The sequence below is a fragment of the Dasypus novemcinctus genome, chromosome 18, assembly GCF_030445035.2.
Source record: "Dasypus novemcinctus isolate mDasNov1 chromosome 18, mDasNov1.1.hap2, whole genome shotgun sequence".
Taxonomy (NCBI): Eukaryota; Metazoa; Chordata; class Mammalia; order Cingulata; family Dasypodidae; genus Dasypus; species Dasypus novemcinctus.
In genome coordinates this window covers 78,050,708-78,110,085 of record NC_080690.1, presented here as the reverse complement: position 1 = coordinate 78,110,085, position 59,378 = coordinate 78,050,708, and the positions used below count along the sequence as shown (strand labels likewise).

The 59,378-nt window shown below is 42.1% G+C and overlaps 1 protein-coding gene across 2 annotated transcripts; it reads left to right on the top strand.

The window, feature by feature from the left end:
• The first annotated feature begins 16,333 nt into the window (after positions 1-16,333).
• On the top strand, positions 16,334-27,626 carry LOC101417690 (V-set and transmembrane domain-containing protein 1-like). 2 transcript variants are annotated; one of them, XM_004457691.4, is made up of 11 exons: positions 16,334-16,507; positions 19,977-20,012; positions 20,143-20,433; positions 22,224-22,262; positions 23,883-23,933; positions 24,313-24,360; positions 24,727-24,810; positions 24,919-24,946; positions 25,377-25,414; positions 25,802-25,839; positions 27,334-27,626. In XM_004457691.4, the coding sequence occupies exons 1-11, from the start codon at positions 16,474-16,476 to the stop codon at positions 27,475-27,477; spliced, it is 831 nt and encodes a 276-aa protein (XP_004457748.2). In that variant the 5' UTR covers positions 16,334-16,473; the 3' UTR covers positions 27,478-27,626. The 2 variants fall into 2 exon arrangements, with proteins under 2 accessions (XP_004457748.2, XP_023444302.1); XM_023588534.3 differs by lacking the exon at positions 20,143-20,433.
• Positions 27,627-59,378: the final 31,752 nt, after the last annotated feature.

The window sequence follows — 59,378 nt, the reverse complement described above, 5'->3', positions numbered from 1 at the left end:
TAATAATCATTGGAGACTTCAACGCATCACTCACATTATTAGATAGAACAACTAGAGAGAGGATCAACAAGGAAATAGAGAACTTGCACAATATGATAAACAAGCTAGACCTACCAGACATATTCAGAATGTTGCATCCTAAATCAGCAGGTTATACATTCTTTTCAAGTGCTCATGAATTTTGCTCTAGAACAGACCACTCATTAGACCACTCATTAGGCACATCTCAATGAATATTAAAAATTGCAATTATACAAAATATCTTCTCAGATCATAATGGAATGAAACTGGAAATCAATAATACATGAGGGGGAGCTGGTGTAACTAGGCAGTTGAGCAATGACTTCCCACATATGAGGTTCCAGGTTCAATCCCCAGCCCTGGTACCTCCAAAATGATAAGAATAATAATAATGGGAAAGGGGAAAATTCAGAAATGTGTGGAGGCTAAACAACATACTCTAAATAATCCGTGGATCAAAGAAGAAATTGTAAATGAAATAAGTAAATATATTGAGATGAATGAAAACAAGAATACAATTTACCAAAACTTATGGGATACAGTTAAAGTAGTGCTGAGTGGGAAATTTATAGCTCTAAACTCGTGTATTAAAAAGGAAGAAAGAGCTAAAATCAAAGATCAAACTGAATAACTAGAGAAACTGGAAAAAGACAGAAAATCATTCCCAAGGCAAGCAGAAGGAAATAAATAATAAAGATTAGAGCAGAAATAAATGAAATTGAGAGAGAGATAATCAACAAAACCAAAAGTTGTTTCTTTGAGAAGATCAGTAAGATTGGCAAGCCCTTAGATTAACAGAAAAAAAAGGAGAAAGAGAGAGAGAAGATGCAAATAAATACAACCAGAAATGAAAGGAGGGAGTTACACCAGACCCTACAGAAATAAAAAGGAACATAAGAAGATATTAGGCGAAACTGTATGCCAACAAACTAGACAACCTAGATGAAATGGGCAAATATCTAAGAATGCACAAACAACCTACACTGATGCTACAAGAAATACAAGAACCTAACAAGCCAATCACATGTAAAGAGATTGAATCAGTCATCAAAAATCTTCCAACAAAGTAAAGTCCAGGACCAGATGGCTTCACAGGAGAATTCTTACCAAGAATTTCAAGAGGAATTAACACCAATCCTGTTTAAACTCTTCAAAAAAATTGAAGAGGAGAGAAAATTACTCATCACATTTTATGTAGCTAACATCACCCTAATACCAAAGCCAGATAAAGATTCTAGAAGAAAAGAAAATTACAGATCAATCTCTCTGATGAACATAGATGCAACAATTCTCAACAAAATACTTGCAAATGGAATCCAACAGCACATGCAACGAACAGCACACCATGACCATGTGCAATTTATTTCTGGTACATAAGGATGGGTCAACATAAGAAAATCAATTGAGGTGGGGCAAGATGGCATCTGAGTGAGTGCACCTTATAATCTCTCCTGCAAAGAAGCAGCTGAGTAGGGTTGGAATCCTGCTGGACCGGGCTGTTTCGGGTGTTTGCAGGGCAGGAGGTGTCTGGACGTCGATTTAGTGGGACGGTGACAGAGAAGATTCTTGTAAAAGGTAGAAATTTGGGTCTCTTTCACGGAGATCGGGGCTGCACGTGGGACACTTCCCGCTGGGGCTGGCAGACTGGCGGTGGCGATTCCTGGAGGCTTTGCTGCGCTGGGGAGTTCCCAAACCCTAAGTGGGCTATTCTGGGGCTTGCAGGGTGGGAGGTGTCTGGAAGTCGATTTGGTGAGACCTGGAATTTTGGGTTTCTGACAGGGAGGTCAGAGCTTCCAGCTAGAGCCCCTCCCCCTAGGGCTGGTGGCCCATCTGCAGTGGTCCCTGAATTGTTTGTAGTGCAGCAGTGCCCTCAGCAGGCTGTTTCAGGGGCTTGCAGTGTGGGAGGTGTCCTGAAGTCAATTTGGTGAGACAGTGACAGAAGAGACTCTTGGGAGAGGTGGAATTTTGGGTTTCTCACACAGAGGTCAGAGTTTGTGGGTGTGATCCTTCCCCTTGGGCTGGGCGCCCAGCTGCGGGGTTCTCTGAAGGCAGTGTTGTGCTGCGGTGCTCCCAGGCTCCCTGTTAACTGGATGCATGGTTCCCAGGTCTGTGTCCCCTAAACCCTGATGGCCCACACTCCAGAGACTCATACCTCTTGAGTCTGCAATATGACAGACTTCCCATCCCTGAATCCACCACGCCCTGAGGTCCATCTGAGGTCCTTGATTGTCCTAGCCCTTGGCGTTTGTGGTTTTTTTCTCTTTTTCTCTTTTTCGTTTCTTTTATTGTCTTGGTTGCTAATATTGCATTATCTCCTGGTCTTTTCTCCCATTGTATCCCCAAGGTCCTTTTTTGTTTATTTAGGTTTTTTTTTTCTTCTTTTCTTTTTCTTGCTTGTCTCCCTCCCTTTTCTTTGCCCACCCCCCTTTTCTTCTTCTCTTTTTTCTTTTCTCTCTTTTTCTTCTTATTTTATTTTATTTATACAATAGGTGCTGCAGGAAGTGCCTCACATTTGCTGTGTTTCCTCATCCTCCGTTTCCTCATTTCTGTGTGAATTGATTTTGGCCACCTACACTATCCCCTTTCCCCCACGTATTGCTATCCTCCATCATCTACTGTCTCTCTTACATTCCACCTCCCTTTCTTTGGTCCCCAAATTGTCTAACTTTTAATTTCTAATACCTTTGATCTGTTTTCTGTCTTTTATCCACTCTTGATATTATTGTCTTTCTTTTCTCTTTCCCTCTCTCATGAAAACACTGGTTTTCAATTCATACTACATTCCTCCCCATATTCAGTTGACTATCTCATTATAGGTACTCTACTTACTGCTATAACTCTACACAACTTACATGAGTCTAATATCCATTCTCCTAGATCTCACATTATTGCTCTGTTAACATTTATTACCAATACTGCTTTACACATTTTCTTTTCTTACACAATTTCCTTTCCCTGGCCCTAATATTTTCCTTCAAAGTGAACTTAGCCAGCAACAAGAAATTAGAATAAGAAGAACAAAGTGACAAAGAGAAGACATAACAATTGCACAAGAACAACAACTACTTAATCCCCAAGACTAGACAAAGAAGCTAAGGAACTGATTAAACCCATCAAGATAAAATGATGACCCAACAGCAACAAAAAACTACAAACCAAACCAATAATCAAGAAAACATGGCTGAATCCAATGAACAAACTAAAAACCAGGAAGGGGAGCAGAACATCAGACAAGTAATTAAAGATCTCAAAACATATTAGAGACCAACTTAATGAAGTAAAGGAAGAGTTTAACAATATGAAGAAAACAATTGGAGAGGAAATTGCAGACATACGCAAAAAGATAACAGATATTATGGGAATGAACTCCACAGTTCAAGAAATAAAAAATACACTCTCAGCAAATAGCAGCAGATTAGAAGAGGCAGAGGAGAGAATTGGCGATGTGGAAGACAGTACATCTGAAATCAAGTAGATAGTAGAACTGATTGATAAAAAGATAGAAAAAATCCAGCTAGGACTTAGGTACCTGAATGACAATGCAAAATGCACAAACATACGTATTATAGGCATCCCAGAAGGAGAAGAGAAGGGAAAGGGGACAGAAGGGGTGTTGCAGGAAATAATAGATGAAAACTTCCCAAATCTACTGAGAGAGACAGAAGTACATGTCCAGGAAGGACAACGCAACCCAAACATATACCACAACAGGCCCACCTCAAGACATATACTTGTCAAATTATCCAATGCTTAAGACAAAGAGAAAATTCTAAAAGCAGCAAGAGAAAAGAAAACCATCACATACAAGGGAGGCTCCATAAGATTGTGCTGATTTCTCATCTGAAACCATGAAGACGAGAAGGCAGGGGTATGATGTAGTCAAGGTACTAAAAGAAAAAAATTTCCAACCAAGAATACTCTACCCAGCTAAAGTAGCATTCAAAAACGATGGCGAGTTCAAAATATTCACAGATAAACAAAAATTGAAAGAGTATGCCAACAAGAACCCTGCCCTTCAAGAAATACTAAAGGGAGTTCTGTAGGAAGAAAGGAAAAAACAGGAGAGGCAGAGTTGGAGTAGAGTGTAAGAGCAACAAAACAGACAAAAAGAGAAGGGAAAAAACAAACAAAATATGACAAACACAAGTCCAAACAAAATATGGCTAACATAAATAATTCCTTTAAAGTAATAACACTGAATGTCAATGGATTAAACTCACTTATCAAAAGATTCAGACTGGGATATTGGATAAGGAAATATGACCCATCTATATGCTGTCTACAAGAAACACAACTTAGACTCAGGGATTCATGGGGCTGAAAGTGAATGGTTGGAAAACAATCTTACAAGCAAACAATAACCAGAATAAGGCATGAGTAGCTATATTAATATCAGGCAAAATAGACTTTAAATGTGAAACAATCATGAGAGACAATGAAGGATACTACATATTAGTGAAAGGGACAATCTCTCAAGAAGAATGAACAATCATAAATATTTATGCTCCTAACCAGGGTGCCTCCAAATACATGAGGCAAACACTGGAAAACCTAAGTGAAAGAATAGATGCCTCTACAATTATAGTGGGAGATTTTATTTTATTTTATTTTATTTTTTATTGATTTTGTAAAAATATTACATTAAAAAAACAATATGAGGTCCCAATCAACCCCATCACCCCCCCACACCACTCCCCCCCCCCCCCAGCAACACTCACTTCCATCATCATGATACATCCATTGCATTTGGTAAGTACATCTCTGGGCATCTCTGCACCTCATGGTCAATGGTCCACATCATGGCCCATACTCTCCCACATTCCATCCAGTGGGCCTTGGGAGGATTTACAATGTCCAGTGATTGCCCCTGCAGCACCATCCGGGGCAACTCTAAGTCCCAAAGGCGCCTCCACATCTCATCTCTTCCTGCCATTCCCCATACCCATATCAGCCACCATGTCCACTTTTCCCACTCCACTCCAATGCCACCTTTTCTCTGTGGACCTTGGATTGGTTATGTCCGTGGCATCTCTATGTCAAGAGGAGGCTCAGATTCCACATGGATACTGGATGCAATCCTCCTGCTTTCAGTTGTAGGCACTCTTGGCTCCATGGTGTGTTGGTTGTCCTTCTTCAACTCCATCTTAGCTGAGTGAGATGAGTCCAATAAATCAGATTGTAGGAGCTGAAGTCTGTTGAGGCTCAAGGCCTGGCTATCATATTGTCAGTCCAGAGATTCAAATCCCCTAAATATATCTTAAACCCCAACACCAACTACAATTCCAGTAAAGTAGCATGAAAGTCTAATGAAAAGAGATTCCATCTGAATCCAGTTTCGTCATGCAGAAACACCAGCTCCAAAGAAGGGCCATCTGACATGGCAGTGAACCCCATCTGCCATGACCATAGAGCCCATGGGTCTCTTTAGCCCTCAAAGGAACCAATACCTGAGGTTGTATCTACTTCATCTGTCTCTTAGATTCTGCTCAGTTGGGCATAAGGGCAATTCTTCTGACAGCCTCCAGACTCTTTTTTAGAGACTCGTAGCCATATAAACTCATTTCTCCTTTCCATTTCCCCCTTACATTAAGTCAAACAGCATTTTAAAGTCATGTTATTATATGTAGACAGGGATATTCTGCTAGATCCGCATTGAACCTTCAATTCAAGGTCATTTTCCAGTTGCATCATCAGTTGGTACTTGATAGTGATCCCTCAGTGCCAGGGAGGCTCATCCCCGGGTGTCATGTCCCACGCTGGGGGGAAGGCATTGCATTTACATGTTGAGTTTGGCTTCGAGACTGGCCACATTTGAGTAACATAAAGGCTGTCAGGAGGAAATTCCCAGGCACAGTGCTGCTCTAGGCCTTGTTCTTACTTCAGGCATATAGGCTCACAAGCATAGTCATTAGTATCATGCTCTCACTGTTGGACCCTCATTCCTTCCTGGTCCTTACCGTTGCACCTGGGGGACTGCTGCTGCTCCCCTAGTGACCACGACAGAGTACCCCCAGCCAGGAACCCAGTGCCCCCCCCCAGCTGTAGTTTTTAATTGTTGCCACTATGAGTATATCCAAACATTACCATGCACCCTGGGCATATGCCCTGTATAGCTCCCTGTCACAGTGGGAGATTTTAATACAACACTATCAACTTTGGACTGGACATCTCAAAAGAGAATCATTAAAGAAACAAAATATTTGAACAGTATATTAGAGGAGCTGGATCTAATAGACATATACATATCATTACACCTGAATACAGCAGGATATACATTTTTCTCAAGTACACATGGATCATTCTCCAAGATAGACCATATGCTAGGCCACAAAGAAAGGCTCAATGAATTCAGAAAGATTGAAATCATACCAAATAATATCTCTAACACAGTGGAGTGAAGCTGGCAATCTGCAAGGGCCAGAAGCCCAGATTTCACACCAAGATATGGAAATTAAACAGCACACTCTTAGAAAAACAGTGGGTCAAAGAGGAAATCTCAAAAGAAATTAATAACTACCATGAAACTCATGATAATGATAACACAACATACCAAAACTTATGGGATGCAGCAAAAGCAGTACTGAGAGAGAAATTTATAGCCATAAATTCATACATCAAAAAAGAAGAAAGAGCAAAAATTGAAGAAATAACTGCACATTTGGAGGAATTAGTTAAAAAAAACAACAAAGTAACCCCACAGGAAGAAGAAAGAAGGAAATAACAAAGATAAGAGCAGAACTAAATGATATAGAAAATAAGAAAGCACTTGAAAAATAAACAAGACCAAAAGCTGCTTCTTTGAGATCAATAAAATTGACAAACTCTTAGCGAGACTAACAAAGAAAAAAAGAGAGAAGATGCAAATACACAAAATAAGAAATGAGAAAGGAGATATCACCACTTACCCCACAGAAATAAAGACTGTCGTAAGAGGATACTTTGAAAAACTATATTCCAACAAAAATGACAATTCAGAGGAAGTGGACAAATTCCTAGAAACACAAAAGCAGCCTATGTTGATGAAAGAAGAAATTGATGATCTCAACAAACCAATCACAAGTAAAGAGATAGAACCAGTCATTGAAAACCTCCCAAATAAGAAGAGCGCAGGGCCAGACGGCTTCACAGGTGAATTCTACAAAACATTCCAGAAAGAACTAACACCAATCCTGTTGAAACTCTTCCAAAAAAATCAAAAGAGAAGGAACATTACCAAACTCCTTCTATGATGCCAACATTACCCTAGTACCAAAGCCAAACAAAGACACCACAAGAAAGGAAAATTACAGACCAATTTCTCTAATGAACCTAGACGCAAAAATCCTCAACAAAATACTTGCTAACCATATTCAACAACACATTAAGCGAATTATACATGATGACCAAGTGGCATTCATTCCGGGTATGCAAGGATGGTTCAACATAAGAAAATCAATCAATGTAATACACCATATAAACAGATTGAAGGAAAAAAAACACATGATTATATCTATAGATGCAGAAAAAGCATTTGACAAAATACAGCACCTTTTCTTGATAAAAGAAACACTCCAAAAGATTGGAATACAAGGAAATTTTTTGAACATGATAAAGAGTATATATGAAAAACCCACAGCCAACATTGTTTACAATGGTGAAATCCTAAAATCCTTCCCTCTAAGGTCAGGAACAAGACAAGGATGCCCACTCTCTCCCCTTCTATTTAACATTGTCTTAGAAGTACTTGCTCGAGCACTGAGGCAAGAACCAGATATAAAAGGCATTCAGATCGAAAAGGAAGAAGTCAAAATTTCATTATTTGCTGATGACATGATCCTATACATAGGAAACCCCGAGAGGTCTACAACAAAGCTTCTAGAACTCATAAATGAGTTTAGTGAAGTCGCAGGTTATAAGATCAGTGTGGAAAAATCAGTAACATTTCTATACACCAATAATGAGCAAGCTCAGGAGGAAATCAAGAAACAAATACCATTTACAATAGTCAATAAAAAAATCAAATACCTAGGAATAAATTTAACTAAAGATGTAAAAACCTTATACACAGAGAACTACACAACACTGTTCGAGGAAATCAAAGAAGACCTAAATAAATGGAAGAATAGTCCCTGTTCATGGATAGGAAGACTAAATATTATTAAGATGTCTATCCTACCACAACCCATCTACACATTCAATGCAATCCCAATAAAAATCAACACAGCATTCTTAATGAACTAGAAAAACTAACTATGAAATTTATTTGGAAAGGAAAGAGGCCCCGAATAGCCAAAGACATATTGAAAAAGAAAAATGAAATTGGAGGAATCACACTACTGGACTTCAAAACATACTACAAAGCTACAGTAGTGAAAACAGCATGGTATTGGCATAAGGAGAGACACATAGACCAATGGAACTGAATTGAGAGTTCTGATATAGATCCTCATATATATAGCCATATAATATTCGATAAAGCCACCAAACCCTCCCAACTGGGAGAGAATGGCCTATTCAACAAATGGTGCCTGGAGAACTGGATATCCAAATATCAAAGAATGAAAGAGGATTACCATCTCATACCTTATACAAAAATCAACTCAAGATGGATCAAAGACCTAAATATAAGAGCCAAGACCATAAAGATTTGTAAAGCAGTTTAGGGAAACATATACAAGACCTTGTAATAGGAAATGACTTCATGAACTTCACACCAAAAGCATAAGCAGCAAAAGAACAAACAGATAAATTGGACCTCCTCAAAATTAGAGCCTTCTGCACCTCAAAGGAGTTTGTCAAGAAAGTGGAAAGGGAGCCTACATAATGGGAGAAAATATTTGGTAACCGTATATTGGATAGGAGACTTATAACTTGCATATATAAAGAACCCCTATATCTTGAAAATAAAAAGATAAACAACCCATTTAAAAAATGGTCAAGAAGATTTAAACAGACACTTCTCCAAAGAAGAAATACAAATTACTAAAAAGCACATGAAAAAATGCTCCAAATCTCTAGCTATCAGGGAAATGCAAATCAAAACTACAATGAGATACCATCTTACTCCCATAAGATTGGCAGCTATGAAAAAAAAAACAGAAGACTACAAATGCTGGAGAGGATGTGGAGGAATGGGAACACTCATCCACTGCTGGTGGGAATGCAGAAGGATCCAACCATTCTGGAGGACAGTTTGGCGGTTTCCCAAAAACCTAGCCATCAATTTGCCATATGACCCAGCAATTCCACTGCTGGGTATATATCCAATAGATCTGAAAACAAGGACACAAACCGATATATGCACACCAATGTTCATAGCAGCATTGTTCACTATCACCAAAAGTTGGAATCCACCCAAATGCCCATTGACAGATGAATGGATAAATATGTGCTATATACATACAATGGAATACTACTCGGCTTTAAGAACAAATACACTACAAACACACGTGATAACATGGATGAATCTTGAGAACATTATGTTGAGTGAAGCAATCCAGGCATTGAAGGACAAATACTACATGACCTCAATGATATGAAATAAATAAACCAAGCTGCCTCAGAGAGCTAGAGACTGGATGATAGGTTTACAGGAAATTAGGAGGTAGAGGAAGGATGTAAGCTGACACCTACATGGGTGAAATCTATGATAAGCTGGAGCTAAGTATTTGTAAAAGAAAGGGATAAAATGGGCGCATAGGGTTACCTTTGGGTGAGGCTTTGCGGGCTTGAGGGGGGCTAGGGATGAAAGGGCTAGGGTAATATTGCCCAAGAAATTGGGGGGAGTGTGGGGCAACATACGTGCATAGGAGATTATCAGGTATTTGGTTGAGAGTATAATGCTGAGAAAACCTTTTCAAATGTATAATAAGGAAAGTTACCTGTTTAAGATGCTTAAAGGGGATAATCTGATTTAGGACAGGCTCCTAGGGAATATGTGAATGCTCATTTTGCCATAGTGGGTTATATCATTCGGTAGAGACACATACAATGAGAGTGAAGGTATACCCACATCCTGGGGAGGACTGATGCCATCAAATAGAGGGTACTGTGTCTCTCAGGAGAAATGGTGGCTCCCAGGGCATTGGGGCAGTTGAGCATGTCAAGCCCTCAACACTGTTGCAAGTATCTCTGAACATGGCTCTTCAAGCAATGAAGATTGACTGTCACTGCGGGCCTTAAGGAGAGGGGTAAATAGGAATTGAATAGATGGAACCAATGTAACTGTGTGGGCAATAGAAGTGTTTCACAAAAGTACCCAAGGATGGATATAAGATATGTAAAATTACACCAAAAATATATAGGGGCTGATAGGCTAAAATGTAAATCATAATGTAAAACATAAGATAACTAAAAATTTAGAAAATTGTATAGTCTAAAATATAAACCACAATGTAAACACAAATGTTACCTTGTTTGAAAGCTATTGTCTCAATATCTGTACAACAGTTTCAGTAAATATGGTACGAATATGTTAAAAGTTTATTGCTGTGGAAGGGAAAAGGTTTTATGTTGGATATGTGGGAGTACTGTATATTGTATATATGAATTACTATGATCTAAAACTCTTGTGAAGATAAGCTTAATAATTAGAAAAAAGAAAAGAAAAACATAGGATGTAGAATTTTTCCAAATTAATATGTATTCTATATCTAACCTTTAAACTCATCGCTATATTCCATTTTACTATTAAGGGAACCTGGCAATATATTGAGCTTCACTTTTCATGAACTTTTGGATCACAGAGAGGTTCAACAATGGCAGTGGAGGAATACTGGTGTGGGATGTTACTGACAGGGGACACATGGTTGGCAAGGAGTTCTACAGGGCATATATCCAGGTACATAAAAATGTTTGGATATTTTCATATTGGTTACAATTAAAAACAACAAATGAGGGAGTGCTGAGTTCCTAGCCAGGGGAGCTCTATCATAGTCCCTAAAGGAACAGAAACAATCCCCCAAGTGCAATGGCAAAGACCAAAAAAGAATGAAGGTCCAACAATGAGCCCCTGATACTAATGACTATGCTTGTGAGCCTGTGCACCTGAAATAAGAACAAGGCCTAGAGCAGCAGTGTGCCTAAGAGTTACTTCCTGAGAGCCTCCGTGTTGTTCAAATGTGGCCAGTCTCGAAGCCAAACTCAGCATGTACATGTGTTGCCTTCCCCCCAGCGTGGGACATGACTCCCAGGGATGAGACTCCCTGGCGCAGAGGGATCACTACCAAGTACCAGCTGATGATGTAACTAGAAAAGGACCTTGAATAAAAGGTTCAACTTGGACCAGCAGAATATCTCTGTCTACATATAATAACAGGAGCTAAAAATGCTTTTTGATCTAAATCAAGGGGGAAATGGAAAGGACAAATGAGTTTATGTGGCTATGAGTCAGTAAAAAAGAGTTGGGAGGTTATCAAAGGGTTTGCCCTTATGCATACCTGAGCAGAGTCCCAGAGACAGATAAAGTAGATACAACCCCAGGTATTGGTTCTTCTGAGTGCTACAGAGATCCACAAGTTTTATGGTCATGGCAGATGGAGTTCAGTGTCATGTCAGTTGACCCTTCTTTGGAGTTGGTGTTTCTGTGTGATGGAGCTGGACTCAGATGTGATCTCTTTTCACAAGCCTTTCCTGTTACTTTACCAGAATTGTAGTTGGTGCTGGGGTTTAATATATACCCAGGGGATCTGAATCTCTGGACTGACCATATGATAGCCAGGCCCTGAGCCTCAACAGACTTCAGCTCCTACACTCTGGTTTATTGGACTTACTCCACTCAGCTAACATGGAGTTGAAGAAGGTCAAACACCACACCATGGAGCCAAGAGTGCCTACAACTGAAAGCAGGAGGATTGCAGCCAGTATCCATGTGGAATCTAAGCCCCCTCTTGACATAGATGTGGAGTGGACACAACCAATCCAAGGTCCACAGGATGGAGGAATAGAATATGGATTAGTGTGGACTTACTGATATTCTATTCATGAACTATTGTGATTAGTAATCAAAGAGAATGTGGCATTGGTGTGGAGAAAGTGGTCATGGTGGCTGCTGAGTGTGGGAAATGGGAGGAAGAGATGAGATGTGGAGGTGTTTTCGGGACTTGGTGTTGTCCTGGGTGGTGCTGCAGGGACAATTACCAGACGTTGTATGTCCTCCCATTGCCCACTGGATGGAACGTGGGAGAGTGTGGGCTATGATGTGGACCATTGACCATGAGGTGCAGCAATGCTCAGAGATGTATTCACCAAATGCAATGAATGTGTCATGATGATGGAGGAGAATATTGCTATGGGGGGAGTAGTGGGGTGAGGGGGGTGGGGAGTATATGGGGACCTCGTATTTTTTTAATGTAATATTAAAAATGAATAAAGACAAAGAAAAAAGAAAAAAATCAGTTAGCATAATACACCACTTTAACAAATTGAAGGGGGAAAAACACATGATCATCTCAATCAATGCAGAAAAAGGATTCAACAAAATTCAGCATCCTTTCTTGATAAAAACATTTTGAAATATAGGAATGGGGGGAAGCAAATTTGGCTCAACTGACAGAGCATCCACCTACCACACGGGAGGTCCAGGGTTCAAACTCAGGACCTCCTGACCTGTGTGATGAGCTTGCCCATGCACAGTGCTGGTATGCACAAGGAGTGCCATGCCACGCTGGGGTGTCCCTCGTGTAGGGGAGCCACACACACAAGGAGTGCGCCCCTCAAGGAGAGCCGCCTGTATGAAAAAAGTGAAGCCTGCCCAGGGGTGTTGCCACACACACAGAGAGCTGATGCAGCAAGATGATGCCAAAAGGGACACAAATTCCTGGTGCCACTGCAAGAATGCAGGTGGACAAAGAAGAACACACAGTAAATGGACACAGAGATCAGATGGGGGTGGGGGAGGGAAATAAAGAAAGAAAGAAATATATTTTTTAAAAAAGATAAGAATAGGGAAACAGATGTAGCTCAACTGGTTGAGTCCCTGGATTCAATCCCTGGTACCCCCTAAAAACAAACAAGCCCAACTCTTATTGGGGAATAGATGTAACTCAGTGGTTGAGTGCCTGCTCCTCATGTACAAGGTCCTGCGTTCAATCCCCAGTATCTCATTAGCTATTAGGGAAATGCAAATCAAATCCACAATGAGCTGTCACCTCACACACACTAGAATGGCTATTATTAAAGAAATGGAAAATAACAAGCATTGATGATTATGCAAAGAAATAGGAACACTTGCACATTGTTGGTATGAAAGTAAAATGGTAAAGCCAGTGTGGAAAACAGTTTGGTGGTTCCTCTAAAACTGAAGCATAGAATTATCATGTTTTATCAATCCACTTCTTGATATATACCCAAAAAACTGAAAGCAGGGACTCAGACAGATATCTCTACACCAATGTTCATAGTGCATTGTTCACAATAGCCAACAGGTGGAACTAAGTCAAATGTTCATCAGCAGATAAAATGAATAAACAGAAATGGCATATACATAAAATGGAATATTACTCAACGTTAAAAGGAATGAAGTTCTAATACATGCCATTATGTGATTGAAACTTGACTAAATCATGTTGAAAGAATTAAGGCAGACACAAAGGGACAGATATTGCATAATTTCAGTTATTTGAAATAACTATAATATGCAAACTCATAGAGACAGGAAGTAAAGTACAGATCACCAGGTACAAGAGGGGATAAGGGGAAGAGAAAGTTAATGCATAATGGGTGCAGGGTTTCTCTTTGAGGTAACAGAAATTTCCAGTAATGGATGGTGGGGAAGGTAGCATACCTTGCGAATATGGTTAATCCCACTGAATGGTATGTATTAATCAGTGTTCTCCAGGGAAAATGACCATGGGGATTGGCAGACTGAACTCCACAGGGCAAGCTGCAAGTTGGAAACTTGCTGGTGAAGTTGAATTCCCCAGGAGATGCAGGCTGGCGGAAGTAGAGATAGAAATTCTTTCTTTCCTGACTTCTGAAATCCTCAGTTCTGGCATTAAGATCTCCAACTGACTGGATAAGGAGACTTCCCTCACTGCTGAGGGAAATCTCCTTTGTTAATTAGAGATGCAATAGGCTGTAGATGACTAATGATGTAGCTCCAACTATGAAATACCCTCACAGTAACAATCAGGCCAGTGCTTGCCTGACCAGACAACTGGGCACCATAACCTAGCCAAGTGGACACATGACATTAACCAACACAAGAATGTCTGAGAGTGACTGAGATGGGAAAGTTTATGTTGTATGTATGTTTCCGCAATTTAAAAAAAAGAGCAACTAAAAAGACAATGACAATTAAATGCAACACATAATCCTGAACTGGATCTAATAATGGAGGAGAAAAGTCTCAAAAGGACATCACTGAGACATGTGAAGACACTGGCATGTAGACTGTAAGCTGTATATAAAAGTTAGAGTTCTTGAACTTTATAACTATAATTAAGGCAATTACATAAGTGACTATCCTTTTTCTTAGGAAATGTACAAGGAACATGATACATACAACCTACTCCTCAAATGTTTAGAAAATAGGTGATAGATGAATGAATTGATAGAATGATGTGGCAAATGTGGCAAAATGTTAAAATTGTGGGGGTGAGTATGTGGGAGTTTGTTTATGGACTTTATACTATTTTGCAACTGTTCCATGAGTGTGCAAGTATTTTGAAATAAAAAGTTTAAGAAAGTTTTAATTTTAAGTACATATCAAATGATAAAATTAACATAAAGGTCAACAATTTTGGAAAATAAAAAAACAAGCAAAAGGAAAAATATAGATGACGATCCAACTATCTACAAAATGATATTTTTAAAATACCTGGTTTTTCCGTTTACAAGCCAGGTCTGCTCCCTATCCTGGATCCTCGGTCTCTGCTGGAGCAAGGCTCTCTGAGCTCTTATGGAGAATCTCCTTTCACCAAAGTATGAATGAAGAGATTCGAGAGGCTGGTTTACATCACATCTCCACAGCAAACAACTTGCAGATCTATAACAGACATTTCCTTCCTTCAAATTCTTTTTCTTCCTTGTTGCCCACAGGGATTCTTTTTTCTCACCCTTTCTTTACAGTGTTGTCTCATCTCCCGGATTCCCTCTCCCTTCCAATGCCCCTACAGTTTCTCATCTCCTTTTTTCTTAACATCTTTGTTGAGATATAATTCACATTAGATAAAAATCATCCCCTTTCCCCCACACTTTCCCTCTTCTCCCTCCCTAGTCCCAGATAGCATCTAATCCACTTTCTATCTCTGAGAGTTTGTTATTTCTAGTCATCTCATATAAGTGATATCATATTTTATCTGTCCTTATGTGCCCTGCTTATTTCACTGAGTATAATGTTTTCAGGGCTTTTCCATGTTGCCTCATCTCTTTATTCTCAGCTTTGTCCCAGCTCCCATCATTAAACATCCCTTTGGGGATGCAGAGAACTAGGTACCCTCCTACATCGTTGGTGGGAAAGCAACATGGTGCAGCCACTGTGGAAAGCAGTTTGCAGGCTCCTCAGAAAGTTAAGCATAGAATTGCCATATGACCCGGCAATTCCACTCCTAGGTATATACTCAAAAGAACTGAGAGCAGGGACACAGGTGGGTACCTGTACACCAGTGTTCATAGCGGCATCACTCGCAATTGCCAAAGATGGAAGCAACCCAAGTGTCCACCAGCAAAATGGATAAACAAAATATGGAATATCTATACCATAGAATATGACTCAGCCCGAAAAAGAACCAAAGGGCTGGAACATGCGCCAACATGGATGAACCTTAAAGACATCATGTTGAATGAAACGATCCAGACACAAAAGGACAGGATGATTTCTCTTAAATGAAATATTTAGAATACTCAAATTCATGGAGCCAGAAAGCAGAATAAGGATTACCAGGGTTAGGGGAGAGGGGAGTAATTGCTAAATGAGTATGCGTTTAGGTTTGGGAGGATGAAAATAGTCTGGAAATCGTGTGGAAAGCTATACAGTATTGTCAATGTACTTAATGTCAAAGAATTGTTCCCTTAAAAACAAAACAAAACAGAGCATCCCCTCAGGCACCCCCCAGAGGTGATGCTCCCACTCACAGCTGTTGACCAGAGGCCTGGATGTAAGAGGAATGTAGTTGTTATTCTGGATAACCTATGCTAGAAGTGGGAAAGGACAATGTTTATTGAGATTGGACCTGCAATTTCTCACTTATTTGCTCTGATTCCTACATGCCTTAGAGTTGGATGAGCTGAACTCTATATTATATGAGGACTTCATTCGTAAAGCCGAAGGGAAGTGGCTTGACAGGGTGTGGCAATAACCTTCATTTCCTGATTGTGACTATGAGACGGGAACTGTACGTCTAGATAAGTACAGAGAATTAGAAACCCAGAGCCAAGCACTTATTGTGTATCCTGGAGTTGGGGGGAATATTTTGATTGAGCATAAACAGCAAAACTGTAAGAGGGAACTTGGAAGAGGCTGGAGGGCTGGCCATGAGACCCCAGTTCCTGTCCCTGCTCTGCTTTGGTAAGTGTCTGGGGAATGAAGGGCCATCGGTGGTGGGTTGAGCCACGGAGCAGCCGGAGTTGGTGAGATCCATGAGGTGGATAATGGGTCAGATATGCGAGTAATAGTAATAGAGACCTCCATGTCCTGGATCCACACCATGTGCCTGGAATGGAGTGGGTGCTTTATACGCATTCTTTCCTATTCACCTGTTTTCCAAGATGCAGTCATTCTTGAACTTCGCAGTGACTTTTTGCCATATGTATGACACCCGTATTCTTATTTTTCTTCGTGATATTTTTCTTCACATTGACTCAGGTTTTTATATTTTTTAGTACTTAACCCTATTTTTCAAATAGGTCTACAAAACGATTCTACCAATGGAAAACAGATATCACACACCAAAAAAGAAAACCTGAATACAGCCAGTGGGAGATAAAACAATAAATTAAGTTCTAACAAGGTGTTGTTGTCTCCCTGTAGATGCTGAGTCACACTTCTCCCCAGACTTGTTCTAAGAGATATGAGTGGATGTTAGCAGTGGATTGGAGCCCAGCCATGCAATTCTTAAATGTATTTAGGACTGGGAAAGAACTGAGAAGAGAGTAACTTTCTCCCACAGATTCAATGTTACTTAATCCCATGTGATTGTACGACCTAGTCATTTCGCATCCCTTAGAAAGTTTCTGCAAAACAGTGCTCAGCCTCTGTATCGCACACATGCAAGGAATCTGAGATTGACAGCTGAGGGCGTGTGCCAAGCCCAGTTAGCAGGAAGCAGAGGAGAGTAATTCAAATTCTGGTCTGCACAGTTACAAAGACCACAATTTTTCACGGAACCAGACTAGGAAATTAAAATGACCATAATTTCAGGGGTTTTGGGTGGGAATGTTTTGAGGGTGAATGAAGGGAGACACAGTTGGGAAAACCTTGAGAAGGTAAATGATCTCCAGTGATCTGACGGGTGTTGACCAATTTTCTATGTAAAGGGCCAGTCAGGTAAACTTTGTGGGCCAGATGTTACCTGTTGCAGCTACTGACTCTGCCATCACAGCCCGAAAGAAGCCATGGGCAATTCATAAACAAAGGAGTATAACTGTGTTCCAAAAATCTCTATTTACCAGAATAGTTGGAGGGCCGCATTTGGCCCAATGGCTGTACTTTGGGTTCCCTGGGTTGAGGTGAAGGGTTGAGGTATGAACAGGAATTTAAAAATTCCAGAGGCCCTTGCCTGGCATTGTTGGAGTCATGGAAACTCCTGTCCTTGGGTGTGTCTCTCTGGTTCTAAGATCATGGTTTATAGGATATTGTGACAATTTGAATTTTGTGAATCCCAGAACAGGCTATGCTCTTGAATAATGCATTCGTGTGGCTGGGGTCCTTTGATTTCATTAGATTCAGTTACGGGGCCTCTGATTAGCTCACTTGATTGGATTGCTTTAGGGCATCAGTGAGGCATAACCCAAGTTGGTTCTCTACTTTCTTGCTGGGTCTTATATAAACGGAGAACACCCACAGAGAGAAGAGACACAGAGAAAGGGAGCGCTGCCATTTTGACCCTGCCATGGGCAAGAAAAGACTCCAGGTTCACCCACAGATGCAGAAAGTCAGAGAAGCCCCTAGAGGCTCAAGGAATCAAGACCAAGAGAGAGATGCCTGAGCACCTACAGTCGAGACCTTGGAGAAAGTGGAGCAGCAAAGCTGAGATTGGAGGACCAGAAAGAGATAAGCTATATACCTGATTGTCCACAGCTGAGCTCAAGGAGACAGTGAGTCCAGACGGGAAGCCAGGGACCTAGGTAGAGATCGGATGCCATCTTGCCTTACCATGTGAAAGGATGCCAGGATCACCAGTAATCAACCTTGGTGGAAAAGCATCTCTGTTGGTGCCTCGATTTGGACATTTCACAGCGTTGGACCTGTAAGATTTTCTCCTAATAAAATTCTCATTATAAAATCCAACACATTTCTGGTATATTGCATTAGAAGCCCTGTAGCAAACTAAAACAGATATATATATGGGGATATATAGCTCTTCCCTTTACCCTCAGTTGATGTGGATGCTTATGGAGGTATGTTGCAACAGATGGGGAACAGGAATTTGAGAAATCATTGTTATTTCCAGAGCTTCAGAAATCTTTGTAAATGACTCTCTTTGTGTAAAGCTCAAACCGAAACAATCAACAAATGTTTATCAAACATATGCCAAAATCTAGGACCTATTCTAAGCAAGGTGGATCTGTCAGTAAACACAGAGTTTCTCCTCAAGGAGTTTACATTCTAGTGACTCTAGACTTGTTATGAACCCAAGATCATCAGAAATAATGGTGTCCATAAAATCTAATGGTTTTCTTTTCAGTCAAATTGTTTTCTGTCCTCTTTTATGTCTTTCCACAATCTAGGAGCCAAGACACTGGAGCAAGGGATGGGTCCAAATCTCAAACACTACTGAAATACTTAGGAGACACTCTGGGTCTACTTAGGGTGATAGATACCATCAGCAGTTCAGGTCAGTGTTCCTTGACTTCTTCTGAATCATAGAGGAAATCAAGACTGTATCACAGGATATATATAGTCAAAGAATAAGATGGACTAAGGTTGAGCAATGGAGAGAATTTAGTAGGCTCTGGGGAGAAATGGAAGGACTAGCAAAAAATCCTGGGGGCATTGTGAGGAAAACCTGGATAGTGAAGCAGAACAATGAGAAATGAGAGCTATGTGGCAGTTAAAATGGGCAGTATATGGGAACCTCTTATTTTTTTTAATGTAACATTAAAAATGAAAATAAAGAGACTGTAGAACCAAAATAATAATAATAATAATAATGGCCTTCCAAAGGTGTCTGCCCATGTTCTAAAACCTGGAACCTGAAGATATGTTCCTAACATGGCAAAGGGAACATAAGGAATTGCTGTTGGAATTGAGGTTGCTAATTAGCTGACCAGAAGATAAGGAGATTATCCTATACTATCCAAATTGGCCCAATATGGTCTCAAAAGTCCTTAGAAGTGGAAAATAGAGATAGAAGGCCATTGTGATGTAATGTGAGAAGGACGCAACAACAGTTTTTGGCTTTGAAGATGGAAGGAAGTCATGAGCCGAGGAATTCAGGTGGCTTATAGAAACAGAAAGTGTGAAAGGAAATGGAATCTACCATAGAGCTGATAGGAAGGCATGCTGTCTTGCCAACACTGTGATTTCAGTACAAGGAAACTCATTTTGGACTTCTGACTTTCAGAACTGTAGGACAATATATTTGTTTTTCTTTAGCTCACTAAGTTTGTGGTATTTTGTTATAGCAGTAATAGGAAACTAATAGAAGCTGAAAGCAGATGCTGATGCCAAAAAGGTTACTGGGAAGGAGATGGGACTGCTGTTCAGTAAGAAAATGAGAGGTTTGTTCTCAGCAAAGGACACTGGGGTTGTCCCTTGGAGATCAGGGCAGGGAGATGATGTGGGCACTTATATCTCATTGAGAATTCTTTTACAGGGCTGTGTGTTGGCCAAGGTGACACAAGAGGAGAAGGTGAGTGTTTACATAGCTAAGCCCTCCTTGATCCTTCATCCCACATTCACCACTTTCCCTTCTTTCAGTGGGCTTCCCAGGACCAAGGCGAATGAGTCAAAATTTTTCGTGGGCTCTCCTTCTCTTCCAGTATCACTTCCCAAGCCCCTCCTCAGCGCCTGGCCCAGCTCGGTGGTCCCTCTCAAGAGTCATGTGATTCTGCGATGCTACACTAACAAAAGTGATGTAAACTTTGCTCTCAAAAAGGATGGGAAACCTTTGGACCATTTGCATTCACTGAATTCTACAGAAAGCCTGGCTGAATTTAACCTCACTAAACTGCAGCAAAGTGATGCTGGGGAGTACACCTGTGAAAACTACATGAAAGCGTCTCCCTACTCAAGTTCCCAGCCCAGTGAACCCCTTCGACTTGTGGTTACCGGTGAGGAGGAGATGCTTTAGGATGACAGATGGTCTTCCTTGGGATAGGGGATAAGGGAAGGAGCAGAAAAAGAGAAAAGGAGTCTCATCTGCATGGCAGTTGGGGTGGGGGATGGAGAAAGACAGGAAGAGCTTTTGAATAATTTGATTTACTCCATGGCTCATGCGAGGGAAATTCCTGGCTCTGGGCAGGAGAGGGTGAGCTCGGACATCTCTAATTCACCCCATGCTATGAGAACACCCTTCCAGGAGGCTTCCCCTTTTATCTTGGATCATTCATTCTCTTACAGGATCTTTACCCATACCCTCCCTCAGAGCCCGTTCTAGTAATAAGGTGGCTGTTGGAAGAGACGTGACTCTGCAGGGCATGAAGCCAGGCAATAAGAAGGAATCCGTAACATTCTCTCTTCTGAAGGCAGGAAATTCACCACCCATACAATGCCAGAGATCAGAAAGCAGCAGGGTGGAGTTCCTCCTTCAGTCCGTAACTATCAGGGCCACTGGGAACTACAGCTGTGTGTACTACCAGAAAAATGCTCCTTTCTTGGCCTCAGTCCCCAGCGATAAGCTTGAGATCTTGGTGACAGGTAGGGCTTTGCCATCATGAGGACTACAGCACAGTTATAATAATAGATAATGTAATATAAAAACTATATTAATATAAAATATAATATAATGTAATGTAATCTTTGAAGACCCTATACACAAAAGGGTCTTGAGGGAGTGTCTGATCATCAAGGTTCTGGAGTTTAAAAATCACACGGGGAAGCCAGAATTAGACCAGCAGCCTGTGGAGTAGTGATGAGGCTTTTCTGATAGAAGAGGGCATGTTAGTGGGGGAGAAACAGGTACCAGGAGACTGGGTAGGTTGTTCCCACCTCAGAAGACCAGACGTGCTCCAAGGGGAGCAGGCTTGGGTTATTTGTAGTACCTGACACAGACCAGAAAAAGAAAGTACAGCTGGGAAGCCCTTTCTCATCTCCTGGATGGGGCCCCATTTTTATAGACTAAAGTGTGAACAGCGCCCATTGGAGTTGTGCAGAAGGAGGCAAGCACAAGGGGGCAGGGAAGCGGTGAGGGTAGCAAAAGCCCAGGGATTGCCTTTCCTTGATAGCCCCGGAGACTTCTGGAGGGAATGGTGTTTGCTGTTTGATCAGACTCTATCATTTTCACTCTCTTAGTTTACCAGGGCTACTATGGCAAACACCACACAACATGTTGGCTTAGATAATGGGAATTGATTGTCTCACTGTTTTGGAGGCTAGAAGTCCAAAATCAGGGTCTCTATTGGGAAGGCCACATGGCTTTCAAGAGCTGAGTTCCACAACTCACAAATTCCACTCCTGGAGAGGGACTGACCCTCTTTCATAGGGTCAGTTTTGTTTTTTTTTAAATCATTGGGAAGGACAGATTGATCCCACTGAATTCAACCTCTGGGTCAATCACTGGCAACCCTGGCTCAGGGTCATGCAAGCAAAACTCAGCTCCAACCGTGGTGACTTGAAGGTAAAGGGAGAATGAGCAGCTCCAGAGGAGAGCAGTGCTATTCTCAGACAAGGGAGAGGTATGTTCATCAGACAGAAATGTCTGCTATAGAATTAAAGATCATGACACAGGAGAAAACATCCAAGAGACTGATGCTGATGTGGAGAGCACAGGGCATATGGTAAAGGAGATACTTTCTCTCTACCCACGCTGGGGTCATGGAGCCCAGGGGTGAAGCAGGAAGTGTATGTGCCAAGGAAGATGTTTCCCACGTCTATGACTCATTTACTCCATTTTGCTTTCTAGATCCATGTGAAGGATGCCCAATATCCCCTTCAGAGGAAGGTAAGACAACTGGAAAGAAAGAAAAGAACATTCAGGCAGCCATAACCATTTGTCCGGAAATGAGCACCCACCACTTGTGGGGTTCAAGCAAAGAGAACTGTGAATGGCTCTCATTTTGCAAATGATTATAACTGGATTTTAGTGGTACCCAGTCTCTAATAACCTCTTTTCCTACTCAAAGTTAGAACTACTGGTGATACACAAAAGAATGAAAGACTTGGAAATGAGATTATTAGCTTTATTCTTGATAGAGCTGTTGGAAAACATGGCTTGGAGATATAAGGGGTCATAAGTTTGGCCAAGGCGGGTGGCAGTAATCCTGAGAGAAGAAAAGGAAAGATAAGTAACAGACCTTACTCTCATCCCTTATTTTCCTTAGACTGTTGGTTCTCAACTTGGACGATATTTCCTCTCATTGACATTTGTCAATGCCTGGAAATGCTTTTGGTTGTCACGACAAGGGGGGATGTCCCAGGCTCTGGTGGGGAGGGACCAGGGATTCTGCTCAACATCCAGCAATGCACAGGTCGCCCCCACCCCAACAAGAATTATCCAGCCTGAAATGTCAATAGTGCCAGGTCAGTAGTGCTCTTGGCCCATTATCTGCTTCCAGTTAGATGCCTGAGTTCTCAGCAGGGGTTTTAAAGGGGAAGACCATAATCTACCCCCAATTTCCAAAGCCTCCGGCTACTTAAAACATATTCCCAAACCAGTAGCCATTTGAGATAGATTTCATAATAAAACTAGATATTAATACCTAACTTGGCATTACCAGGCTTCCTTTAAGATCACTTTTTTTTCCCTTTCCTTTATTCCCAAATTCAATTTGTCTCCATTTTCCCAGTCTACCATGGGAATCTGATCATTAGTGAGGCTTCTTCACAACTTCTGAATTTGGAAAAAGTCAATGTGGGCTCTGGTTAGGCAGAATGCAGCTGGCTGGGAGGGCTGCGCCGAGAGAAGGAAGTGGTAATAAATTGCAGCTAATTTCCTGATTGTGACTATGAGATGGAAAATAAGATTAATATTACTGACAAGTGAAGAGCAGAAAGCAATACCATAAAGGTGATGAAAGGGGCTTCAGAGTGTGAAAAGTGTACTTTTTCTGCTGTTATAACCTCCAAGAGGCTGCGCCAACACAACTGTGCGTGGTGAAGTATTGAGCTTAATGGTTCAGGACTGACTCTGAAGCTTGACTCGCTCCCAACCCCTGCCTCTGCTACCCGGAGCTGTGTGAGAATGAGCAAGTCACATCACCGCTTGGTGGTTTCATTTCCTAATTTGCTAAAAGCAAAACAAAAACAAGGCCCTCTCCCCAAAATAAACAACAAACTCTTGCTCTATCCTGACCTCTGTGTGCAATAAGGATTTTGAAGCATCTGCATGACTAGATGAGTAAAAGCTGAATACATGTTAATCTGGGTCATTATTATCATGTGCCTGAAAATACTAGAGAAAATGGCCAGTGTACTCCATTTCTTCTGGGAAGCATGACCATATCTTAAGTAAGAAAATTCTATTGTCCACCCCACATGGGAATCTTGGGGTCCTCGAGTAGGATCATAATATTTTTTTGCACTCTTTTCTCTGTGTCTCATTTTATTTTGTTCTGTTTTATAGGGAGAATCAACAGTCAGAAAACGTCTTCTCCTCCAACAAGTATAAGAATTTGTAAGAATTTCCTTTCTTCTGAGAAATGTGAAAAATACCCCGAAGTAGAAGTATTATTAAAATGTCATGCATCTAACACCCAAAATGTTAATTATAACATTTAATCATATTTGCTCCAAGTTGTTTTCTTTCTGCAAAGATAGATAAAATAACAATCCTTCTTTCCTTCCAACACAAGCCCCACTTTTTTTTTTTTCCTTCTCCTCAGTAGAAACTCCTGTACTGATATTGGTGTAGTTTTGTGCATGTTTTTATACTTTTACAATCAAATTATGCCTTTTTAAGAAATCTATAGGATTTTTAAAGTTATACATAGATGGTATAATATTGTGATTGTTCTCCAACTTGATATATTTTACTCACACAATTTGTCCTCTAGATGAAACCGAAGGGACACAGGTTCCCCACACAGCAGGAACAAGTCTAGGTAAGGAGGGCTTCCTTTGAAGCAGTAGGGTCTCATCACTGGACAGTTCCAAGGGGGTTGTCTATGTGCTGTTGATGCCTGAAGGTTGTGGTAAAAACCAGGTCTTCAGAAGTGGGTAGATTAGAGGCACTGCTCCATCTGCTCACTAGGCAGGGGACTGGACATCTTCCTTCAGCTCCCTGAACCTCAGCTTCCTCGCCTGTAAAGTGGGCGTCACTCTAGCTCTCCTCCAGGACTCTCCTAAGGGTGGGAAAATGTAGCGAGGCACCCAGTGCCTAATGGGAACAGCCCACGGCAGCCATCTTTGGGCATCAGCACATGTCTCCGGAAACCAACTGGCCCTCTTTCCCGCTCTCCTCCCACCAGGGCTCACTGGAATCATCCTTATTGTCATCTTCTCCTTAGTCGTCCTCCTTTCAGCCTTCTTCATCTACAAATGCACCCCGTGTGGTGAGTCCCAGGGAACAGGGCTAAACCGTTTGAGAAAACGGGAGAAGTAGAACACGGGGGCTAATCCCGTGAGTTAATTCTTTCCTCTGTTTTTCTTTTTATCCCCAGGGGCAGCTCCTGACAGGATGACCAGAAGGTAGAGATACTCAGAGAATCTTATCCACCAGTACTTAACTCTTCCTCCATCATATGCTTGACAACCCAAGACCTTCGTTCTTACCTCAACCTTTTCTATGCGCAGACCAGCTCCAACAGCCACCTTAGGTTCCTCTCTCCCTAGTCCAAATTCTTACTCAAATCCTCCACTCCTCATTCCATTTTCTCTCCTTGGATTCTTTCTTCATGGTCCACATTATGCCAACCACCACCTCCTCCTCAGCTCTAGAATTTCCTGAGCCTCTGAACTATGTAAGGACCCTAGTATGGTAGTTGTGAGCTGGGAGCAGGTGGAGAGACTGGCATATGGTGGCTTGTGCTGTGACCTTGTTTTGCACCCCGTTCTGACCTGCCCCCCATAGTCTTGGTTTACTTATCTTTACAGTGCTTCATTCTGTTTCTAATCTCAGCTCCCGGTCCTCCAAGGTACATGAGGAAGTGATGACAGGTAAGCAACCTGGTCCTTGGTGGTGGAGGTACCTGTGTGTGTGCATGTTTGTGTGTGTTTGGTGACTTTCCACCTGAATCCATGCAAGCCTATATGTATGTGGTGTGCATGCATGTGGATGTATGTGTATTTTTAAGCATGCTTGCATATTTTAGGCATGTGTGCATGAGTGTTTGCGTGTGTGAGCATGCATGTGCCTTGTGCATGTGTGTAGGAGTGTGTGCATGCACGCGTGTGTGTGGATAATGAGTGTGCATGTGCGTGGGTGCATACGTGAGGTAGTGTGTATGTGTGTGTAGGTGTGTCAGCTGGTGTGTGTGTGTGTGTTTGTGTAGAGCTGAGCCCTGGAGCCTAGGGATGGAGCAATGACATTCTTCTCCCTCCCAGATGCGTCCACAGAGATGAAGAGGGACCCACCTGCCTTGGTGAGTTTCCTCTTTGGTGTCTCCTCCTCAGCCCCTCCCTCATCCTGTGCTTCCCGTCACCCGACCTCCAGTCTTGCCAGTGGTCTGTGCCTCTGCTCTCACCCACCCCCAGCCTTTCCTCTACATTCCAGGAGACAGGGCCTGGGCTCCTCTGTGCCTTTCCTGACTATGGGACCATCAGCCCATGTCTTCTCCCACCTGATGCATCTCCATGGGTCAGGTGGAACGCCACTCTACTCTTAGGGTTAATGGAAGGTTTGGTGAGCTACCAGCCACAGTGGCCAGGTATGCAAAAAAAAAAAAAAAAAAACCTTCGGTAGCTTGCAGGTAATGCTATTATAATTATCTGTGTGACCCTGAGCAGGTGACTTTCCTCTCTGAGCTGTTTCTTCAGCTGAACAATGGGCCTAATCTACCCTATGTCTGGTGAGATATGGTGCAATTCCTCGGTATAGCACTTGGTGCAATGTACACCACAGAGCAGGTCCTCCATGTGTTAGCGGCAGCAGCTGCTAATGGTAACTCTTAGTGTTATTTTGGTGGCCGTTTCATGTTAGTTATATCTCGCTGCAGAGTAGATGACCACAAAGCTTAGAAGCTGAAAGCAACGCCCATCTTGTCTGTGGGTCAGGAAGCTGGTGTCTGGTTCTGGGTATCTGAAAGATCTGATCCAAGTGTCAGCCAGAACTAGCATCCCCTGAAGGCTCACGTGGGGCAGGGTCTGCTTCCACATTTGCTCTAGCGGTGGACGGCATATTCAGATCCTCGTGGGCTGGTCCTCTCTTCCTTGCTGGCTGCTCAGCAGGGCTGCCTTCGGCCCCTTACCATGTGGCCCTCTCCAGTGCACAGCACACTCAACAGTGAGTATCTGAGCAAGCAGGCTGCTGGGTTGGCCTAACTACAGGAATTCATTGGCTCACCCTTTTGAAGGCTGGAAGTCCAAAATCCAGGTTTTGGCAGCGTTTGCTTTCTCTCCCATCCACAGCCTTCCAGCAGTGGCTGCCACCATCCTCGGTGTTCCTTGGCTTGGCTCTCTGCCCCATCACCTGCAATCCCTCTCTCCTTGTGTCTGCCCTTCCAATTATCACTGACTTTCGCTTCTCTCTGCGGCCTTCTCTGAGTCCTGGCTTCTGGTGATATGGATTAAGACACACCTTAACTGAAAATAATGCCTTCAAAAGGTCCTCTTCACTAATGTGTCCACATGCACAGGAATGTGCTTGAAGAACCTGCATTTTCCGGGTACATAATTCCAGGAAGATGGAAGTCACGGTGCTTTATAACCTAATCCTGGCAGTGACGTCCTGAACCCTTGGCTGTGTTCTGTTCGATAGACGCAGGTTCCTAGTTCAGCTAATGCTCCAAGTGGGGAATGTCCTGGGCCGTGAAAATCAGGAGCCTCGAGAGCCGCCCTAGAAGGCTGCTTAGCACACTGTGATCAGGACTGCTAAACCTTCACAATCAAACGCTCCTCCTTTCCTTGCTTACCTGCAGGCTGAAGAATCTCAGGCCCCAAAAGCTGCAGAACCGGATGGGGTCGACTATGTTGAGCTGGACCCTGGAGCCCTAAGCCAGGGCCCTCCAGGCTTTAAGGAGCAGCCTCTTGAGGACTCTGAGTATTCGGCAGTGAAGGCATAGCCAGGAGAGGACCCGGGGCCCTGGAAGGAAGAACGTCCCCCAGGGCGGTGGGGTGGGGCAAGACCCCTCCATGCACAGGGCGATGACTTTCCCGAAAAAGCCAATAAAGACTTGCTTCCTTCTGTTAAAAAATGTTTATTTCATAAATAGTGATATCATGACACAGAGTCAAACACTCAGATTTTAATTGTGCATCTTAACCAGTGGCATTATATATATATATGTGTGTGTGTATATATATATATATATCTCCTTTGGTGTAATCACCACCTAAACCAACATAGTGAGCAATTTCAGCTCTATATGGTCACTTCCCTGAGATGATTGCTTTTTTCTGACTTATCACCATGAATGAGTTTTGCCTATTCCTCAACTCCATAAAAATGTCATTATACAGGGTATACTCTTGTGCCTGCCATCTTTCACTCCACATGTTTCTGAGATTTATCCATCATGTTGCATGTATCAGAATTTTGTTCTCTTTTTATTACTGAGTATCATTCCATTGTAAATTATGCCAGTTTTTATCTATTCTCCCAATTCTTGACATCTGAGATGTTTTAAGTTTTGGACATTCATGGGTAAAGTGGCCATGAACATTCTTTTAGATGTCATTTCATGCACATTTGCAATTGCCACATCTGGCTTTATAAATAGGAGTGGAAATGCTCGGTCAAAGGATAGATGTGTTTTAAATTTCATTAGCTTCCAAAGTTTTCCAAAATGATCGAACCATTTCCCGTTTCCTGATTACACGTGTTCAGTGCCCTTCTTGACTGCCAGTCTCCTTTCATTCCCTCTTGTCCGTGAAACTGCCCTATGACATCACACAAGCTTGGATATTGGTTGTGAAAGGGGCTTAGCTGGCATTCGCTGTGGGAAACAGATTCTAAAATGCCTCCAATGAGTCAGCAAGGAGCTGAGGTCCCCAGCCCAATAGAAGGGAAGGAACTGACTCCTGCCAACAACCCGGGAATTTGGAGTGGAGCCTTCCTCACTGAGCTTTCAGATCAGACCCAGCTCAGGGTAACACCTTGAGGCAGACCGTACCTGGGTTCCCAGTCCACAGACACTGCAAGATAATAAATGTGTGATGTTCAAGTCACTAGTTTTTGGTAATATTGTTACACAGTAAAGACAACTAATACACTTTACACGGACTTCTCTGTGCACCCTTCCAGAGAATGATGCCTGATACAAGCCGTCATCACCATGGGGTGAGATGGGGGGATCTTCCAGTGAATTTTTGCAAAGAAAATGGGCTTCTCAGACAAACTCAAATGGGTCCCAATTCCTGCACCTGCGCTTCTTTCTTCTCTGTCCTTGGGCCAAGGATCCTGCCTTGCTGGGCATTGGTTGAGGAATCTCCAGTTAATGTGGTCCAAAGAATTTTACCAATTATGATTTAGCAGGAAACATACTGGTTCAACTTTATGATGAAGTTGGCAATCAGTCAAAATTTAGTTAAATTAGGATTTATATTTTTAAGTTGCAAAAACATAAATATTTTCCAAATCATTCAGGGAGGCTTAGTATCTGATAAAGAGGGAAGAAAAATGAAAGCTTACAGATTTGGAATTCCTGATAAGTTATTTTTTAATGTGGCAACATATATATATATATATAACATAAAATTTGCCATTTTAACCTTTTCAATGTACAATTAGGGGCGTTAACTACAAGGTTAGCAAAGTTGTGCTACCATCACCACCTTCCATTGCTAAAAAGATTTCATCAGTGCAAACAGAATCTGTACCCATTAAGCAATTGTTCTCTATCTCTCTCCCACCTACCCACCTCCGCTCCTGATAACCTCTAGCTAACTTTCAGTTTCTATGAATTTGCTTATTCTAGATATTTCATATAACCGGATTCATGACTGTTTTTCCTTTTGTGTCCAACATATTTCATAATGTTTTTAAGGTTCATCCATGTTGAAGCATATATCAGAATTTCATTCATTTTAATGTCAGTATAGTATTCCATTGTATGGGTATATACGTTTTGTTTATTCATTCATCAGTTGATGGACACTTGAGTTGTTTCCATCTTTTGGTTATTGTGAAAAATGCCACTATGAACATTGGTGTACAAACATCTGTTTGAATCCCTGATTTGATTTCAAATTTTTAGGGTATATACACCGAAGAGTACAATTGCAGGGTCAATCTTCTATTTTTCTATTCATCAATTTCAAATGAAGAGTTTAGTCCATTTAGAATTAAATGAACTATTGATAATGCAGGACTTACCTCTGCCTCTATCCATTTGGTGTTTGCAAGTGTTTTACCTTTTTTTTTCTTCTTCTTTATTTTCTTTTAAATGTTGCATTAAAAAAATATGAAGTTCCATATACGCCCTAGCCTCCTCACCCGACTCCTTCCACATCAACAACCTCTTCCGTCATCATGGCACATTCACTGCACCTGGTGAAAACATTTTGGAACACTGCTGTACCACATGGACAGTGGTCTACATTGTAGTCTATACTTTCCCTCAATCCACCCCATGGGCCATAGCAGGACACACAATGTCCAGCATCTATCCCTGCTCTTTTACCTTTTTTGACACTCATTTCCTCATTACTGCTAATTTGTGATTAGTCAGTCTTTTGTAGTGGCTCATTTAGAGTCCTTCTCCTCTCTTTGTGTGTATCTGTTTTAGATTTTTTCTTTTTGGTTACCATGGAGCTTATATTGAGGATCCTAAATATATAACACTCTTGTTTGATTTGATACCAACTTAAATTCCATAGCATACATAAACTATGCTCCTATACATCTCCCCCCTTATGTTCCTATTGTCACAAATTACAACATTATATCTTGTGTGCCTCAAACTTTTGATATTTAATTATTTTAATGCAATTTTATTTGAAGTTATGCAAGAAATAAAAAGGGAGTTAAAAACTAAAGATACAATAATATTGATATTTCTATTTCCCCATGTAGTTACCTTAACCAGAGATCTTTATTTCTTCATTCAGTTCACACTCCTATCTAGTGACCTTTTCTTTCAACCTGAAATTCCCTTTAGCATTTCTTATAGGTCTAGTGTTAACATACTACCTTATATATTTTATATTTTATTTTTTAATATTGGAATGCCTTACTCTCTCCTTCACTTTTTTTTAATATAAATTTTATTTTATTTTTTAATTTTTCTCCTTCACTTTTGAAGGACTTTTTTTCTTGATAAAGAATTCTTATTGACCTTTTTTGCTTATAGCACTTTAAATGTTATCTCACTACATCTATTTATTTGTCAATCCATTTTCTGAGCACAAGTGTTGATTGTATACTTCATGGTCCTTGAACACTTAATACTGCCATGTACATTTCCTAAGGATAAGGATATTCACCTGCATAACCACCTTAAGTGCAGGTATCAAGTTCAAAAAATTTAATATTGATATAAAGCTTATATTCAATTTTTTTACATGTCCCAATTTTGAGCCTTTTTTCCTCCTTTAAAGGATCCCACTCATGATTACATACTGCATTTAATTATCATTGTCCTTTAGTTGCTCTTTCTTTTTTTTTTTTACTGTGGGCATGTATATACAACATAAACTTCCCCATCTCAACCACTCCCAAACATACAATTCACTAGGATGTCATATTTACAATGTTGCAGTAACCTCACACCTTTCATTGCTAAAGCTTTCCCATCTCCCCAAACAAAAACACTGTATCCATGATTCATTAACTGCCCATTCCCCCTGCCCCCACCCTTGCAAATCTGAACTCTAATTTCTGTCTTTGTGAGCCTGATATTCTCTGATATTTTCCTTACAGTAACCAAAGGGCTTAAATTTAACATCCTAAATCTAGAACACTCTCATTTGCTTAGATACCAACTTAACTTCTATGGTACATACAAATTATGTTCCTATAACCCATAAACATTTATGTCCCTAACAATGGTGCCTCCAAATACATGAGGAAAATACTGGAGAAACTAAGTGAAGGAATACATGCCTCTGCAATTATAGTGGGGGACTTTAACACACCACTATCATCATTGGACAGAATATCTCAACAGAGAATCAATAAAGAAACAAAGACTTTGAACAATATTTTAGAGGATCTGGACCTCATAGACATATACAGAACATTATACCCAAATACGGCAGGATATACATTCTTCTCAAGTGCACATGGATCATTCTCCAAGATAGATCACATGCTAGGCCACAGAGAAAGTCTCAGTGAATTCAGAAAGACTGAAATCATACAAAATAATTTCTCTGACCACAATGGAATGAATCTGGAAATCTGCATGGGACAGAGACCCAGATTTGACACCAAGATACAGAAGTTAAACACCACACTCTTAGACAAACAGTGGGGCAAGGAGGAAATCTCAACAGAAATCAATAACTACCTTGAAACTAATGAAAATGATAATACAACATATCAAAACTTATGGGATACAGCAAAAGCTGTACTGAGAGGGAAATTCATAGCCATAAATTCATACATCAAAAAAGAAGAAAGAGCTAAAATTGAAGACCTAACCACACTCTTGGAGGAGTTAGTAAAAAAAACAACAAACACTATCTAATCCTAAAGGAAGAAGTAAGAAAGAAATAACAAAGATCAGAGCAGAACTAAATGAAATAGAAAACAAGAAAGTGCTAGAAAAAATAAACAAAACCAAGAGGTGGTTCTTTGAGAGGAGCAATAAAATTGACAAACCCTTAACTAAAGTAACAAATAAAAAAAAAGAGAGAAGATGAAAATACACAAAATAAGAAGTGAGAAAAGGGATATCATCACTAACCCTACAGAAATAAAGATTATCATAAGAGGATACTTGGAAAAACTATGTGCCAACTAGAAGGACAATTTAGAGGAAATGGACAAATTCCTAGAAACACATAAGCAGCATATATTGACAAAAGAAGAACTTGATGATCTCAACAAACCAATCACAAATAAAGAGATAGAATGAGTCATTAAAAACCTTCCAACTGGGAAGCAGACTTGGCCCAATGGATAGGGCGTCCGCTTACCACATGCAAGGTCCACAGTTCAAACCCCAGGCCTCCTTGACCCATGTGGAGCTGGCCCACGTGCAGTGCTGATGCACACAAGGAGTGTCATGCCATGCAGGGATATCCCCCATGTAGGGGAGCCCCATGCGCAAAGAATGCGCCACATAAGGAGAGCTGCCCAGCACAAAAGAAAGTGCAGCCTGCCCAAGAATGGCGATGCACACACAGAGAGCTGATGCAATATGATGACACAACAAAAAGGAGACACAGATTCCCAGTGCCACTGATAAGGATAGAAATGGTCACAGAAGAGCGCATAGCAAGTGGACACAGAGCAGACAATAGAGGGGGGGAGGGGAGTGAAATAAATAAATAAACAACAACAACAACAAAAACCTTCCAACTAAGAAGAGCCCTGGGCCAGATGGCTTCACAGGTGAATTCTACAAAACATTCCGGAAAAAACTAACACCAATCTTGCTTAAAATCTTCCAAAAAATTGAAATAGAAGGAACATTGCCTAACACATTCTATGATGCCAATATTATCCTAACACCAAAGCCAAACAAAGACACCACAAGAAAGGAAAATTATAGATCAATCTCTCTGATGAACCTAGACGCAAAAATCCTCAACAAAATATTTGCTAATCATATTCAACAACACATTAAATGAATTATACACCATGACCAAGTGGGTTTCATTCCTGGTATGCAAGATGGTTCAACATAAGAAAATCAATTAATGTAATACACCACATAAACAGATTGAAGGAAAAAAAATCACATGATTACATCTATAGATGCAGAAAAAGCATTTGACAAAATACAGCACACTTCTTGATAAAAAACAATGCAAAAGGGAGAACCAGCAAGATGGTGGTGGAGTAAGGAGCTCCGAAAGTCAGCTCCTGCTATAGGGCAGTTAGCAAACACCCAGAGCTCTCTGGAGCTAGCTGAAGCACCTGTTTGTGGGCTCCAGGAGACCAGAAGAGTGTCCTGCCATATCCTTGAAGGAATGGAAGGAGGAGACTGCCCATCTGCAGAGAAGACTCGTAAGTAGAGCCCTCCATGCCCCGGAGGTAGTGCCCATCCTCCACCGAAGGCACAAGCCACCTCAGGAGCTGTTCCACGGCTGGAATTGAAAGCTCCTCATCCCCAAACAGGGGTGAAAGAGATGGTTGGGCACAAATTTCAGCTATGATGAGGAAATTCAGTGGGTTACAGTATAATCCTGAGAACAGCTGAAGTTTGAGCCTGCTCAAGTCAGAAAGAGGCTGGAAGCTGCCATCTTAACTCTGCACCTGGCACGAAGGGAAGCAGGGCAGACTGAGAATCCAGTGCTGGTGGGGACTAGCTTCTTCCCATCCAGACCATATTGCAGGTCTAGCTTAGGCCCCAGTGCCACCTCCAGCAGGGAGGAAGTTGCAGGGACCTGCTCCAGCCTCTCCAGGAAATTACTGACCAAGCCACAGAGGTGGTGATTATCCTACTCTGGCAGCATGAGCTGCCCCAGGAGCTGTTCTGTGACAGGAATTGAAAGCTCCATTTCCCAGAACCAGGGGAGGAGGAGACAGTTGGCTGCTGATTTCGGCTACTGAATGGGAGACTTGGCTGGCTAAGAGATGACCCTGGGAACAGCTGGGGTGTGGACCAGCCCAAGTCAGAAAGAGGCCAGTAGCCGCCATTCTGGCTCTGCCTCCAGCCTGAGGGGAAGCTGGGCTGACTGAAACTCTCAGTGTCGGCAGGAACCAGTTTCTTTCACGCAGATCAGCCTGCAGCCAGCCTAGGCTTCAGCCCCAACTCTGGCAGGGAGGAGGCTGAGGAGCCCTGCACCAGACTATCCAGGTAACTGTAGGTAACTTTGGCTGGCATAGACCGAAAATCAGAAGTCTACCAGGGCAACTGCATTCATCTTGGACCCACACTGCATAGATTGCTGCCCACACCTGCAGCTCATCCCTGCCCCAGGCGGGGAAGAAAGAGATGTGAAGCTTCATCAGTATCTCTGGGCAACTACAGTTAGGCCTGCACGTGGACTCTGTCCCTACCCCTAGCAAAGGAGAAAGTTGGAAGAAGCTTCATTGGTCCCTGGTGCAATGAGGACAGCTTGAGCCTCCACAGCTTACATCACTGACTACATGCTTGGCTCCTACTGCATAATCAGCAAGGGAGAAACAATACGAAGCCCTAAACTAAAGAGAAAAACTGCACCCAGAAAAAATACTCTAGTAAGCCAGATGTGAAGACACCAAAAAAAAATTACAACCCATGCCAAGAAACAGGAAGCTATGGCCCAGTTAAAGGACAAGATAAGCCTCCAGATGACGTAAAGGAGTTGAGATAACTAATCGTAGATGTTCAAACAAGTCTTCTTAATAAATTCAATGACATGGCTAAAGAGATTAAAGATATTAAGAAGACACTGGATGAGCACAAAGAAGAATTTGATAGCATATACAGAAAAATAGCAGATCTTATGGGAATGAAAGGTGCAATAAATGAAATTTAAAAAACATTGGAGGAAGCGGACTTGGCCCAGTGGTTAGGGCATCCATCTACCACACGGGAGGTCTGTGGTTCAAACCCTGGGCCTCCTTGACGCATGTAGAGTTGGTCCATGCGCAGTGCTGATGTGTGCAAGGAGTGCCCTGCCACGCAGGGGTGTCCCCCAGGTAGGGGAACCCCACATGCAAGGAGTGCGCCCCATAAGGAGAGCTACCCAGTGTGAAAGAAAGTGCAGCCTGCCCAGGAATGGTGCTGCCCACACGGAGATCTGACACAAGATGATGCAACAAAAAGAAATACAGATCTCTGTGCCGCTGACAACAACAAAAGCGGACAAAGAAGAACACACAGCGAATAGACACAGAGAACAGACAACCGGAACGGCGTGGGGGGGGGGGGGTCGGAGAAATAAATAAATAAATCTTAAAAAAAAAAAAAGAAATTCTTAAAAAAAAACCTTGGAATCATATAACAGCAGATTTGAGGAGGCAGAAGAAAGGATTGGTGAGCTTGAAGAAATGGCCCCTGAAAGTGAACATACAAAAGAACAAATGAAAAAAAGAATAGAAAAAATCGAACAAAGTCTCGGGAAACTAAATGATAGCAAAAGGCGTGCAAACATACGTGTCATGGGTGTCCCAGAAGGAGAAGAGAAGGGAAAAGGGGCAGAAGGAATATTTAAAGAAATAATAGTAGAACATTTCCCAACCCTATTGAAGGACATAGATATCCTTGTCCAAGAAGCACAATGTACTCCCATCCAAAAAAATCCAAATAGACCAACTCTAAGACACATACTCATCAAAATTTCAAAGGCCAAAGACAAGGAGAGAATTCTGAGAACAGCAAGAGAAAAACAATGCATCACATATAAGGGATATCCAATAAGATTAAGTGCTGATTTCTCACCAGAAACCATGGAGGCAAGAAGACAGTGGTCTGATATATTTAAGAGACTACAAGAGAAAAACTTCCAGCCAAGGGTCTTATATCCAGCAAGACTGTCTTTCAAAAATGAGGGCAAAATTAGAATATTCACAGATAAACAGAAACAGAGAATTTCTAAGCAAGAGACCAGAATTTTGGGAAATACTAAAGGGTGTGCTAGAGTCTAAAAAAAAAAAAAACAGGAAAAAGGGGCCTGGAACAGAGTCTAGAAATAAAGATTATATCAATAAAAGTGACTGAAAGAGTCAAAAGAGTGGTGAAAATAAAATATGGCAGATAAAACTCAAATAGTCAGGTATAAACTTAATCAATGATGTAAAGCACTTGTATTCAGAAAACTGCAACTCAATGTTAAAACAAATCAAAAAAGCCCTAAATAACTGGAAGAACATTCCATGCTTATGGGTTGGAAGACTAAGTATCATTGAGATGTGAATTTTACTCAAATTGATATACAGATTTAATGCAATTCCAATAAAAATTCCACCAGCATTAAAGAAAAAATTGAAAACACAATCATTAAATTTATTTGGAAGGATAAAGAGTCCTGAATAGCCAGAAACATCATAAAAAGGAAAAATGAACCCTCATCTCCAGACTTAAAATCATAATACCTAACTATAATGGTAAAAACAACATGGTACTAGTCTAAAGACAGACACAATAGATCAAAGGAACCAAATTTATGGTTCAGAAACAGACCCTCACAGGTATGGTCAAGTGAGCTTTGACTAGCCTGTCAAAGTCACAGAGCTCGGGCAGAACAATCCATTCAACAAAAGGTGCTGAAAGAATTGGACACCCATAGCTGAAAGAAGGAAAAAGGACCCCTATTTCACACCTTATCCAAAAATTAACTCAAAATGGATCAAAAACTAAAATAAAAGCAAGAATCATATAACTTCTAGAAGAAATTATTGGAAAATATCTTCATGACCTGGCAGTAGGTGGTGGATTCTTAAAGGAGAAAAGAGAAGGACTGAGTGGACTAGTGATGTTTAGTGTATGTAGAAGTTTTAATTACCTTTACTGTAAAAGTGTGGAAATGTATAGAGTGGATGGTAACACACAGTAACAGCAAGTTTATAAATGGGGATGTGGGGAAGTGGACTTGTCCCAGTGGTTAGGGCGTTCATCTACCACATGGGAGGTCCATGGTTCAAACCCCGGGCCTCCTTGAACCATGTGGAGCTGGCCCACACGCAGTGCTGATGTGTGCAGGAAGTGCCCTGCCATGCAGGGGTGTCCCCTGTGTAGGGGAGCCCCATGCGCAAGGAGTGCACCCCATAAGGAGAGCCACCCAGTGTGAAAGAAAGTTCAGCCTGCCCAGGAATGGCACCACACACATGGAGAGCTGACACAACAAGATAATGCAACAAAAAGAAACACAGATTCCCGTGCTGCTGACAACAACAGAAGAGGACAGAGAAGAACACACAGCAAATAGACACAGAGAACAGACAACTGGGGTCGGGGGGGAAGGGGAGATAAATAAATAAACAAACAAACAAACAAATAAATCAATCTTTAAAAAAATACATGGGGATGTGACTGAAAATGGTAGTCTAGTTATGTAAATGCCATTTTGTTGTGTGAAACTGGCTTACCTATTTGTTTCTTCCTGTTATTGTAAATTACCTTATTGTAGATGTTGCAAATTGCTTCCTGTTGTTGTAAAAGATGTTTTAAGTTGCTTCCTGTTATTGTAAATTACCTTATTGTAGATGTTACAAGTTGCTTCCTGTAGCCCACAGCTGCTCATTAGCTTTCAAATAAATACAATGGGGAAACCAGGGTTGAGGCTCTCAGTTTCAAAAGCTGTGAAGTCCCCTGGTTCCATCTTTGTTTCCTCTCGTGTCTTTCTTTCTGTCCTTTTATTTCTTCAGCTCTACATTGCCTTCCCTTTGTGCAGACCTATTGCTGAGCTGGTCTTAGTACCAATTGACAGAATGCTTGAAAGTAACCTAGGAACTGGATGGCACAGGGAACCAAGAAGTGGGTGAGAATTGTGGTTGACGGTATGGGTGCAAGAGTGTCCTTCGTTAACTAGAACAAATGTATATCACTACTGCAGGGTTTTGGGAATGTGGAGAAGCAAGGGAAAAATACAGCTGGGGTCACCTATGGACTGTGGTTAGTAGTAATGATATAATATTCTTGCATCTATGCAAAAGATGTACTGTGCTGATACTGAGGAAGTAGGGAATATGTAAGCCAAATGTACACTATGGACATGATAATAATCAGATGATATTGTTTTATCTGTAGTGAATGAAACGTGGTGTGTTGATGGAGGGGTGTTGCTTGGGAATTCTGCATATGTGAATAATAGTTTTATAAGTTTACAACTTCTTTCATAAAAAATATATTTAAAAAATAATAATAGGTTGGGTTGGGGGAAAACGCACCACATGTAAGATAAGAACTATGATTAGTAGTAAGATTTTGGCAGTGTTCTTTCATGGTTTGTAATAAATATCTCTCATGACAATGCAAGGTGTTGGTGGAGTGTTGATGTATGGGACCCCTGTATGTTATGCATGTTTGCTTTGTAAGTTCACAACTTTTACTATATGCTTAATTGTTAATGCATGTTCATATATAAATGATATAAAAATAATAATAATCAGATTGGTTGGGGGGAAAAATACTTCAAAAGATAGGAATAGAAGTAAATTTTCTGAACATGACCAAGGGTATAAATGAAAAACTCACAGCTAACATCATTTACAATGGTGAAATTCTGAAATCTTTCCCTCTAAGATCAGGAACAACCAGGATGCCCATTATCACCCCTTCTGTTTAACATTGTGTTAGAAGTACTTGCTTGAACACTGACAAGACCAGATAAAAAAGGCATCTAAATGGAAAGGAAGAAGTCAAAATTTCACTATTTGCAGATGACATGATCCTATACATAGAAAGCCCTGAGAATTCTACAACAAAGCTTCTAGAATTTATAAATGAGTTCAGTAAAGTTGTAGGGTATAAGATCAATGCACAAAAATCAGTAACCTTGCTGTACACTGATGATGAGCAATGTGAGGAGGAAATCAAGAAACAAATACCATTTGCAATAGGAAATTTAAAAATCAAATACCTGGGAATAAATTTAACTAAAGATGTAAAAGACGTATACACAGAAAACTACACAACCCTGCTCAAGAAAATCAAAGAAGAACTAAATAAATGGCAGAATATTCCCTGTTCATGGATAGGAAGACTAAACATAATTAAGATATCTACCCTACCAAATCTGATCTACAGATTCAATGCAATCCAAATAAAAAAATAAACATAGCATTATTTAATGAACTAGAAAAACTAACCATGAAAATTATTTGGAAAGGAAACAGACCTCGAAAAGCCAAAGACATATTGGAAAAGAAAAATGAAATTGGAGGAATCACACTGACTTCAAAACATACTACAAAGCACAGTAGTGAAAAAGGCATGGTATTGGCACAAGGATAGACACACTGACCAATGGAACTAAATCGAGAGTTCTGATATAGATCCTCACGTACACAGTCATCTGATATTCAACAAGGCCACCAAGCACAGTCAATTGGGAGAGTATGGTCTCTTCAACAAATGGTGCCTGAATAATTGGATATCCATACGCAAAAAAATGAAAGCATATTACCATCTCACACCTTATACAAAAATCAACTCGAGATGGATGAAAGATCTAATATAACAGCCAAAATGATAAAATCCTTAGAAAACAATGTAGGAAAGCATCTACAGGACCTTGTAATAAGAAATGGCTTCATGAACTTCACACCCAAAACACGGGTACCAAAAGAACAAATAAATAAATGGGACCTCCTCAAAATCAAAGCCTTTTGCACCCCAAAGGAGTTTGTCAAGAAAGTGAAAAGACAGTCTACCAAATATTTGGTAACCATATATCCGATAGGAGACTAATATCCCACATATATAAAGAAGTCCTATATCTCAAAAACAAAAACACAAAAAACACATTTAAAAAATGGGCAAGATATTTGAACAGATGCTTCTCCGAAGAAGAAATATGAATGACTAAAAAGCACATGAAAAGGTGCTCAAAATCACTAGCTATTAGGGAAATACAAATCAAAACAACAATGAGATACCATCTTACTCCCATAAGACTGGCAGCTATCAAAAAAACAGAAGACTATACATGTTGCAGAGAATGTGGAGAAATGGGAACACTCAACCACTGCTGGTGGGAATGCAGAGAGATCCAGCCATCCTAGAGGACAGTTTGGCAGTTTCTCAAAAAACTAGCTATAGATTTGCCATATGACTCAGCAATTCCACTGCTGGTATATACCCAGAAGAACTGAAAACAAGGACACAAACTGATATATGCATACCAATGTTCATAGCAGCATTGTTCACTATTGTCAAAAGTTGGAATCAACCAAAATGCCCATCAACAGATGAACGGATAAACAAAATGTGGTATATACATACAATGGAATACTACTCAGCTATAAGAAGGAATACAGTACAAACACATGGGATAACATGGATGAATCTTGAGGGCCTTATGTTGAGTGAAGCAAGCCAGGCATTGAAGGGCAAATACTACATGACCTCTCTGATATGAAATAAGCAAACCAAACTGTCTCAGAGAGCTAGAGACTGGAAGATAAGCTTAAAGGAATTTGAGGTGGGGGGGGGGGGGAAGAAAGGTTGTGAGCTGACACCTAGATTGGTGAAATCTATGATAAAATGGAGGTAAGTATTTGTACAGGGCAGGGATAAGATGGGGGGGTTGGGATATCTTTGGGTGGGGCTTTGCAGGCTTGAGGGAGGCTAGGGTTGGGAGGATGGGTCAGATGGCCCAAGGAATTGGGTGAGGTATGGGGTGAAAAGTTGAACATGGGAGATTGTCGGGTATGTGGTTGAAACTATAATGTTGAGAAAAACCTTTAGAAAATATTTTAAAGAAGGATTACCTGTTTAAGGTGCTTAAGGTGGGGGGGAGGCTTCTGGCACAGGGATGGGCTTCTAGGGAGTGTGGGAGTGCTCATCTTGTCATAGTGCATTATATCATTGGGTGGAGACCCATACAATGAGTGGGAAGGTATACCCACATCCTGGGGAGGCCTGATGTTCTGAAATAGAGGGAATTGTGTCTCTCACAAGATTTGGTGGCTCCCAATGGGGGGAGGACAGTCTAGTATATCAAGCCCTCAGCATTGTTGCAAGTATCTGTGAATCTGGTCCTTCAAGCAGTGAAGATTGATTGTCACTGTGGGTCTGGAGGGGAAGAGGAGAGAAGAATAGAATAGATGGAAGCAGGGTAACTGGGGGACAATGGAAGTGTTCCACAAGATCGTGCAATGATGGATATAGGACATGTTAAATTATGACCAAATATGTATAAAAGTCTATAGGCTAAAATACAAACCATAATTTAAAACATAAGGTAACTAAAATTTTAGAAAGTTTACAGTCTAAAATATAAACCAAAATGGAACCATGTTTGATAGCTATGTTTCAAAATCTGTACATCAGCTGCAGCAAGTATAACATGAACATATAAAAAGATCATTTCTGGTGAAGGGGGAAAAGGGTTTGATGTTGGATATATGGGAGTCCTCTATATTGTATATGTGATTTTACTGTGACCTAAAACTTTTTTGAAGACAAAATTAAAAATTAGAAAAAAAAAAAAGAAAGAATGTAGACACTGAGGACGAAATGAAAGAAATTGCCTTGCCACTATACATACAGGACAACACCTATTAGAGCAATGAAAGGCAAAAAGTCAAAAACAAAGTTTTATATTTTTCATTTTTTAATACCCCAGTTTATTTTTACTTTATTTTAGTTTCTCTAAATTAGTTAGTACTCTATTTGTAATTTTTTTTTTAAAGATTTATTTATTTATTTAATTTCTCCCCCTCCCCTGGTTGTCTGTTCTTGGTGTCTATTTGCTGCGTCTTGTTTCTTTGTCCGCTTCTGTTGTCGTCAGCGGCACGGGAAGTGTGGGCGGCGCCATTCCTGGGCAGGCTGCACTTTCTTTTCACGCTGGGCGGCTTTCCTCATGGGCGCACTCCTTGCGCGTGGGGCTCCCCCACGCGGGGGACACCCTTGCGTGGCACGGCACTCCTTGCGCGCATCAGCACTGCGCATGGGCCAGCTCCACACGGGTCAAGGAGGCCCGGGGTTTGAACCACGGACCTCCCATATGGTAGACGGACGCCCTAACCACTGGGCCAAAGTCCGTTTCCCATCTATTTGTAATCTTTAAAGCTACCACTACTATTTCATTTTCCTATTAATTGAATTTGGCAAAATTTAGGCTTCATTTTTTAAGTTTTGGACCACAGAGAGGTTCAACTATGGCAGGGGAGGAACCCTGGTGCGGGGTGTTATTGATGGGAAGGAGTTCTCCAGGGCATGTATATAGGATACATAAAAATGTTCAGATATATATTGGTATTTTCTTTTTTTTTCTTTATTTTTATTTTTTATTCATTTTTTTAAAAATATTACATTAAAAAAATATGAGGCCCCCATTCACCCCCACCATCCCCACCCCACCACTCCCCCCACAGTAACACTCTCCCCCATCATCACGACACATCCATTGCATCTGGTGAGTACATCTCTGGGCATCGCTGCACCCCATGGCCAGTGGTCCACACCATAGCCCACACTCTCCCACGTTCCATCCAGTGGGCCAAGGGAGGACATACAATGTCCGGTAATTGTCCCTGCAGCACCACCAAGGACAACTCCAAGTCCTGAAAATGCCTCCACATCTCATCTCTTCCTCCCATTCCCCGCCCCCAGCAGCCACCATGGCCACTTTTTCCACACCAATGCCACATTTTCTTGATTATTAGCCACAATAGTTCATGAATAGGGTATTTTCATAGTAGTTACAGTTACAAATGACAACTGAGGGAGTACTGCATTCCTAGCCAGGGGAGCTCTGTCACATTCCCCAATGGAACAGCAATAATCACCCAAGTGCAAGGGCAAAGACCAGTGAAGGATGCTCCAATGATGAGCCCTTGATACTGATGACTATTATTATGAGCCTGTGTGCCTGAAATTTGAACTAGGCCTAGAGCTGCAGGGTGCCTAAGAGTTACCTCCTGAGAGCCTCCAAGTTGCTCAAATGTGGCCATTCTCTAAGCCAAACTCAGCATATAAGCACGTTACCTTCTCCACACTGTGGTATATGACTCCTGTAGATGAGCCTCTCTGGCACCGGGGGATTACTACCAATCAAATAACTAGTGATGCAATTAGAAAAAGACCTTGAATAAAAGGGGGAAATGGTAAAGACAAATGAGGATATGTGGCTAAGAATCTTCAAAAAAGAGTCAGGAGGTCATCAGAGGGGTCAAGCTTATACATGCCTCAGCAGGATCCCAGGACAGCCAAAGTAGACACAACCCCAGGTACTGGTGCTCCTGAGGTCTACAGAGACACACAGGTTGTACAATCATGTCAGTTGGCTCTGGAGTTCAGTGCCTTATCAGTGGGCACTAGTTTGGAATTTGTGTTCCTGAGTGTGATGAAGTTGGACTTAGATGTGAACTTTCTACACATACCTCTTCTGTCACTTTTACTGAACCTGTGGTTGGCACTATGGTTGGCATATATCCAGAAGACTTGACTCTCTGGACTGGCCATGTGCCAGCTGGGCCCTGAGCCTCAGCAGAGTTGCATCTCCTAGTCTCCGGCTTGTTGGACTTGCACAGGTGGGCTAACAGGGAGGTGAAGATGGTCAACCACCACACCTGGGAAATGAGAGTGCCTACAACTCCAAGCAGGATAATCGCATCCATCAGCCGTGTGGGATCTAAGCTCCCTCTCAATATAGAGGTGGAGTGGACATCACCAACCCAGGGTCCACAGGATGGAGGAATAAAATATGGATGAGAGTGAACTTCCTGGTATTCTACTACAGAACGATTGTGACTAGTAATGGAAGAAACTGAAGCATTGATCAGCTGGATAAAGTGGCCACAGTAGTTGCTGAGGGCAGGGAGAGGGAAGAAGAGATGAGATGTGGGGGCATTTTCGGGACGTGGAATTGTCCTAATGGTATTGCAGGGACAGATGCTGGACATTATATGTCCTGCCATAATCCACTGAATGGACTGGGGGAGAGTGTAAACTACAATGTAAACTATAGTCCATGTGGTGCAGCAGTGCTCCAAAACGTATTCACCAAATGCAACGAATGGGCCGCAATGATGAAAAAGATTGTCGATGTGGGAGGAGTGGGGGGTGGGGTGGGGTATGTGGGAACTTCTTATTTTTTTTTTAATTTATTTTTTTAATGTTACATTGAAAAAATATGAGGTCCTCATTATACGCCCCATTCCCCTCACCCCACTCCTCCCATAACAACAATCTCCTCCATCATCATGGGACATTCATTGCACTTGGTGAATACATCTCTGAGCATTGCTGTACCACATGGTCAATGGTCCACAATATAGTCTACACTCTCCCCCAGTCCACCCAGTGGGCCATGGGAGGACATACAATGTCCAGTAACTGTCCCTGCAGTACCACCCAATACAACTCCAAGTCCTGAAAATGCTCCCACATCACATCTCTTCTTCCCACTCCCTGCCCTCAGCAGCTACCATGGCCACTTTCTCCATCTCAATGCTACATTTACTTCCATTACTAATCACATTAGTTCCAGAATAGAGTATCAGTAAGTCCACTCCAATCCATACTCTATTCCTCCATTCTGTGGACCTTGGGATAGTTGTGTCCACTCCACCTCTATATTGAGAGGGTGCTTAGATTCCACATGGATGATGGATGCAATTCTACTGCTTGCGGATGTAGGCACTCTTGGCTCCCTGGTGTGGTGGTTAACCTTCTTCACCTCCCTGTTAATTGGCTGGGGTAAGTCCAATAAACCAGAGGGTAGGAGTTGCACATCTGTTGAGGCTCAGGGCCTGGCTATCACATGGACAGTCCAGAGATTCAGGTCCCCTCAGTATACACTAAACCCCAGGTCTGGTAAAAGTGACAGGAGTGGCTTGTGAACAAAGATAACATCTGAGTCCAGCTCCATCACACTCAGGAGCACAAACTCCAAAGTAGGGCCAACTGACATGGCACTGAAGTCCATCTGCCATGACCATAGAACCTGGGGTCTATTATATTTTTCAATGTAACATTTTTTTTGTGTGGTCTAAGTACCCCCCAAAAAAAAGACAATTTAATTTTTTTAAAAAAATCTTCTGGTATATGCCAGGTCTGATCCTCTTCACTGATTGTTTCTAAGGGTTTTATCTTCTCCTTTGCCTGGGCCAACACTTCCTTCTTCTTTGTATGTTTTGTAATCTTGGGCTGAAACTTGGTCCTTTTGATATTTAGTGTTATCACTAGAATTTAGACTCTTAGGGTGTCTGTTCCTTAAGCTTGTATCCAAATACTGTTATGACAGAGTTTTTCTTAAATGCCAGTATCTCTCAAAGGAGGAGGAGGAGGAGGAGAAAACCCAGTCTTTGCAGATTTACTTGTGCAAGTACTTTCCACCAGAGCTTATCCATACAGTGAATTTATAGAACAGCTTGAAACCAAAGGGTGGGAGTTTACTGCCCAAGCAGCCCTAGGAATTCCCTGTTTTCACTGATGTGAAGTCCCCTGTCCCCTCCTCCCTAGGAAGCAGTTTCCTAATGATCCCAGGCACTGCACTACATGCCCAACAGACACCGGTGGCTTGTCTCAGGCAGCCGCTCGACTGCTCTCCCGGGCTCTGTAGGAGAGCTCTCAGAACTGCCTTTTACAAACAGGGCCAGTTCTGGGGTGGTGACTGTGCAGCCAGGGTCCTGGTTCAGCCCCTCAGGCCACCACCAGAAAGACTGGCCCAGATCATGTATGCTCCCAGCCCGTGCAGGAGGCTCCTCCGCTCCCCAGAACTGGAGCAGGGATCTGCACTGCGGGGAGGCTGGCTGTGGGCCTCCAGGGCACCACGAGCTCTTGTGGCTTTCTTTTTCTTGATTTGGTGCATGTCCCATTCCTGCAGACCTCTGACTGTTTTCTGGAGCTTTGAGAAAGACGTTTCTGCCGGTTCTTGTTGGTTCAAATCTTCTGTGGGGATGAAGCCCTAAAGTGCTTTACTCTATATCTTTTTTTTTTTTTTGAGGTATCAGGATAAGGGATTGAACCTTGGTTCCTTGTGTGTGGGAAGCCGGCGCTCAGCCACTGAGCCGCATCGGCTCCCCTGAGTTGTTTTTTGTTGTTGTTTGCTTGCTTGTTTTTGTTTTGTTTCATTGTGTTCTGGGAGGCACCAGAAACCAAACCCAGGACCTTCCATTTGAGAAGCGGGTGCTCAACCACTTGAGCCACATCCACTCCCTTTTATTCTACATCGGGTTCTTAACCAGGGGTCTACACACTCCCAAGAGGTCCGTTTGAAAGATTTCTGGGGGTCCATGAGCTTGAATTGAAAAAAATCAATTTGGTATCTTTATTTTCTCTGAGCTCTAACTGACATCTATCATTTCCTTCACTTATGAAGGTATACAGTAAATTACAGTCATATTCATTTCATATCACATTACAGTTGTTGTATATCTTGAAAAATCGCTTATGCTCATCCACACTTTGAAATTACGGTAGTTGTTATACCCGATGCTAGTGGAGTGTCATAAAACTATCTGCTGCTACATTCCGAGAAGGGGTCCATGGTTTTCACCTGACGGGCAAAGGGGTCCATGGAAAAAAAAGGTTAAGAAGCCCTGTTCTAGGTCTTGATCAGAGTGGGACCCTCTTTGCTACCATTTTAAGTTGCTCTTTTCCCCTTGAATTAGCATTGGCTCAGTGTCTGTGAACTTTTGACTTTGCTCCAAAGGTCTGCAAAAGTGGATTCTGCCCATTTCTGCTTGCTTTTGAATATTTCTGTAGCGGGGAGGCACTTTGGAGTATTTTACTCTGCCATCTGACTGAAGACATGCTCAATCGTTTAATTTTTGAGAGACTCACTGGCTCTCAAAATGTGAGTCACTGTGAGTCACATTCCAAGTTTCCGTGAGATTAAATGTTTTTTTCTTCTTCTTCTTTATTTTCTTTTAAATGTTACATTAAAAAAATACAGATTAAGTGGTTTAAGCAAGTAGTCCATGGTCTCACAAAGTCACTGCAAATCCCGGAGAACTTGGTGAAGTACATATGCAGGGTGTGTACTCAGACCCCTGTGCCTTGAGGGTTAATTCCAGAAGGTCTGAAACTGGCTGGAGACATTTTCTGACATAAAAATGTGCCCACCCCACACCCTTCCCTGCACGTGGCATGGGAGCACTCGGATGAATTGAGTTGCTCTGTAGCCTCTGGTCTGAAGACTTCTGGGGAGGTTTCTGTACCAGCTCATCAGTGCGGTTTACTGGAAATAGTGGGAGTGGTGATGGTCTCCTGGTTTTGGAAAGACCTCCTCCAGAGGGCTCTGCCATCAGGGCTGGTGAGATAGCCAGGAAATGTCAATGAGACCCTCATGGTACCACAGTCAAGTCCTCATTTGGAGGTTCCTGGTTCTGAGGGGTTCAGGTCAGGTAGTCTCTGACCAAGAGAGAAAGCACGTCGTGCAGCCCTCAAGCAGGAAAATAATGGGAGTTTGTGGTTGGCCTTTGGGATCTGTATTGGATGGGATACATATTCTTACTTTAATGCCATATGTTGTTGCAATGTAGTACCCTTTCATTGCAATAAAGTGTAGATGGGTCAACGTTGTCACTTGGGGTTCTATGAGACTTCTTTAACAACTAAGTCCTGTCTAGTTTCCTGCATTGGTGCAAGGACCATTTGCTCAATGTCTAGCAAACTCTCTGGATATCCAAAACTTTTCAGTATCCTCCACACTGAGGTGCCTTCATTTCCTCAGTACAAATCTATCAAGCCCAAGCCTTGGGTTATTTTTGGTTTATCTGGCTGATTTACTGTTTGATGCCTGAGATTTGACAGTCACAGATGAGAATTGCCTGTGAGTGAAGAGCTGAAAGTCTGGCAGGAGAGGAAAATGTTATTATGCAATCGGCAACAATCACAGGTTTCCAATGAGTGTGAAACAGAATCTATGGAAGGAGGGAACGGAAATATAAGAGCAAAGCTCTTACTGCCACATCCTGGGGCCAGGGGTGGGGGGGCTGTGACCAGGCTGTCTTCTGAGTCTTCTGTGGACTTCAAAAAGAATGAAGGACTTTGGACATGCTGAGGTGCCTTCATGATTCCTGAGCTAATTCCCCTCCTCTGCTTCAGTGAGTCCCGAGGGGCTACACATTGGCAGGAGATTTTAATTGGGAATAGGAAGAGGAATAATAGCACCAGCTTATTGATTACACATCATATATCATGTATCTTGCTGAATATGCTACATATGTTACCTCTAAATCAGTGTTTTACCAACTGTAGTTACTCAAGTCCCAAATTCATGTTTTTTGCCAGATACCTCAACTCCCTGTACCTTATTGGGTTGTTTCCTAATATGTATTCAGAGTGTGTTTGTTTGTTTTCCTGAAATAAACTTATTTGAATTAGAACTATTAATTAATACTGTAGATGAAAACCCAGTGTCAATTGACACAAATAAAATGTAACTCAAATAATGAAAAAAATGTTATGAGATTCTATTAACCCTTGGTCAATGTTCTAAGCCTGAGGCATGCTCTTTCTTTGTTATAAAGGCAATGAACTATGAGAGAGACATATCAGAGACTAGCTTCAAATAGAGACTTTCTTTTTGATGTAATAAAATGTACAAGAGTTGTTCAAGATGATTTTCTCATACTGTGATGTAATGTTTTAATCACGCCCCTGCCACCTAAAAATTATCATACAATCTCTGGACTGTCCATGTGATAGCCAGGCCCTGAGCCTCAACAGACTTGCAACTCCTACACTCTGGTTTATTGGACTTACCCCAGCCAGCTAACAGGGAGGTGAAGAAGGTCAACCACCACACCAGGGAGCCAAGAGTGCCTACAACTGCAAACAGGAGAATTGCATCCATCATCCAAGTGGAATCTAAGCACACTCTCGATACAGAGGTGGAGCAGACATAATCATCCCAGGGTCCATAGAACGGAGGAATAGATTATGGATTGGAGTGGACTTACTGATACTCTATTCTGGAACTAATTTGATTAGAAATGGAAGTAAATGTAGCATTGAGATGGAGAAAGTGGCCATGGTAGCTGCTGAGGGCAGGGAGTGGGAAGAAGAGATGCGATGTGGGGGCATTTTCAGGACTTGGAGTTGTATTGGGTGGTACTGCAGGGACAGTTACTGGACATTGTATGTCCTCCCATCCCACTGGGTGGACTGGGGGAGAGTGTAGACTATATTGTGGACCATTGACCATGAGGTGCAGCAGTGCTCAGAGATGTGTTCACCAAGTGCAGTGAATGTCCCATAATGATGGAGGAGGTTGTTGTTGTGGGAGGAGTGGGGTGAGTGGAATGGGGGTATAGGGAGACCTCATATTTTTTAATGTAACATTAAAAAAAATAAAAGACAAAAAGATTATCATACATACCACCAGTGGTACATATTTCACACTTTGGGAAATACCATTTTGATTCTTAAAAAAAGAAAAAGAAAAAGAAACAAGAGGAAAAAACCCTATGAGAGAAAATTAGGTCTACATTTATAGATTAAGAATCTGATCTGAGTCTCCAAAGTGAAGAAACTTGTCTCAGTAGAAAGCTAGGAAGCCAGGCTACAACCCAGAAAAGTCTAGCTCCCAAAACACCATTGTTTCCATTCAGACATGATAGTAAGTTAAGGAGGATGTGCCTACGGGCTCCTTGGGGTGGAAGTATCCAGGAGACATTGGATGAGGTTGGAAAAATCTGAAGAGGTAAAAGATGAGATGCTCAGAGTGTTCCCAGCTATGGAAGTGGGATGCAACTCAGAATGAATATTTTTAGATACAAATAAAGCTTGATAGCCACAGCTAGTCAGAGGAGGAGAATTTGTCTTGGCTGAGACATTTTCACATGGCTTTCTCCTAGCACCCAAAGACTTTAGGTTAGTCAATAGAGATTCCTTTACTCAAAAGCCTCTCTTCAGGATAGGCATCTAATTGTGGCTTGGGAGGATTGTAGGCATGTGATAAATACAGCAGATGACTGCAGCCTCTGCTCCTTCACACCCTTCGGGGTGAAGTGGGGTCTGAGGAAGCACATGTTATTATTTCAGGTTTGATGTCCTCATCTGTCAAGTGGAGATGCTGACACTGATCTTGCAGGTTAGCGTTACAATTAGGTGCATGTATGCACAAGGTGAGGAACGGCACAAATGCTCAACAAGAATGTGCCTTGTTATGTTGCTCATTCCTTTTACTCTGCCTGGGTTGGGCATAGGCTCCCCTAAAAATTCCTTCCAAAGATCTCCCCATCCTGTCTTCAAGGAGAAAGTTAATCCATCCCTGCTCATGTTACCTTTGAGACACAGTGGATCTTGGATAATAGGTTACTTGTTACTTTCCCAAACAAGGAGGCCTTCGAGCAGAGTTTCCTGCTGTCACCTGGGCAAGCAATGCTGAAGACAGAGATGAGATTAGATGAAATATTCTTGGGTCTAGAAGTGCATGTTAAATTCCACATGGTCCAAGGTTAATGTGCAACCAATATGTATTTCTGGCTAAGCTCAGCAAAGCCCTCACTCCCCACATGGTTACTAGAGCACAGGAAGAAGTTGAAGAGGTACCTGTCCTTTCTCAAAGGTTTTCACAGACTGAGGGCAGGAAGGGGTTGACAAAGAAGGAGCCAGAATCGAGAAGATTCTGAAGTTTGTAGACCCCAGACTACCCCTGAGCCGGGAGATAGCATACCCTAGCTTCTGAGCCAAGATAACGATTCCCTAGAGAGTTGTTGAATGACACATGGGATTTACAAATGACTTCTAAGGTTCCTGCTCTCAGCAGGAGTTCTTAGCAAGAGACCAGGTCCCAGGACAGGGAGATGATGGGAGCTGCAGAAAGCCACTTACATCTCATGAAGGATTCTTTTGCAGGGCTATGTGCTAGACTAGGAAACGTGAGACATGGTGAATATTTCTTCAACTAAACTTCCTTGATGTTTCATCCCAACTTCCCTGCTTTCCCTCCCTTTTCTTCCCATGGACTTCCTGAGACCAAAGTATAAGTGACTCATCTAGCCAAGAGCTCTCCTCTCCTTCCAGGGCTACTTCCCAATCCCTTCCTCAGTGCCTGGCCCTGCACAGGGGTGCCTCTTGAGAGCAAACGATGCTGCGATGCTTGTCTCCTACCACTGATGCAAGCCTTGCTCTCAGAAAGGAAGAGATTATTTTGGAAAGCCTACTGCCTTTGATTTTTCAATGAGCTGGACTGAATTCCCCCTGAGTAATCTACAACAATGTGATGTGGGGAAGTACACCTGTGAATATGACTTTAAAGGGGCCCCCTATATAAGGTCACAGCCCAGCAATATCCTTTTCCTTTTGATGTCAGGTGAGACAGAGGTTCTTTGGAATGACACATAGGCCCTAAGGACAGGGTGGGGGGGATCAGAGGAAGAGGAGGAAATGAGGTCTCATATCCAGTGTAATGGGTTGGGGAGTAGAGGAACAGACTTTAATAACTTATATTTATCCAGGGAGTGTAGGCAGAGGGGAGGACCTCCCTTCCCAAGTGTGATCCGGTATCCTGAGTTTACCCCCCTCCAAGAAAATTCCCTCCCAGGAGGCCAAGTGTGAGGGCTTCCCCTTTTACCTTGGATCATTCCTTACCTTACAGGATCTTTACCCAAACCCTCCCTCCAATCCCACCAAAGGGGAAAGGTTGCTGCTAGAGAAGACGTGACTCTGCAATGCGAGAAGCCGGGCAATTTGACGGGATCTTTGATGTTCACTCTTCTGAAAGCAGGAGCTTCAACACCCATACAGCTCCAGGGACCAGATGAGAACAATGGGGAGTTCCTCCTTCAGACCGTGACAATCAGTACCACTGGGAGCTACAGCTGTGTGTACTACCAGACAGACTTTCCTTACTTGGCCTCACTCCCCAGTGATCTGCTTGAGATGTGGTGACAGGTAGAGCTTTGCCATCATGAGGAACAGCAAGGTTATATGACAGTCCTGGAGGAACATCTCCTGGAGGGAGGGTCTCTACCTAGAAGGCTCTGGAGCTTGTAATACAACTTGGGGAGGACAGCGTTAGTGCCAGGTTCTTAGGGCTTGTTCTATTGGGCAGAGAACATGCCTTTCAAGAGCTGTCTTTCACAGCTCACAAATTCTACTTCTGGAGTGGGTCTGACCCTCTTTCCTAACACAGTTTTTGTAAAAAAAAATCCTTGGGAAGGATTGATTGCCCCCACTGAATTCAACCTCTGGGTCAATCACTGGCAACTCTGGCTCAGGGTCATGCAAGCAAAACTCAGCTCCAACTGTGGTGACTTGAAGGTAAATGGAGAATGAGCAGCTCCAAAGGGGAGCAGTGCTATTCTCAGGCGAGGCAGAGGTATGTTCAGCAGACAAAAGTGTCTGCTACAGAATTAAAGACCACAACAAAGGAGAAAACATGCAAGAGACTGATGCTGATGTGGAGAGCATGGGGCATCTGGTAAAGGAGACACTTTCTCTCTACCCCACGCTGGGGTCATGGAGCCCAGGGGTGAGGCAGGAAGTATGTGCCAAGGAAGATGTTTCCCATGTCTATGACTCATTTATTCCATTCTGCTTTCTAGATCCATGTGAAGGATGCCCAACACCCCCTTCAGAGGAAGATAAGACAACTGGAAAGAAAGAAAAGAACATTCAAGCAACCATGGCCATTTGCCCAGAAATGAGTACCCACCACTGGTGGTGTTCAAACGGAGGGAAGTTATGAAGGGGCTCTTGTTTTGCAAATGATTATAACTGTTTGGATTTTAGTGGTACCCAGTCACAATAACCTCTTTTTTTTTTAAGATTTATTTATTTCCCCCTCCCCCACTGTTTGCTCTGTGTCATTTGCTGTGTGCTCTTCTGTGACTGCCTGTATTCCCATTAGGTGGCTCTGGGAACTGATCCTGGAACCTTCCCCAGTGGGAGAGAGGCACTCAATCTCTTGCACCACCTCAGCTCCCTGGTCTGCTGTGTCTTTTATTGTCTCTCCTCTGTGTCTCTTTTTGTTGCATCATCTTGCTGTGCCAGCTCTCCTGCATGGGGCAGCACTCCTGCATGAGGCAGCACTCTGTGCAGGCCAGCACTCTGCATGAGCCAGCTCACCACACAGGCCAGCTTGCCTTCACCAGGAGATGCTGAGCATCAAACCCTGGATCTTCTATATGGCAGACAGGAGCCCAATTGCTTGAGCCACATCCGCTTCCCACTGATAACTTCTTTCCACCCTCAAGGTTGGAACTACTGGAGATACTCAAAAGCATTATATCAGTTGGAGATGAAATTGTTAGTTTTGTTTGACATAGAGCTGTTGGAAAACATGGCTTAAATCTTTCATTTGAAGGGGGCTTTCTAAATTGTGAATCCCAGGATCAGACAGTTGCTAGATAATGCTAGCCATAGAAAATGTCCTTTCCCATAGGGGCAAAGATTTTCATCTAAATTTGCCTCATGGCCCAGAGCAAACTAGAGTGCAAATTGCAAATAGGAAATGTGGATAGAGCTCCACCATGCATTCTCTATGGGTTGTCTATTGCTGCAAAACATGACACTGCACAACTCAGTGGCTTAAAACAATGAGCATTTATTATTCACCAGCAGTCTATGGGTCAGCTATGCACTTCTGTCTTGGCTGTGCTCACCCATGAATCTTCAGTGAGTGCAAGTGGAGCAGGCAGCTCTGCTGATATTGGCTGGGCTCTCCTCTATATTTGGGAGTCATTTTGCAGGAGGCCTGCTTAGAAGGTCTCAGCCGGGAGGATTGGGCTTTCCTCCACATTGCCTCTCACCCTCCAGCAGGCCATGTTGTGTGGTAAGATTCCAAGAGAAAAGAAGCAGTGGACTATTCAAAACATCTTGACACTTAGACTCAGAGATGGAAGACCAGCCCTTCTGTCATATACAGTTGGCCAAAACAAGCCACAAGACCAGCCCAAGTTGGAGGGGTGGGAAAATGGATACCCCTTCTGTACTTGATGGGACAAACTGCCAGGTCATGTTGTAAAGGGCATGGATATCCTACTATAGAACTATTGTGACTAGTAATGGAAGAAACGGTAGCATCGATGTGAAGAAAGTGGCCACAATAGTTGCTGAGGGCAGGGAGAGGAAAGAAGAGATGTGATGTGGGGGCATTTTCGGGACTTGGAGTTGTCCTAAATGATATTGCAGGGACAGATGCTGGACATTATATAGCCTGCCATAACCCACTGAAAGTACTCAGGGATAGTGTATACTACAATGTAAACTATAATCCATACAGTGCAGCAGTGCTCCAAAATGTATTCACCAAATGCAATGAACATGCCACAATGATGAAAGAAGTTATTGATGTGGGAAGAGTGCGGGTGGTGTGGGGGGTGGGATATATGGGAACCTCTTATATAAAGAGTTATTTATTTTATTTATTTCTCTCTCCTTCCTCCCCCCACCCCCTGCTTGTCTTTTCTCTGTGTCTATTTGCTGTGAATTCTTCTTTGTCCACTTCTGTTGTTGTCAGCGGCACGGGAATCTGTGTTTCTTTTTGTTGTGTCATCTTGTTGTGTCAACTTTCCATGTGTGCGGCGCTATTCTTGGGCAGGCTGCACTTACACGCTGAGCAGCTCTCCTTACGGGGAGCACTCCTTGCATGTGGGGCTCCCCTACGCAAGGGACACTCCTGCATGGCACAGCATTCCTTGCGCGCATCAGCACTGCGCATGGGCCAGCTCCACACAGGTCAAGGAGGCCCGGGGTTTGAACCGCGGACCTCCCATGTGGTAGACGGATGCCCTAACCACTGGGCCAAGTCTGCTTCCCTCATATTTTTTAATGTAACATTTTTGTGTTCTATGTATCTTCAAAAAAAACACTTAAATAATTTTTTTTGAAAAAGGGCATGGATACTGGAAAGCCATTGATTAGGACCATCAATGCAATTGACCTATTGCACATGTCTAGTTCTTCATCCACTTACATGGGTAGAAAATGAAAGAGGCACAGAGAGGCAGCGGACTTGGCCCATGGTTAGGGCGTCCGTCTACCACATGGGAGGTCCACAGTTCAAACCCCGGGCCTCCTTGACCCGTGTGGAGCTGGCCCATGTGCAGTGCTGATGTGCTCAAGGAGTGCCCTGCCACGCAGGGGTGTTCCTGCATGGGGGAGCCCCACGCGCAAGGAGTGTGCCTCATAGGGAGAGCCACCCAGCGCGAAGGCAAGTGCAGCCTGCCCAGGAATGACACCGTACACACAGAGAGCTGACGCAGCAAGATGACACAACAAAAAGAGACACAGATTCCAGTGCCACTGACAACAACAGAAGCGGACAAAGAACACGCAGCAAATAGACACAGAGAACAGACAACCGGGGTCGGGGGGAAGGGGAGAGAAATAAATAAATAAATAATTCTTTTTTTTAAAAAAAGAAAGAGGCACAGAGAGAGATAGAGTGAGAAAATGACACAAGGAGACAGAGAGAGAGAAAGAGAGGGACAGAGAGAGATGGAAGAGAGACCTGGAATGCTATTCTTTGCAGCGGTTCCCAACCTTCTTGTACCATCATTTTGTAATTTGCCCTTAATCACCCTGAACTTAAGTTGCATAGAAAATATAATCTTGGGAAACGGACTTTGGCCCAGTGGTTAGGGCGTCCGTCTACCACATGGGAGGTCCGCGGTTCAAACCCCGGGCCTCCTTGACCCGTGTGGAGCTGGCCCATGCGCAGTGCTGATGCGCACAAGGAGTGCCCTGCCACACAGGGGTGTCCCCCGCGTAGGGGAGCCCCATGCGCAAGGAGTGCACCCGTAAGGAGAGCCGCCCAGCGCGAAAGAAAATGCAACCTGCCCAGGAATGGCACCACCCACACTTCCCGTGCCGCTGACGACAACAGAAGAGGACAAAGAAACAAGACGCAGCAAAAAGACACAAAAAACAGACAACAGGGGGAGGGGAGGGGAATTAAATAAATAAATTTAAAAAAAAAAAAGAAAATATAATCTAGTCAAATCATTTCAAATAAATAATAAACCATCCTATTTGTAATATATAGGAGGAATAAAAGCAATTTTTAAATTATGTATTTAAGCATGTAAATATTCAGGCATAGCCACCCTAGAAGTTGTAATAAAGTATTTAGGTACTTGCCAGTGGTTCCTCTCCTCCATCCCATGGTGCCTAGGTTCAAATCCCACTTCTGCATTTTCTAACTGTGTGGCCCTGGGCAGGGTACTTAACCTCTCTCTGCCTGAGGACCCTCATATGTAAATTGGGGTGATAGTATTAGTATTAGTAGATAGATAGTATTATGATAGTAATATGGAGGTGCATTGAGGTTTTTATGAATCATTTTATCTAAATCCTTTCAAAGTGTCCGATGTATAATAAATGCTTTATAATTATTTGTAATTATTATCATTATGAACAACCAAAACTTCTCTCCTTGAATTTAAAAATAACTTTATCTAGAGCTACTGCCCTAAGGGAAGAATTTTCCAGGAAACGTGAGGATAGGGCCCATGTGTGTCCCTCTAATATGAATGGTGGGTATTACTCTTATTCTTGTTATCTATGAATATTCTTGCAATTGGTGGAAGCATATAACCTCTTAAGGTCTTCCAGGTTCTGAATAGGCCTGCAAGGGTACCTGTCTAATCATATTCACTCATATTTGACAAGGTCGAGCACAGGTGAGCATGGTCTCTTTTATACACAATGACATAGGAAGGAGAAGTGGACAAAAGAAGGCTGGGAAAGCTCAGTAGAAGGTGATATTTATTCTTGGCAAATGAGGACTCTCTGATTTTCTAGTCTGCTAGTCTCTTTTGTGGAGTCACAAATATTGGTGCTTTTGACATAATATGCAACTGAATGACCCAGGAAACTGGTATAAAGTGAGTTTCAATCTAAAATTTTCCTCTTTTCCTTCAGCTACTCCTCAAATCTTGGCAAGGGTGGCTAAGTAAGAGAGGAGAATACCACTTGGGTGTGTTTGGATAGATTATTGGGTCCAGAGGTGCATTGAAAACTGAGGAAAAGAGTTTCTCTTTAGATTTCACCATAGCCATTATGAAGTCTTTTAATTTAGGCGGCTGCTCTATAACAAAAACTTTACACTCATTGCTCCACTGAAAATAAATTTGGGGGATCTGATGCGTCATCAAATTGGCCAAGGAAGAGATAAGCTGCATGGCAGTACTCCCAAGGGAAGAAAATGAAAGAGACATAATAAACCTTTGTCTCATCCCATATTTTACCTAAACCTTGGTTCTCACAGAGGAAGATATTGCTGCTTGGTGCCATTTGGCAACATCTGAAGACACTTTTGGTTGTCACGAAAAGAGGGAATGGTCCAGGCAGCTAGTGGAGAGGGACCAGGGATTCTGATAATTACTCTATAATGTATGGGACCACCCCCACCCCAACAAAAATGGTCTAGCCCCAAATGCCAACAGCACTGAGGTTGAGAAAACCTGCTCTAGATCCATCGTCTGGCTTTCAGTCAGACACCAAATTTGGGCAGGGACTTTCAGAGTGGGGATCGTATTCTCTCCCAATCCCTGCAACTTCCAATTACTTAAAGTGTACTCCCAACCAGTAGCCATTTGAGATAAATTTCATAACGATACTGGTTACCTAACTTGGCATGATCAGTCTTCCTTTAAGGTACTTTCTGCCTTTATTCCCATGTTCAATTTGTTGCCAGTTTCTGAATCAAACTTCAGAGTGAGATCTAAAGCGTCTGATTGCTCATGAGATTTCTTCACAACTTCTGCACTTTGGGCAATATTGGTGTGGTCTCTAGCTAAGCAGAATGCATTTGGGTTATAATAAATAGTATCCCACTTCCTTATTGGGGCACAGATGGAGACTTAATGTAGGACAGAGAAGGGAAGCACGGAGGCAACCTCAGGGGATGGGGACACAGAGGCAGGGAATAAATTGCAACTTTCCCAGTCCTACTGCTTCTTTGAACTAGAAAGTCGAAGGAGGGGCCTTCTTCAGACAGTCTGAAGAACCCATTTCTGCTTTCTTTGGTGAACTCCAAGAGCTGGGTCAACACAATGGTAGCTGGTGAAGCAATGAAGAGTGATGTGGTGCGTATTATATCAGAGAAGCTTAGTGGTGAAGGGCACAGACTCTTATGCTTGACAGTGCCCCAGACTCTGGTTCTCTGTGGTCTTGGGTGAGTCACATGAGCTTTGTGTGCTTTTTTGTTAAAACAAAACAAAACAAACTCTTGCTCTAGCCTGACCTCTGTGTGCGATGAGGATTATGAAGGATCTGCATGACTATGAGTACATGAGTAAAAGCTCGATACATATTAATCTAGGTTATTACTATCACACGTTTGGAAATACTACAGAAAATGGCCAACATATTCCCTTTGTTCTAGAAAACATGGCCATATCTGAGCATAAAAACCTCTATTGTCCACTTCATGCTAGAGTGTTGGATTCCATGAATGCTTTTTATAAAAAGTGCTCTTATTTCTTTCCTCTGTGTCCAACTTTATCTCATTCTGTTTTCTAGCTAGACCTAAAAGTAAAAAAAACTTCCCTTCCACAAAATATTCTTTCTTTTGAGTAATTTGAAAAATACTTCCCAATAGAAATAATAATAAAACAAGTCATGCACCCTCCATCCAGAATTATAGCATCTAGTCGTATTTGCTCCAAGCTTTTCTTTCAGAAATAAAGACAAAATTAAGTTTTTTCTTCACAACTCTTGTCTCATTTTTTGATTTTTTGCCTCACCCCATAGAAATTCCTATCCTGAGTTGGTGTTTATCATTTCTGTGCCTGTTTTTATACTTTCACTATATAAGTATACTGTTGTAAAATATAGAGTTTTAAATTTATTCATAATGGTATAATATTGTGGGTTTTTTCTCGTGTGTAATTTTTATTGTAATTTTTTCTTTTTTGTTTTTTGTATTCTTTTCCTTTTTTTTCTTTTTTTAATCTTTTTTTTTTTGTTTTTTTCTGTTATTTTTTATTATTTTTTTTCCTCACTTACTTCTAGATGAAACTGAAGGAACACTGTAGCAGTATGATATGGTTATGAATTCCAAAAGTAGATACTGGATTATGTTTGTAATCTGGTATGTCCCTGGACATGATTAAGTTATGATTAGGGCTTTGGTTGGGCCACATCATTAGGGTCTTGATCCCCCCACACCTCGCCATGGATAAAAGGCATGGCAAAGGACAGAGCTGAGGGTTTTTGATGTTGTGGTTTTGATGTTGGAATTGGATGCTAAAGTCTTAAGCTGGAGCCCTGGGAAGCAAGCTCACAGAGGAAAAAGAAGCAAGTCCCAGGAGGAGAGGAACCCTGAGCCCAGGAAGAAGCAAGCCCTGGGAAGAAAG

What these genes read in the sequence shown, in the direction of transcription:
- LOC101417690 (XM_004457691.4), top strand. Translation starts at nt 16,474, where the DNA reads ATGAGACCCCAGTTCCTGTCCCTGCTCTGCTTTG. An exon ending in TCCAACAAGTATAAGAATTT is followed by an intron (nt 23,934 to 24,312) that starts GTAAGAATTTCC and finishes TTTGTCCTCTAG; the next exon opens with ATGAAACCGAAGGGACACAG. An exon ending in AGAGGGACCCACCTGCCTTG is followed by an intron (nt 25,840 to 27,333) that starts GTGAGTTTCCTC and finishes GCTTACCTGCAG; the next exon opens with GCTGAAGAATCTCAGGCCCC.